Genomic DNA, 58,904 nt, shown 5'->3' on the forward strand with positions numbered 1-58,904 from the left:
AGTGTCATAGACAGTTTTTTTATATTCCGATAAAAGTATGTCAACACCTCTATTTTCCCTATCATTTCATTGAAAAATGGTCACTTTTACCAGAGACATATACACACATATATGTCTCTGCTTTTACATACCTATTTTAAAAGTAAAATTTTTAGCTTAAATGGTCCGTGACCCCCTTTTTTTTTAGACCAATTTGACTCAATTTCTGTTAAGAATTAAATTAAAAAGAATACGCCGGCACTTCTGATAGAAACTTCAAATAGGCCCGACCCACCTGAAAGAAAAAAAAAACAAAAAACTAAATAAAAAAAACCGTTGCCGCCAAAGAAATAAATACAGAAATCTAAGCGGCCCATTGTTACTTTAAGAATAAATCAATAAAGGGATGATAAATAACATGCGCTCGTCTGATAACCTGGTTAATGTACACAAAAAATAGCGAATAACAAATATGATATACAGAAACAAACGACAAATACGTTGATGAGTTTATATTCATTGAAAAAAACCCATTAACCCATCAAATTAACACATGTTATGTTTGAGGTATCTGAGTTGAATATTGCAGGAGCAGCCGTGACGAAAAAATGTTGTACCTGGTTTGTAAATTTTGCTATAAAATAACTAAGTTCCAAAATTTAGAAAAAAAAGTTTCTTTTGAAACAATTTCATGATAGCAAGTGCGCAACTTCAACATGTACAAAGTCTTTTGATGAAATCTTAGGGATTAAGCTTAAAAATGTAGAAAATTTGGTGAAAGAATTATTAAGTTCACTAAAAAAAATCATTAAAGATTGGAGTCCAACGCATCTTTCATATGCAGATCGACCTCACATACCCAGCGCTGACAGGTATTATAATATGAGGAAGGCGCTACCTTAAATACCAGCTTTATACCAAGACAATGTCCTATATATATTGATTGGTTGTTGGTTGCTTAACGCCCAGTGGCAAATATTTCATGCATGTTCAGGATGAATGCCCTAGGCTACATTAACATATAGTTTTTGTCTAAAATAAAATAAAAAGTTCAGATGGAAAATGTTCAGGGAAATGATTAATGTTTCAATGAACTTCAAAAGGCAGGAGGGGGTATGGTATTTTTTTTCAACAAAAAAAATATTCAATTTCCAAATTTATGAAAATAATTAAATAAATGTTCAAGCAGAGGACAACAAATTATTTTGAATCCAGATCTTCACCAAAAACGATTTTCTCTTTTAGATATGCAAAATAAATCTAACTTTTATATATTTAAAAACAATTAAAACTTCACAAACTGGACTGGTGAAAATACGGTCGTTTTTGCCAATTTGTCATGATGAAACTAAATACAAGTGTTAAATTCTGACTAAATAATTTATATCTAAAGCGTTGTCAGAAGGTGTTTGATGAAACAAAACACCATTTATTCCTGATCGTTTTCAGTGGATGGGTTCTACATCAATTTCATGTACTAATTCAGAGTCAGCAGTTGAACCACTTAGACCAGTCCATAACAAGGTCATATGAATTATAAACAGCAAATCTCCGCGACGTTTATCAAGTAGAAAACACAGGGATTGAAATCTCGCTTAAACTTGGAGATATATACACCTGGGTTTATTCAGGTGCTATAGGAATGTTGCAAGATAGAAATGGAAAGTTCAAAATTAGAAAATTGAAAGACACTTAGATTGAACTACTGTATAATGAGAAATAGCTGATATTGTTTCGTACAAAACGAAAGTTAGTTAAAGTGTTAAAAGCAATATACCCAGAAAATTACTACCAATGAAAGTTTACCTTAATTTTAAATGAGGTCAACGGAACGAATGTCTACGAGATATGTTCAGATAAGCAGTTCTTTCATTTACTAGTAGTGTAATTAAGCAAAACCTAATTACGTTACAAGCTGCAGCATTACGCAATATAGGTCAGGTAAATTTTATTATACACTTTGAAACACAACATATGTTACTTTTAGGAAGATAAGAGTTCATAATAGTGCACTAAAGCATATTTTTTTACTATAACGCGTAACAACTTATGTACGGTTTCATTTGGTATCAAAAGATACGAAATGTGCTAGGATAAAAACAAATTCAATGCTTATTCACACGAGCATCAGTCAGTCTTACAACTATCATATATTTCGTTAATTTTCAAGATGTAAACATATAGATTAGACCGTTTGTTTTCCAGTTTGAATGGTTTTACACTAGTAACTTTTGGGGCCCTTTATAGCTTGCTGTTCGGTGTGAGCCAAGGCTCCGTGTTGAAGGCCGTACCTTGAACTATACTGGTTTGCTTTTATACATTTTTATTTGGATGGAGAGTTGTCTCATTGACACTCATACCACATCTTTCTATATCTAAGATCACTTATATATCAATTGGCATTTTAAGTTTACATTGTTAAAGAAACCCTTGAAACATCTATTTAAACCTTTTGCATTGTTGAGTAACCATCCTAGGCTGCAAAAAAGAGTAAAGTGAACATACGCAGTCATATATAAAGAGAGAGAGAGAGAGATCCTCAGAAGATAAATAGAGAACAATACAAAATCATAAGACAACACCTTGAAAAAAAAGCGAAGAAATGACAAACAGCAATAAGAAAACATTACTGAGAAAACCAAAGATCGAGAAAAACGAATCCTACCAAAAACATGGGTAGTTCGAATCATGTGCTTCGGAACGGTAATCCGTAAGTTCCTGTTCCGCATGTGGCCCCGTCGTGTTGCTCATTAAAACACAGTAATAAGTTGCATTATGTAATGTCAAATTGAGAAAAAGAGGATTGGATTGTGATTATGACAAGAGTTTTCAATTTTCACATAAGCATTCAATGTTTGTGTCATTTTGGTCTTTTGTGGATAGTTGTCTCACTGGCAATCATACAACATCTTTTTTTTTATAATGACAAACAATAACGAAAAAATCGAAATGGACGCACTTAAATACGATATGCATACTGGTATTTTAAAAGAATGAAGGTATATGTAGTAAATGCAAAAATAAACTAAAAATGGGCGTTCGTGTAAACACCATGCAGACAGAAAGTTGTTGTACTAGCAATATATAAATATGTTATGGTTAGATATCATCACTAGTTTATATCTTAAGTAAACATTTACATCCAGTAAAACCACATCAGAACCATTTTCGTTTTTTTTACCGAACCCGATAACAAGTGGAAATTTCAACATTTAAAAAAAAATCTTAAAATTTAGATTTTAACTTAAAAATGAGACTTTCTAAATCTTAAAATGTCAACTTTATTTCAAAATTTCGGCTTTTCTTAACATATATGTCGATATTCATTAAATAAACTCAAAATTTTGTTTTCAAAATTGAAATATCGACTTTTCAGATGTTGGTTCCCTATGGCACAGAACTCGTTAAATTCAAAAGTAAAATCACAAAAATATTGAACTTAGAGGAAAATCAATTCGGAAAGTCCATAACCACATGGCAAAATAACAAAACACATCACAATCGAATGGACAAGAACTGTCATATATTATTCCTGACTTGATACACAGCTACTTTTGCATAAGTACTATTTATGTACCACAAATCTGTAGTACTGGAAATCTACTTTTTATATTCAGTACTGTTGTGTTACTTGCGAATTATTGTAATATTTAAGTAGAATCTACCTATATTTTACAGTACTTGATTTTGTACTTGAAATTTAAGTACTACAGATTTTTGGTTGCACAGTTACAATTTCAGCATTTTGAACGTTTGCCTTTTTCAAATCGCATGAAGTTATGATGTTCAAACATGGAATACTGTGATCATTGTTGGTATCATTTTTTACAAATATTTTGAGTACAAATCAAGTACTGGAAAATGCAAGTACCTAAATATTACAATAATTTTAAAGTAAAGAAACAGTACTTAGTATTACAAGTTAGTTTCCAGTACTACAGATGTTAAGTACAGAAACAGTACTTATGCAAAAGTAGCTGTGTACAGCCATTTTCAAATGTAGAAAATCGTGGATTGAACCTGGTTTAAAAGCTATCCAAACCTTTCAATTGTATGACAGTTCCATTACAATGACAACGATGTGTGAACAAAACGAACATAATAGATAAAAATGACCAAAAAAGGAGTACAGCATATATAGACGTCAGAAAATTTTACTCTTCTAGACTCAGCTTATATCAATAGCTAGATATAAACATACTGTGGATTCGTTTTATTTTTGTGGGTACCAATTTTCGTGGATTAGGGAAAACTTATATGTTCGGGAAAATCTAACTTCGTTGTTTTGGGGAAAGTCAGCATACAAGCCTATTGTTAATTTGTCATTCGTTGAACCTTTTATTTCGTATTTCACCTTTACCCTAAAATTACACGAAAATTTGTATCCAACGAATTACACTGGATCCACAGTAGTATATATCATATTGTGTAGATACTTGTCTACTCTCGACTCTTGTGTTTTACACATGTTGTTGGTTTGCAATTTCATTAACAGATATCCAACATCTCCCCATAGAACATTCATTAAATAGGAAAAGAGAATAGAATGGTTCAGACATCTACGTTAAAACAAATTATGATAAAACGATTTTTGCAATAACAATCGAAGGTATAAAGTAGACACGGTTATATTACAGAAAAGTATGTAAGATGTATAAGATTTGATCTGTACCTTAAGTCGTTTACAACATTGAGACAGAGTTACAGCATATATAAACACTATAGATTTGAATTTAGACAGACTGTTTATTTGATGTGATTTAGAAAAAGGCTAAATCCAATTGCATTTTAAACTACTTATCTTTTGAAGTGGCTTTGATTCGGGTCGTTTCTATTCCGCAGGTGTTCAAATGCACCTCTTATTTTAAACAAATCGGTTAAATGTTTTTTTGTACAAAGAAATAATGTATATAATTTGACAGTTAATCAAATGAAAGTTTATAAGTCAAAATGGATTTAAGGAAATGCCAATGGTTTTTAAGTATTTCGATATCTGTAATTCAGAATTCACCATTCTGTGGATTTTATCATTCATAGCCCTACAGATGGATGCAAGGCATATGATATGTGTCTTTACCGCATGGCTAATGGCGGTAAGTACAAATCTTCTTTTGCAACTAAAACGTATCATTAATCTATGACATAGAACTTGTGGGTTTTTTTTTGTGTTTTTCTCTCTCATAAAAATAAGAACTGAAGATGGGGTAAGATTGCCAATGAGACAAGTCTCCATTAGAAACCAAATGATGTAGAGGATTAATTACAATACAAGTCATCGTACGTCCTTCAACAATGATCAAAACCCATGCCGTATAAAAAGCTGTAAAATGCACCAAAACTGTTATATCTCTAAAGAAACAATCTAATTAAAATTTAGATCTCCGATTTCGTTATACTACGTTACTTCATATGTATAACGAAATCGGAGATCTATATTTTAATTAGATTGCTAAAGAAAGACAAGGTCAAGCTAGATGACCATATAGAATCATATTCAAAACAGTGTGGTCCTGGCCATTGATTGACGACCTAAATTATCTCATTGACTGGGACAGATTAGGTGAACGTTTGTCTGTAACGACCATTGCTCACTTCTTACTTATTATGGAATTTAAACTGTGGGGTCACCAAAGGTTCTAAACGCCTTTAATAATAAAATTTATTCGAGAAATTATTCAGGAATAACCTTTATGTTTTGATTTATATTATTGATATAAATCAACACATCGTATTATTCTGGATTCGTTATTCGAATGGATTTTTTAGGTGTTGAGAACCTTTGGTGACCCCACAGATTCAGTGTCTTTACCAAGTACATAGTGAGCAGTGATTGTTACCGACAAACGTTCACCTAATCTGTCCCAGTCAATGGGATAATTTAGGTCTTCAATCAATGGCCAGGACCACACTGTTTTGAATATGATTCTATACTGATTGAACAGCGAAAGCCATTACCTGGCTGGCAAGACAGCTTACCACTGTGAAGGAGTACTCCATTGTACCTGATTTTATGCTCATAGGCCCTGTACTTGGGAAATAAAGATATTTTATTCTATCCTATTTCTTTCTAGTACTAAATCAAATTCTAAAATCGATATTTTCTCGATTCCGCTATTGGAAGACGATCAGCATCTTCTGTCAAGTAAGTTTATTGGTACTGGGCTCATGATGATTCAAAACTTACAGTCGTTGAATTTTAAATTTCAAGTTGTGTTATTACTACCATGCATAACTAAGACGATATCTCCCTTACACAGGGTTTTGCTTCTCTTTTTATGTCTTTCCAGCATTTTTCTCGCTATCAAGTTGATTATAATGTTTTGTATACCAAACCCTAGGCCTCAAGAATTCCTTGTGGAGGATTTAAGAAACACTTATGTACGAATGTGTGCCCTGCACAGCCACTTGTCTCTGCATAAATATTTGCAATATATAATTGTTTTATAAAAATTTCGAGAGACAAGTGACCGTGATGTGCGCACAAAAGTCGATTTCGTATTTTTTCCCCAAGAAATTGCCTTGCGTTCGATGCGTTTTTTTCTGGATGTACCTTTATTCTACTACTGGGTTAGTAAACATCTTTTTGAAAAGTATGATAACAAGAATGTGTCCATAGTACACGGATGCCCCACTCGCACTATCATTTTCTATGTTCAGTGGACCATGAAATTGGGGTCAAAACTATAATTTGGCATGAAAATTAGAAATATCATATCATGGAGAACATGTGTACTAAGTTTCAAGTTGATTGGACTTCAACTTCTTCAAAAACTACCTTGACCAAAAACTTTAACCTGAAGCGAACGGACGCACAGACGGACGAACGAACGAACGAACGGAGGCACAGACCAGAAAACATAATGCCCCTCTACTATCGTAGGTGGGGCATAAAAATGACAGAAATAATTAGTAAATAATTTAGTTTAGCTTGCCTTGGGGAGTTTTAAATCATGAACTTATCCATGTCCAAATGTATTTATGAAAAAATCTTATAAATGAGAAAAGTTGACAATGTTAATTTCCTATGTAACAGAAACGCAAAACAATACTATAGTAAATGTCTATAACACAATACAAATACAAATACTGATTGACGGCGTTTACAACTCGTTTTGCAGGAGAAATTATTCGAAAAGACTAAAATCACAAAAAACAAAACTACCTTCGCTCGATTCCTTACCACTTTGCTGTGTGTCTAGGAATACAAAACTATTTGACGATAGTTGTTTTTAGCACAACAGCAAATATGTCGCTTTCGTAAAATCTACATCTTCTTTTGCGGTCTTTTAAGTTATAACGGTTTATTGTACACAGTTACAAGTACATAAATATTACAAGAATTTATAGGTAAAGAAATAGTTCTAAAAATTAAAAGTAAATTTCCAGTACTACATATTTTTAGTACAGAAATAGTACCTATGCAAAAGTAGCTGTGTAAAATTGTTATAACTGAGAGAATAAATTAAAAATAGGTTTGGAGATCGAAGAAACTTCTTTCTCTGTATTCCTCTAGTACCGAATATAAAAATGTAGCAAGGAGTTGCACGAACAGTATTTTGAAAGTCGAGAAATTAGTAATGAAATTTGTAATGCTTATATATTATAGTGTATTACATCATGCTTTAAAGCCTCCAATATACCTCTCAACAACTTAACATGATAACCTAATATCACATTAAGATGAAAGCTACAAGGTTTCAATCTTTATAAATATTAATTTCAAAGAATAAATCAAGATATTAAGATATGGTTAACCGCATGGGAGATATAAAAGTTGAATCATCGCATCACGTTTTGTTATTTCTTCTTTTTTTTTTCGGAACTGAAGAGGTGTTATAGAATTAAAGTGTCGATATAATTATCTCTATTTCCTGTAGATGATATACACAAAAAAACAAAAAGAAAACGAGAGAGAGAGAGAGAGAGAGAGAGAGAGAGAGAGAGAGATACCTTTCAAATTTTTTATGGGCATTTCGTATTGAAATTTTATATCACTTTTTGACAGAAAGTATCGTTTCTGGTTGCAAAACGCAACGTTTCTTATAAAACCTTGGAATATTATACTATATTTGTATAAGGTAATTCTTATATCTTTACCTTCAAATATTTATTTTACATCCTACATCTCCTATTCGAGAACTGTTAAGAATTAAGTGTAAAAAAAATTATAACCCTACGTGCAGTGCACAGACATAGAAACTGATCAGTCAGCACAATTTATGAAATGGTTTAATAACAAGATTTATTAGATATTTGTTTTAAAATTCATGATATGCTGTGAAATCAGTTTAATCACAACCAGGCTTTTTTTACTAGAATCGAAGACGTACCTTAATTTTAAGTGTAAATTACATATGATGCAAACTTTTTGATAAGAGATTGGCAAGTTACTTGGAAACCCATTGATATACCTTCACATCACTTAATAATTGTTTGTTGTTTTATCTCTTCAAAAGTTTAACGTACGCTTGACTAACTGTTAAGGAATATCTGTGGCATAGATGACAACAACGATGTTCCACTAATCATAACTACATTCTTGTCCTTTTATGACACCAACGAAGTCAATTTGTTTCCGATTTTTACTTGCCATTAATTAGCAACATAACGGGTTCCAATATTGTAGCAGAAATTTCTCAGTCTTTTGGGCAACATTAGTCCCGAATTTGAAAGGATTCATCCTTTACATCTTCTGAAGACTACATAACAAATATCTAAAGTATTTTGGCCATGCTGTTGTTTGTTAATTTTAAACTTTTGATTTTGGATTGTCCTTCTGGTTTATCTTTCCTTTTAGAATGACATCAATTGTCCACTAACTTTAGTTAGGCTTGTAATTCATTATTCATGGATTTCACTTCTTATTTGGTGATCAAGAAAGCTGAAAATGGTTGATTACCGAATATGAGGTTAAGTGCCTTAAATTACCCTTCCCAACCCAACCCGTCACACATTCGTATAACTTGTAGTTTAATGGTTGTCATGTGTTGCTGTAAATCATATGTGTCGTTTTTGATTTTGCTTTTTTTTCCGACGTAGTCGGTTTAGTTTCGGTTTGAGCCCTTTGAACTGAAAGACGCTTAACATATGGCAAGCCAACAGAATACGCATGCTCGTAAATCCTTTCTGTGATTGGACAAAATGCTGTCATGGTGGGTGATTTGATTGTGTTTGAAAAAACGTCTCGAAAATTATATCGTGATGGAAAGCAAGTGAAAAACTATAAATATTTGAACTAAATGTTACAAAGATTTATATTTATATTAAAATAATTGTTTCTCCAATAGCTCTTTGCATCCATGGCAGCTTTTTATTCGGGACAATTGTGTAGTACGAACGTACATGACTTTTAGAACGCACCTACGCATGTGAGATTTCCGCGGGGGATATACTACTTATACTACCAATAATTTCTAGCTTTGTTAACCATGAATTAAGTTTAATGTAAACAGTAGTAAATGTATATTTGTTTCTTGTTATTTGCACTGAATTTTTTGACAAATAAATTTTTTAGGTGTCATCACAATATTCCTATATATTATTGCCTTAATATAACCAGACTTAGTAAAGAATTTGTTGTAGGTACATTCAGATGGAGATTTTATTAAAGAGGTCCTGCATCATTATTAAGTCATTGTGCGTCTGAAAGTTATCGAAATGATGGTTTTAAACGTATACTCAAATTTAAATACGTCGGATATCTTTTTTAAAGATAGTTCTTGTTTGTTATGTGCATACATCAGGTCGTTATTTATAAATGAAAGGACAACTTGGTTATAGTTTCGTTCCGTTATTTATGAATAAACAAACAACTTGGTTATAGTTTCGTTCCGTTATTTATAAATAAAAAACAACTTGGTTATAGTTTCGTTCCGTTATTTATGAATAAACAAACAACTTGGTTATAGTTTCGTTCCGTTATTTATGAATAAACAAACAACTTGGTTATAGTTTCGTGCGACTGAATCACTTTATTTTGTTTCATTCCCACCCGGAACACTAAAATATAAACATTTGAAAGCCAGGGATTATATAGAAAAACAAAGAAACAGGAAATTTTAATAAGTTGTCGGAAGCACTGACTTAACTGAGCTGATGATACTCTCGGGAACTAACTTTCCACCACCAGCTGTTCTGTTATCAACACAAATGCTTATAAATGAAAATAACAACTCATTATACTTTTCGGACGTCCATAAGCGTTTCTGGATTAACCTTTATCAAGAACATTTAAAAAATTAAGGATGCTTCTAATATTAAAGTAAGACGCTAAATTCCCAAAAGAGACATCATAAGTATAGTCAAATTCTAAGGTCAACTTAGCCGAAGGAAGTCTGAAGCTTAGTTTATGCATTTCAAATATGTGCTTTTTGTATTCTTAAACTCATCCAAAAGAAAAAAGCAATCTTTAAGAAGCAACGATTGTCACTATAAAATGGAAATAGGAGCTTAATTACCAATGTTGAGACATTTAGTTTGTATACTGCTTGTATAACAGTATCATTCTATGCGTTTTCGAAAGCCGAACTTTCATTAGCGACTATACAAAAAGAACTCTTATTTCTGAAAATTCGTGCCACTAACAGTTTGTTTGGGTTTTTTTTTTACCGGAAAGAACTTTTGTTTTGCAGTAAACAATTTTGATATTTGCTACATATTACGTATTTGGTTCTTGTTCTGAGACCCTAAATTCTCATTCATATTAGTGCATGTGTATATCTGGATCTTGTTGTTTACATTGCTGCAGATTATATTGTATTTGATCTTATGAGAGACGTATGTAATCTTGTATAATCTGCAGCTGTATTATACAGTTGAATATACTGACAGGGATTATGCCACGACAATAGGCATACAAATAATATCTGAGCAATTGTAGTAGCACCTATACCTAGGTTATCTTAACTACTAGGCGTTGTTTATACTGTTTTCTAAACCAACACACACGTTGATATTTTACTGGGTGGTAAAGAGTTCGATTTACAAGTTTTATTATCAAATATCATATAACGACAAAGACATATTATTGCTACCGTTCTTGTATTTAATTTTAATGTGATAAAAGTGAAACGAGATATAATAGAGGGCAGGTTACAGTTAGTATGCGAGTTTTTACATATTTGTTTTTTTATTGGTACGTCATTTTTTTTTCGTATCCGGACGTTATAACATACTAGTGCTGGTCCTTTAAGGAAAGTTGTGTACCAAATGGTTTTCGGATGTTTTGATCTCTGAAATCGGATATATTTATTTTTTGGGTTTGGTGGAGTGTACTATTATAAAACTTGATCTGTATATGAAAAAAAACCATAACAATTATCAGGTGATAGTTTGGAATACCAGACGCGCGTTTCTTATTTACAATACTAGTAATCATTTTAGGCTTTATTGGCCGATTGGTTTCAGTCGTTCATCTGCTTTATCATTATCCGGACAACACTGAAGTTGTGAGTTAAAACCCCGCAAGTCGTAGGATAGTTTAACTCCAATCTTATTCTACTACGATTGCCAGTTTTCCTGTAGAAGATCGGATATTCTCTGCGAGCACTTCGGCTTCCCCCAAGAATAAAACGTGTATTATCGTATCTCGTTTTTTATATAAATTAGACCGTTGGTTTTCCCGTTTGAATAAGTTTACACTAGTCATTTTGGGGCACTTTATATCTTGCTGTTTGGTGTGAGCCAAGGCTCCGTGTTGAAGACAGTACTTTGACCTTTACTGGTTTTTCTTTTACAAATTGTGACTTGAATGGGGAGTTGTCTCATTGCCACATCTTCTTGTATCTATATTGAAGTTGCGATAAAAACCAGAAAATCAATCAATCTGTCAATTGCAAAACACATCAGTGGCGTACATAACAAAATACAAAATTAAGTCAGTCGGTGTAGAACATTAAAACACCCGAAAGTACTGGAAAGTTGTGAAAAATATGGACATGGCTATCAAATCTGAGGGTAGAAAACTCATCCAAGATAGTGATACCCGGGCTCGGGTACAAAACAGCAATCTAAACAATGGTTGTAGAATCTTATTCAAGATACCAGGCTTAACTGGAATAGTGATACCATTGGGTACAAGACATCCATATAAACAATGGATGTAAAATCTTACAATACCAAAATTTACTGGGATATTGATACCCTTGTGGACGTATTTTCCATTGAACCAGTGGTTTTAAAAACTCATCCAAGAATACCAGGGTTTACTGAGATATTGATACCCTCATGGACGTATTGTCCATTGAAACAGTGGTTTTAAAAATTCATCCAAGAATATCAGGTGTTACTGGGATATTTTGTTGATATTGACTATACCCTACACATCGTTTAATATTTTGTTAGTAACTTGGCATCATTTATAAACTATTTATTGATAAGCGGTGATTAAAGTAAACTAATGATAAAATAGCATGTCGAAAACGTATCAATTTAGTATATCCTTTATCTAACCTCATGAGTATATACGACTTTCATCATACATTAGGTAAAACATATTAATTTGAATTTCTTCTCTCTGTAGAAACCAAATGAATTTGAAGAACGAAACCGATTTAACTTGAAGTTAATCGCTTTTTTTTTTTTAGACAAACCATATTAATTTTAAGTTTTTTTCCAATCAAACGAAATGTTTTTGAAACATTTCGAATTTTTCATTCCAAGTGCATGAAAACGTAAAAAAAATAAACTTCCATAAACTGATCTTATTATTCTTATTCTTTAATATTTCAATTCATTGCAGCATGCAACGGCAGATGGTTTGTTTTTGTTCACAATCACAAATCAATTTATGAGGCTACCGCTTAGAAAGATAAACAACCATTTTGTTCAAATGATAGCATCGTAGTATTAGGTTATACAGGTCATTGCGTAAGAAAAACAAACTTAAGCAATATACATTCATTAAAAGGTAATAACGGCTTAGGGTAATCTACTTCGAATTAAGGTACAAACGTTTAACTCCTTAAGACACCTGGCTTCAGTTCATATACCTTATTTTGACAAAAATGTAAGCAAGATTAAGTTGTTTGATGTCTTTAAATCATCAACTTTGACCCCTAGTACCCATTTTACTGGCGTCATAAAGTTAGACAATGTACACATATCGTATATATGATAAATCAGTCACTTTGACGGGTCAAAATCGTAACGATGTATATATACTTAGTTTATATCTTTTTAAAATTTGATAAAGTTATTGATGTACATGCTAGTATCTTAATTTGTTTATACAGACAAGTAGTCGAGTGCACCAGTACAAGTGACTTTTCAATAGTAGTACTTATGTATCTTTAAGATCATTATGATACTCAAATGACAGCTTATTATGTCAGGAATGCATGTGAATCTTTGCAAATACTTGATATCAAGTGTATACAGTTTATTTAAATTTCGTTTCGTAAACAAATTTTATTTATTATATGACTCGTGAAAACATGAAAGAAAGTGCATGGTTTGCATATTCTCAGGTTTACAGAGAGATTCATAAAGTATTATTTTAAAAAGACGACTTCTTGTACACCCTTTTCCCGCCATACTTTAGTATGTAAATTCTCACGCCCATCATTGAGAAATTATGTTCTGCTCTATTTATGAATCAGTTTATTTCATAACATAAATATATACATTATATTGTAATTAAAGCATATGAATTTCAGTTAAACACCTTTTTAATTAATTTTAAAAATCTACTTATTAATATATGAAGAATTTAATGTCTTTTTCTTGTTATTGTAAGTCGATATTGGACAATTTATTTGTGTCAACCCTCATATATTTTAAAGATCAATATATTCAATTAACAAAAGAAATGTTTGAAACCAATTATTTTGTTATAAGACAGAAAAATAGTAAATATTTAAGGCATGCTTTTTTGGCACATGTTACCCTATGTAAAAGATATTGTTTATCACGGAAATCAAGACTTATACGAACGCATTTTAACTCAAACATCCCTTTAAGCTATTAACCAGTACCTAATATAAATATGGGCTTTCACAAACGAATGATTCTTTGAAAACTTTGATTCCATTGCAATTATTATTATAGAAAAAAAAACATTACTGACTATCTACACCAGTTTTAACTTGACCCACGTGTGCTTCATCTGTGCAAAACAAACACTCCGATTCCCCGGGGAGGGGGTTACTTCCTATATTGTTAGTGGTATGAGTGTGCCGCAAAACAGGCCGGTTCCCTTTTCATGCCCTGCTGGTTATACCCGAAAGGATTGTCAGTAACCCCCCCTTTCGGGATTGTACCATATTCAAATCAATGACCGTTTAAAGACTGGATAAAGCCAAAACGCAAGACCGAATATAGAAAATATGGGAAATTCACAATTGAAAAAATGTACACATTGTCAATATTTTTCTTTAAAGATGCAAACAGTGAGATAAACCAAAATAACTTTTGTTAGGTTTTACACACATTATAATCAATTATGCAAGGGTTGGATAATACCACCTTCCTTTTCATGTTTTTTGTTTTTTAATAACGAAAACAATATTAACGAGCGATATGTTATTTGTATCACTGAAGATAGCATTAAAGAAATAATGTATACATGTAGGTTTTAAGAAACTGCATATGTTACATTATTTGTTTCCACTTAAATTCATTGTATAGTTAACAGTGCCAGATTAGTGTTGAGTTTATATATATGAAACGGAACCAAGTGTCTATTTCAGAAAGATTAAAATGCAGTTTATTATCTAATACATAAATTATGTGTCTCCGCATTAAAAGATTAAGATGCAGTTTTTGATTAGAAGATTTAAAGTATACTGATTCATTGCCAAAAAACAATAGCAGAATATAACATAATACATTTTATAATCAATTGAAACTGTTTTTTATATATATTGTCTAGTGTCTGGACCAAGTATTGAAAGAACGGAGTATATTGCAAAACTACCTGCGATTTTTGCTTATGTCAGCTCTCTTTGAAATGTATAGTGCAATAAAATCAAGATACAAATATCGATACGTGTATTCAAATATCGCTGTGGGCATGGATATATATAACGTTTAACTGCTGCTGCAACATGAGACGTCTAGAACTAAATGTCTGGTTTGAATTTCAAATTATTATTAGTAGTATAATCATGGAAGTAATGTATAATATATATGATATCTTCATATGATATCTTCATATATATATACTAAGTCAATATAAAAAAAGAAGTGGTATGATTGCGAATGAGACAACTTTTCCCAAGAGACCAAATGTCACAGAAATAACAAGTTAACTATAGGTCATAGTACGGACTTCAACAATGAGCAAAGATTGATTGATTGATGTTAACTAAAATACGCATGCAGCACCCAATGCTCTTTCGTGACAAGATCTCATTTATGTTTTTATCGGACTACAGATGAATCGGCCTCTGGCCTCACCCCCTATGGATTTTACTAACCCTCTATGGATCCGTATGGGGTCAATAGCGAACCATATAACTTATAATATTGGCCAAAATCGAAGTAAAAAAAGGTTCTTCGATACTAGCTTTCCTGAAAACGAAATGTATGACTTATATAAAAATAAAAGTAAAATCAAAGGTTGATTTTCAAACCATTAATGTTCAACGGTTCTTTAATAAAAAAAACGGTTGAAAATAAATTCAAAATACATTGCTCTTATGTAACAACATGCTCTTACACCACTGTACCAGGTTATGTGAAGGGTTATATGAGCCAGCAGACATGTTTAATACCGCCCCATTCTACTTGTGTCTGTCCCAGCAGACATGTGTAATACCGCCCCATTCTACTTGTGTCTGTCCCAGCAGACATGTGTTATACCGCCCCATTCTACTTGTGTCTGTCCCAAGTTATGAGCATATATAATTCGGTGGTTGATGTTTGTTGAGTATAACATAATTTATTTTCGTTCGTTGTTGTGTGCATAAATATTGCTATTATCTTTCACGTTTGATATATTATTACATTTTGTTGAGCTTGCTGTGCGGTTTACGAGTTTTGCTCATTGTTGGAGGCTAAAAGTTGCTAATATCAACGTCATTTGGTCTCCAATAGATAATGTTTTAATTTTGCAATCATATTTCGTCTTCTTATTTAATTTTCGTTCGTTGTTTTGTGCATACATATTGCTATTAGTTTTCACGTTTGATACATTTTTACATTTTGTTGAGCTTGCTGTGTGGCTCACGAGTTTTGCTCATTATAGAAGGTCGTATACAGACTAAAAGATGCTACTATCAACGTCATTTGGTCTCTGATAGATATTTTTTTTAATTGGCAATCATATTTCGTCTCCTTATTTAAAAAACAAAACAAATTAAGGGCTTGTGAAAGTGAATAAAATCTTTAACTTGTTTATAAAGTCCTTTTGGTTCAAATATTGATAGAACTATATTTGAAAAAAAAATGTTTTTGCCACTCTAAAGCTCGTTGTGGTACCGTACTCGGTACCGTAGCATCGTCATTAACTAATCAATCAATCTGAATGTACTGTACTTTGACTTTACATCAATCTTTTGTAAGAGAAAATGAGATGTTGAATCTCATCGCAGTTTGAAGGAAAGGCAAATCCAATTTTTTATGTCACCTACCCTCGCCTTTGAAATAAATTACTGAAAAGGCTAAAGTGAATCAAAGAGTCAAATCGAAACTTTCAATTTATAAATACTGGGATCAAAGTTTGGATTGTTTACATACTGGCCATAAAAGTAAACTATAAGGTGACCGTTAGTATGTAACGCCCAATTTATTAAGAAGTGGATACACGCGATCTTTTTGAAATAAGATAGTATTGAACAAGCGGTTCTTTGTACCACGTTAAGATACCATACCATTTAACAATGCAATCAAAAACAAACATATCACAAAATGATATAAAAAAAACGAAACCGCTTGTCCTTTCAAACTCAGTGTTATTTGTTTCACTAAATTCAGTACCACCCTTTTTTTCCTTCGGTTTAAAATTTGAACTGCTTTATCTTGGTAAAACCAGAAAATATATACCTTTCTGAAAAGTTTATGTTGCATATAAAGTCCTTTCGTCAAATTCAGACAATACACGTTTTCCTTAAATACACTATTTTCTTTTCAACTTTAGATTTCTATTGTGACCAGCTTAGATATATGTTACCTTATTACGTTACCTTTAACCTTTTAAAATCAATTGTACTGTTACATTGAAGAGTTGACACTCATTATTTGGAAAGAATTTTCTCACCTTATAATTAGATAACTATTTTTCATGCATCAAGCATATTATTACATCTGTAGCGCAATGTTGTACCACTATCAGCTGTCAATTGTTCTCGTGTTGGCCAATGAAAATAGTCCATATTAACAAAAATTATTAGCTTATCGACGCACTTTAATAATCAAATTTAATGCTTCACTTGAATTAGTCGCAATTAGACTCAGAACTGAAGTTTTAAGTTTGTGGAAATTATATTGCAAATAACATTTCATTCAAATGTCAGTTTTGAAAGTATTTTGATTAATCTATGCACAGAGATATTGTGGAGCCAGGGACGCGATACTGATACCATAGATGTAATACCCATGATGATACAAACTTCGTTTATGATACGTACGATGTAGTTATCAAATTGAGTCAAATTGACTTTATCTGTGGAAATTAGTTACAATTGACCCGAGTTTACCTTTAACAGGTAAAAATCACATCTCTATCTGGTTTAGGATACGATTTATATAAAATGGGGTAACATATTCAGTGTCTTGAGATTGACGTCTGCAGATACACTGTGTAAACTTTAGGACTGACCCAACAAGTGAACTGAGATACACTTTGTAAACTCTTAGAGCTGGACAAGTGAACTGTCCAGACATGGAAGGCCGGAGTAAAGGTTAATACAATGCTCTACATCAAGAATGTTTTGGTTTGTGTTTTTCTGGTAAGTTATGATTATATTTTTTGTAATATTTTACACTTTTATGCATAAATGGTTTAAAATTAAAAAAATGTTATAGATTGTTAAATGTGCATTCATCATGGTAATTATTACTTGTGTGTGTATAAATATCACAATTTGCTTTTTTAATATTTTTACATATAATGCCACAAACCCCCGTATTATGTATGCTTATGTGACAACCTATAAAGATTATAGCTATTATTAAGATTTATTTAGTTTGAAGGGTTTATGTCCCATAAATTTACATCTTAGTACAAAGATAATACTGACATTTTTCACTGTAACCAAATAATTTGAATAACAAGACAGACTGCTTCTGATTCACATTTCCTAAAGTGAACGAAAGATTCAAGCAAATTTTAAAAGGAATGCTTATGAGTTATTTGAGAGATCTCAGAACAATTAAGATTTCAGCCTGATTTACCACAGAAGTTCATCATGAGTGCTCGAATTCTTTTTTTGAAGAAGCGACAGCCATCTGTCCAATTGGTCTAATTACGCCAGAAGTTTTGTTGTCGACAGGTCTTTTTTGCAAAGCATAAACAAAGTATAATATTCTAAGTTTTTTTGTGTAATATAAATCGAATTTGTAATTATGACTTAGCTGATGAATGTCCATAAAAAACCTGAGTCTATAGGAGAATTAACACACTTTCCTTTAAAGCTATATGTTATATGTTGCATGTCAAATGTTTTTATCAGTTTCATATGCGGATTCATTAGGAGCATGGGGTCCCGGCCCCCCCCCCCCCCTTTTTCGTGGAAAAAATATATTGGTTGATTTTATAGAGAATCACTGAAGCATAAATGGGTACCCCCTCTTAGGTCAGTCAACGGGTCCCCTTATGTAAAGTTCTGGATCCGCCATTAGTCCTGTTTTCTGAAGTATGGAGCCAATCTCTTGATTTACGAGGGAGGGATGAGTGTGGGAAAATGTAAGCATGCAAAGCGAAAACAAATGGTCAATCTGCAAAAATCTTCCTGCCCACTCCCCTTAAAAAAATATCAAATGGTCCCCTAAGACCAGTTTTTGTGGAAATCATTTAATTATTTTGTAGTTCATGGTGTATGATAAACAAGTTTATTTACAAATGATCGCTGATACTATTATTTGTTTTGAGTTTTAATTTCCCTTTGTGGTCACTGTTCAAACAGCAATTGTACTATAACATTTTCGTGTGCTGTTGTATTTATCTCAATATTGTCTTGTAATATTAGTTTTCCGGTACAGTGCACGATTAGGAGAACAATGTATTCGTATTAAAATAGTGGTAACAACTCAGTTTATACGAATCGTGTCCATTTAATGTTTTCACAATGGGGGGAAACCTAACTGTGTTATTTATGGTGCAGTACATACACCGTTCAATCAACAGAATAGGGTAGTTTAACATGATCCTTAAAGTAATGCATGTATTTAACACTTAGCAGAGACCTACTCGATATAGCAATCACTAATTTGTCAAGAGCCTTTATTTGTTGTGGATAAGAGACCATCGAGAATAACTTAAGAAACCCAACAGATTAAGGATATGACCAGCCAACAAATTAAAGAAAAATCTCACAACCGGTCATAAGGTTGCTGACGTATGACAACCCGTTGTACTATTTATTCGTATTTCAAGATATCTCATATAATATATAAGATATCTTATATGATTTTATTTTTATAAGATATCTTATATATTATATAGGATATCTCATAAAGTTTATAAGATATAGTATATACTTTATAAGTTATCTTTTAAAGTTTTATAAAGTTTTTAAGATATCTTATATAGTTTATTATATATCTTATATAGTTTATGGGATATCTTATAAAGACAATTATATAAGACATCGTATATACTTTATAAGATATCTTATAAACATATTTTATATAAGATATATACTTATAAAGTTTATGAGATATCTTGAAACTAGAACGAATAGCAGAACGGCTTGACATATTGACGGGTCGTACTTATGGTGTAATTCCGAATTTATGTTGGTAAACATCCGATATGTTTTCAACCGTCGTTAATTTCAAGACTTCTCGTTCTTATTAATATCAAATTTAGGATGGAAATAGTTTATCAAAGGCAAAAGATAGAAATTGGGAAACACAATCGTGAGAAATATTTTCTATAAAAAAATTGTTTGTATCAAAACTCATCGACCGATTATAAACACCGGATGAACAAATAGCCTATTTACTGAATACATTGCTTTGTTTGTTTTCATTGATATATAGCTTATTATTATCTTTAATATTATTTAACCAAGCTTTTCTTTCGTGATAAATTTCATAAAATAGATTACAGGTTAATGACACAGAAAAAGCCCTCAGTAAGGACACACTAAAATACCCGGTTAGTTCCTGTTGCAGAATTTACTACTAGTAAATAACGTTTATCGTGCATATAAAATAATTTAAATTCGAACAATGATCGAGGCTTAAAAGAGGAAAACCGGTGTAAAAGTTGACATAACACGTATGGAATGATCGTGTCTTCAAAGTTACAACATTATGACCTTCAAATAGTAGTTATCCAAATGCTGTTTTTCAACATAACTAGCAAGTTACATTTGACCTTTGAGTTGACATATGTTACTACACTGTAGTTGGTACTATCTTAGCCTGGGATCCTGGATCACTGCTCGATAGTAGCGTTTTGATGTCACGGGGAGCCAGACTAGTACTATTATTGGTATACTGATGTGTCGAGTGTTACTAATCCAATTTACTATTTGGCTTTTCGGTTGACGTTTTTGATAACTCAAAACGTTTCTGATATCTGAAAACATAAAGCTCTTTGTCCCGTTTCTTCAATAAGCTTGAAATGAACGTTTTTTCAAGATTCAAGATTCATAGTTTTATTTATAGTCGCTATTCAATAAACTACATAACACTAGCTCTAGAGAGATTTTCAAATCGACTTTATATGATGGACTTTAAATTATTTCGCCTAGCATCAAAACTAAAAGGAGGCATGGCTTGTCTGTTGATGTCTATCGTAAATAGAGTTTCTAAATATCGTTAATCTCGTTTCTATCTATCTTTAATTTCGTTTTTGTCTATCGTTAATTTCGTTTTTGTCTATCGCTAATCTCGTTATTTGTGTGTCTAGTATCGTTAATCTCGTTTTTCGCCTATCGCTAATCTCGTTTTTGTCTATCGCTAATCTCGTTATTTGTGTGTCTAGTATCGTTAATCTCGTTTTTGCCTATCGTTAATCTCGTTTTTCGCCTACCGTTAATCTCGTTTGTATCTATCGTTAATCTTATTGGTATCTATCGTTAATCTCGTTTTAATATTTCGTTAAAGGCTCGTATAATATGTTCATCTCATTTCTGTCTATAGCTGTTTTGTGATCTTTTGTTGGCAACTTCTTTGACCCGGATTATATGCCGGATACAAAATGGTGTGTGTACTGGACTCTACCAAGTAATATAACCATTTAGAAAGTTATATGGGTTTTAAAAAGTTAAAAGATAGTTAGGGATTCATTTAAAAAAAGTTTAGCGGCAGTTATAAAAATACTACCGAAGAGAACAACAGGACTGACTTATTTATGGAAACAGAAACTCCTTTAGTGGAAATTAAAAAAATCTCTGATAATGATCATACCAAGGATTAATTAATACACATTTAGAACTATAAAGTATAGGTTGTATGTTAATGGTCATAACATAAATGTATTTTCTTAATGCGTTCACTTTTATGATATATGTTTATAAATTATAAAAGTAAATAATATAATAAACTGTTGTTCATGAAATGAAATAAAATTTAAGTAGAACATGACTGTTAATATTTTTTCCACTTTTGCGTGAATTAGCCTAGTGATAAGATCAGATCTTAGATATAATTCTGTTTAGTAACAAACCCAACTTTGTTTTTATATATACGCCCCCAACACATGAGAGGCCTAAATATCACCGTGAACTATTTGCAGCTGGTTATAAACCATAGCCAGACCAACCTGTGTCTGTCCTTTGGATGAAACGATTTCGTATGCTATACGTTGAGCAAGCATTTAACTCTATTCGTATGCATGCATTATGAATGGAAAATTGTCTCTTTGGCACTCATACCGCATCTTCTATGATTGTTGTATACATTGGCGATTTTCATTTTTATCATCCCAAAGTTATAGAGCATTTTTAAAGGGTACACAAATGTACTTAAACTTGATAAAGTTATAAAGAATGGTAATCTGAGCGTCTATTTTCTTCTGGTTATTTTGACTGATGTTGCATCTCTGTAAAAGTGACTTTAATTATTTTCAAAATGTATTTTTTTTCATGCCTCACATTTATGGGGGTTGTTAGTATAGAAAACTGTTAAACATTCAGATCCAAAACGAGAATGAAATAAAGGTCAAGTTACACTACTGATATAACATAAACCAATAGTATAAAAAAAAAGATCTGGTATGATTGCCAATGAGACAACTTTCCACAAAAGTTTAAAAGGACACAGACATTAACAACCATGCATAGTTCACCGTACGGCCTTCAGCAATGAACAAAGCCCATACCGCATAGTCAGCTATAAAAGGCCCCGAAATGACAATGTAAAACAATTCAAATGAGAAAACTTTCGGTCTAATTTATGTACAAAAAATTAACGCAAAACAAATATGTAACACATTAATTAACGACAACCACCGAATTAAAGGCTCCTAATTTTGGACAGGCACATACATTTACATACAGAATTAGCCTTGTATGTTTTTTTTTTTATTTCATTTATATGTTTTGGAGTTCAGTATGACGTCCATTTTCACTGAACTAGTACACAATTTTATGTGGGGGCCAACTGAGGACTACCTCCGGGTGCGGGATTTTTTCGCTGCGTTGAAGACTCATTGGTGGCCTTCGGTTGTTGTCTGCTCTTTAATCGGTTTGTTCTCTCTTTGAAATATACCACATTACCATTCTCAACTTTGTAAAGAGAAAAGTACTTTGTTAAATAATACATATAATACAAAATGGATCAAAATCAATACAGATTATAAATCGTCGACATTTTCGTGAAATAAAAGGCGAATCCAGAGTAAATGCATGGTTTCCCCGACACTCCGATTTACTGGATTACTGCAGCATGTAACAGAAAATGAACCGATATCTCTCATACAATTTACTATATCATACAAATTCAGGGGGAAGAAATTGTATTTTTATCTCTTAAATTGATATCATCGATTGCACGCAACTGTACAGGAGTATTACATGAAACAAATGGAAAGTTTTACGCAAAAACCCATCAAGTTCTTTGTAGTTAAAAGTTTTTTATATTAAATAATATTGATAGAATTTGACTGCTGCGAATGTATGCAATGCCAGCAGGTTGGTGTATGTTAAGCGAAGATTTTTTTGTCACGTAAACTACTACAACGTTCATTTAGAAAGTTAAGTACTGCTATTAAATATCTTGTATTTGAAAAAAAAATCTAAAAAGGACAATTGTGATAAACTTTTCTTAAAGTTTTGTGTTTTGTTCGATCGTCAAACCTTTTTCCTACAGAAAAGTGTATCACGTTTATACCTAAAATGTATCGAAAATTTGTACTTTGAACTCAGACAGAAAAAGTCTGATACAATTTTTTTTCAAATTAAAAAGGATGTCATTTTAATTTTCAGTGTGTAAAATGTTACGTACATTGACGATCAAAAGAAATGTTAAGGAAACAATCTCACTATCATAAGAATTCAAGATAGTAGGGCTGAATTTCAATCAAAACGAAGCCAATAAATTCTATGCCGAAAGCTTCAAATATTTTTTTTTTTAGCTTACATGTGATAACTCTTTGAAGGGGTTTGACACTTTGATAATTCCTTTATATTTAATTCTCTCGAATTCAATTTATTTCACTTCATTATCATATTTTAAAGATAAATGCTTTATCAAGTTTCGGTTGATAAAATAGAAATGCATGTGGTTTTATCATTTTCAACGTATAAATGGAAATTTTCTGTCAATCAATAGATATATTGCTGTTGGATGAAATACATGTGCGTTTTTTCTCTTGCGAGTTTGTAAAAAAAAAAATTGAATGAACAATTCTAAAATATTAACATCTTAATACAAAAAGTTTAACGTTTATTTGTGCATTCCGAAATTATGACATATATGTGTGTTCATGACTCCCTCCCCTGCAGCAGTATATAATAAGACTTCCAACACCCTCTTAAATGAATCAAGTTAGTTCAATTCAATAACGACACACACACAAACAATAGAAAGAACCAAACGTTGTTAAGCTGACAATGCCACAAATTATTAAAGGAGATGGCACCTATAGAGTTTTACAATGAAGAAAATTTGATTATCTTTCTAAATACTAATTTAGAATATTAAAGGTTGAGTAATATTATGATATTTTATTACTTAAGTTTTCTTTGCTATTTATATGCATACGCAATAAAATGTCTAGTCATTGTCAAATACTTGGAATATGAGAATTTTAATTTTACTAAAGGTAAGTTTACCTTAAAATTAAATTGAAATAATGATGATAAATGGTAATGATAATATCAATAATAATAATGAAAAGGATAAGGATATTTGATGAATATTTTGTGACCCTTTATAGCTTGCTGTTCGGTGTGCGGAAAGTGAATGCTCCGTGTTGAAGACCGTACTTTATCCTGTTTGACCTATATAATGGTTTACTTTAACACATTGTGACTTAAGAAATGGCAAGTTGTCATATTACATAGGCAGATTCAAAGTCCTGGATCCGCAACTGTATTGGCATTTATGCCACATCTTCTTATATCTATTGACATATATTTTACAATTCTGAAGACCATGTCTTGTTTTCAGAATAATACACAAACAAAAGGATATGGGGTGCCATAATACAAAATTTGTACATGGACAGCAATAACAAAAGAAATAACAAAAATAACAAAAAATAACACAATAAGCAAAAAGTACAGAAACATTGCCTGTATTACTGTTCTTTATTGTTATTGTCCTTTAGATATACATCTGTAATTAAGACTATATGGGTAGATTGAAAAAATATCGAACATGAACTTAGTACAAAAATATATGATCAAATAATATTTCATAAATATACAATGACACTCAAAATATTTTTATTTTGTTATTTCAAGTATTTATATTTTCTTTCACTTCAATGAAAATGTCATTTAAAAAGGACCCATTGACATGTTTTTGAAAGTCCACACCCCTGCTCTATAAAAAAAAATTCAGCCATAATAAAAGCATTAAAACAAAGTATTAACGAACTTGGAATTGGTATCGGGTAAACATAATCTTTTCAATTGAAGTTACTAATTTAGTTATCTTAAATTGTTAAGTTGCTATCTCAATGATGTAACCCTCCTTCTCTTTTTACTGTTGAACATTAAATCATCGTTAACGCATCAAATGGTTTCCTCCCGTCATTATACATTAAATATTTGTCGGAAATATTAGCAAATTGGCAAAAAGAAAGTTGTAGATAACGACGAGGACCGCGTACTACACAATACATGTCCCCCTTTTTTGAAACAAAATATGATAAAACTGGAGTTGTTTTTTTTATCGTATCACTCATTGTCATGCAAGTTGAGTGGTGTACAGACGTATCTCTGGGAGGGGGGATGAAAAGCACCACCACCCCCATTTCTTCATAAAAGTAAAGCGATATTATTTTTTACAGGTCTATAAGGTGTATTACCTCTTTTTCGTTTAATATTAGATTACAAGATTTATGAAGATACATCTTGTGTCTGTAGTAATTGCATAATAAACATAAATTTTACCGAGATCTTGTTACTTTAACTTTTAATTTGGATGTGTTTGATGTATAGAAAAACAAACAATATTTATCCTGGAGGCGGTTTAACTTGCACAAAATAATTAATTTGTATGTTGATGATGTTATTACATGTCTCTTTTGTAAAAAATATAAACTTAGATAAGTAAATCTCGTGCTTTATTTTCACAAGCTGTGAAAGTGTTCTTATGGGTTTCAGCAAACCTTAAAACTTTGACTAAGATATATGAATAAGTAGATGCTGTATGATTGGAAATGAGACACTGAACTCTCCACAAGAGACCAAATAACATAGATGTTTACATCTATAGGTCAGCATACGGCCCCTATACCGCATTGTCATCTACAAAAGGCCCCGAAACGACAAATTTAGAGCAATTCAAACGAGAAAAGGCCTGAGTCGACTCATGTACAAAACGATGAACGAAAAACAAATATGTCTGACAGATATACAACAAGTGACAACCACTAAAAAATAGGTTCCGACATAATGTGGCAAGTTCAAACTTGTTTGTTGGCGCCAAATCCTAACATGAGACAAGGCTGTAACAATATAACATTATAAGAAGCACACAGACGTTGAAAAGGGCTTATCTCATCACATTGATACAAAGCAGAACAAAACATCTATCAAAAACACAGATCAGACGATCATATTCTTATATGTAACAACAAAAAAGGCACAAAGTACAGAGATTACTGGCAGTCACTGACAGCTAGTTCAAATCATGAAAAACATTAGGAATTTGGTAATTTGTTAAAAGAAGTCTATTTTAAGGATCGATAAGTGTACCCGGATTGTATACTCATTTCGGTGCTCGGTATACAACTCACGTTTAATATAAGTTTTCCACTTCTAACTAAAATCTATGCATCTATGAATGAATTTAGTAAAGGTTTCAAGTAATTTATGGTAACGAAATCAGTAATACAGATATTACGTTTCATTGAAATCCAAAGCGGGCAGATGTTTGTCTTAAGAAAAGGTCAGCATTACGTGCATGCTCTAGATAACCATAAATTTAAGATTATCTTTATCTTATAAAATTGAGAATGGAAATGAGGAATGTGTCAAAGAGACAACAACCCGACCATAGAACAGACAACAGCAGAAGCTTAGCCTTATCCATATAAAAATGCCATGAGCACAATCAAAACAATAACAAGGAGATATGGTTTGGTGGCCAAAGAAACAAATATCCACCAGTGACCGAAGAACGAGGATGTAGACAACTTTAGGTCACATTTATGCCCTCAACAATGAGCAAAGCATATAATGTAAAGAAATCTATCAATCCGGCCCAAGTGTTGCCTTTAAAAACTATATCATGTTTACACTTCACACGACGTAACGGCGGGAAGGTATGCGTATTAAAGGTCATCACCATATTCAATTGTTATTGTTCAATTGTTTAGTTTGACACAATGATGTTGACATTTCATTTTGCTTGTTTGATATTTGTAATATTTATGAAATGTAGCTATAATATGGCAAATATGACGTAGCCTGATATTTCATGTGGAATGTCAAATATGCGTTTTACTAAGGTTAAATGGATTTGATCTACTTTTTTAAAATCAATTTCAAAGTATATATTTGGGGATATTTAAATTAGATTTTCCAGTATTTTTCATTAATAAAACATTTTACAAAAATCCGCCAAATTAACGTATACAAAACAAAAGCCTCAGCATAGAATTAGTTTAGTTCTTACTCTCCAAGTATTTCTAACGGAGTTTTATATCATTTTTTTAAATCTTTTTATCATGTTTTAAATCTTTAAAAATCGACTGTTGTGGGTATAAAAACAGTAAAATATCTGCAAGTTTTTAATCACGATAAAGAGTAATTAGTAATACATAAGGTATTGCGAAAGGTGTCTGAATTAAAGAGTATCGGAAGACAAGGTCTGAAGATTGCTATTGTGCTAATTTGAACACACAATGTATAAGCTTATCGAGCTAAAGTAAATCATCAGACCTTTTCTTCAGATGCTCTCTTTAATTCAGACACATTATACAACGCGTTTCTATTACTAATTACTCTTTTACGTGAGTAAAACCATTACCGCTGATTTAAAATAACGTTTTATTTCAAATAAAAGTTGTCATTAGTAATTAACAAAAATCTGGAGCCAAAATCAATTCTCATGTGAAACCAAAAGCGTTATTTCTTACTTCTTAGTCATTTTTTTAATATCAAACAATTTTTTGTTGTTATTCATCATCTTTCAATTTCATATTCTACGAAATAAAACATCGATTGCTTATTGGCCTTTACATTCGACAATTTCCTTTATAAATAAACGAAAACTATACGCTAAATATATAAAATCATAAAAAAAAAAAAAGAAGTACATTCGACAATATATCTCGTTATGCACACAGGAAAAACCTCTATAAACGCATTTTAATAGTTTAAGATTTTTTTTAAATTTCAGATAGTAGAACTAGCATTTGCTGGCTCGTGGTATAATTGGGGAGGATGGAATGAGTGTTCTAGATCATGTAATGGGGGACTTTTCAACAGAAGACGGATGTGTTACGGGGGTAACTGCATTGGAAACGATATTCAATACAGACTTTGTAATACTCAGGTAGATATAAAAAATATTCAGCTAGTCAGTATAAGAGAAGAAGAAGACAAAGATGTTTATTTCCAGTAAATCATAAGGAGCATAATTCAATATAAGACACAAATAAGACAATAACAAAAAGAAACAACAATAGTATATACAAAGGGACTTTTTCTTTCATTTCAATAGGTATTTATTTTAAAAGTGCTCAGAATTATTATGTTCCTATGCTGAGACTACTATAACACATAGTTATAGTAGCCTCAGTCCCATGTATTTTTTTTTATTATTATTATGACGAATGGCTATCTTACGTCCAGTTGTAAACTAAGTGTATATTTTGGACGGAAAACTAATGGTGTGACAAGAGTATGAACACTACTGCGAATTCAAACTGATAGACATGCTTAATTATTTTTTTTATTTTTTTTTGCTAGTTATTATATGTGTATCTAAAATGGTTGTGTACTATACATATATGTCTATCTTCTTCTTCTTTCCAAGTAAATTTTTGTTCATTTCTATGTTTCGAGGTTGAATGTGGCGCTCATTTTGCTTAACTAGTATAATTTATTGTTTAGAGACCAGCTGAAGTCCTCCCCCGCGGTTTCGGAATTTTCTTGCTGCGTTAAAGACCCATTGTTGGCCTTGGGCTGGTTTCTACTCTTTGATCTGGTTGATGTCTCATTTTTATTTTCGATTTGTAATATATATAAATGACTAATTGTAATAATTTCTTGTAGAAATGTCCATCGAACGATATTATACCGGAGTATGAAGCTTGCCAGTCTTACTCCAGAAGCACTGAATGGTTTCCGCGCCAAAAATACCAATGTTCTGTCTCCTGTGTCGGAAAAACTAAACAAATTGCAGACATGATCAGTATTAATTTGGCTGATGGTACGAAATGTAGTAAACATTCCAGTCACTATTGTATCAATGGAAAATGTTTGGTAAGTTTATGATAGAAAACAATATCTTTGTAAAATCCTTAGTATATGTAATACTTCTATAGAAATATGGATTTTTATGAAATTTTGGTCTCTAAATCAAACTATTTTAATGCAGACAAAGGACTTTTTGGTCATATTATTGAATATCAAATAAAACATATGTTTATAGACTAACTGGTTATTGTGACTTTTAACTTCGTCTTCAGATCATGACTACTAGTATCAATCAATTACTAGATTGCATGATTTAATAATGAGAAGATGAGGTATGTTAGTAATGAGGCTGCAACTCTCCACCAAACAACATAGAAGCTAAAAACTATCATTTCACCATACGGTCTTCAACAATAGAATGTAACATCTTTTTATCTTTTTAACGAGTAACACCACTTGTGCCTTTAATGAAGATAAAGTGCTAATCATTTAGAAGTTCCGGAGCATTGAGGTAACTCCTGGTTTTAGTGGAGTCCGTGTTGCTCAATCGTTTCTGTGTAGTATTTTGTGAACTAGTGGTCATAGTATACTATTGTCAGTTCTTCTTCGACTTTATGCTGTTTACATTTGATCCTTGGTATTTTCTTCCTATTTGTTATTGTCTATCCATAGATAAATTACATGATATTCACTAGACTGTATTCTATATTATCGCTATTTTGTGCATTTTTCCTTTGATCTTTTTTTGTGATAATTTTCATATCATGCATCTCGCTTGAGATGGAAAAATTATCGCTAGAAACTAAGGAGGCCACGTGGCGTTGCTAACGAAATTGACATGAAATTGACAACGTCGTCATAGTAGTGGAGCGGCGGAGAGGACAATTTTAGAAATTTAAATTACCTAAATACCTCATGGGATTTTAATAGCTCATTGGAAAGCTGAAATCCTATACTTTTTGAAAATATGTGTCGTCAATATCAAATCTGGTACAATAATATCGAAAATCAAGGTCAAAGGTCATCACTTAGAAAAATCCTACTTTCATCTAGAGAAACAATACCATTGACATTTGTCAAAATTAATAATCTATTCAATAAATTATACGAGTAGTATTATGTAGAAAAACGTTAGTTCATGTAAAATCTTTCTCATATTTGCACATGACGTCAGAACAACGTTTTTTTAAAAACTTTTTTGAAGGTAGTCCATGGTACATACAAATTTTAATGCCTAATGGAAAACAGGAACATATTAACATTGATAATTGACATCGACAAATAGCATTTCTTGAATACTTAAATAGTTAAAAAGTTTTCAAAGAGTATCTGATATGCATAGTTAAAAAATCAAACCAAATATGCAGCCATGAAAAAAATCGTTTCAGTTTTCAAGGATTCGACGTGTCACCAAGTTTTATTAAAATTAATTCAAACTATCTCAATACAAGATACTACCTTTTTATTTAATTTAGTTATTGGAGTTTGATATATTACTCAATTAGTGCAAGCGTGTTGTAGAACAAATTCCTAAAATTGAGACATGACCGTTATGGTATCTATGATGAGTTTATTTTCATACCAAATGAAACGTCGAAAACATTATAGCAAATTAAAATAAAGTTACCAAATATTACAAGAACTATTTTCATGATATTTCATTACAACTACCTACATTTTGACAAAAAAAAAACATAAACCAGTGCAAGGAAGACACTGCTCCTTGCAAACACGTGCTGCCTAGCATGTTTTCCCCCTTATATGAACTTATTAGATCTTGTAGAAAGTCCGATGCCATTTGTCCCTCAAAGAAAACTGGCTTTAACTTGGCATGTTGCACAGTTTTCCAACAAAGGCACACGGGGAGCCATTACTTCGGATGGCTAGATTTGCCGACAACCAAACTTTGCTTTGCCACATTGTACGTAGTACGTGATGCTTAAATACGAATTCACATGCCGAAAGCTTTTCGTTTGAATTATTTTACACTGTCTTATCAGGGCCTTTTATAGCAGACTGCAGTATGGCCATTTGGGCTTTGCTCATTGTTGAAGGCCGTAAGGTGAACTTAGGCTACAAGATTACCAAAACGGCTTGGTTTTGTCCTAAAGAGATTGAATACCGACTTTTAACCGATTCCAACAAAAAAACCTGAAGTGAAGTCACACCCACCCAGAGCATGAACGACCGGCATAATAAGACTTTAAATGGAGTAATTATGTTATTACAATTTGACACCAGGCACTCTTCGAGAGTAGCACATTTTCACCGAATGTCATACGAAAAATGCATTTATACTGAAGAAACTGTTTCAAAAGACTTTGTCAAGAGACAAGTAACAAAACTTGTCAAACAGGTTGACAACATTGCTTCTGATATTTCCAACGATATGTATTTGTACTTGGTTATTTGCACGATAATAATCCCTAGATATATAAACATTTTCCATTTTTTTTATAAAATTGAGGCTGTTTCATAAAGTGCATGCGTACCGATTTGTCGTTGGTTTTGATGGAGCTACATGTACTTAAGTCCGCTTTTATCTCAACCATTTTTAATTCTGGTTTGATGTTATTCGCTGTCTTAACAGCGTCTACAATGGAAATATCGCTAGCAAATACAATGCTAGATTTATATTGTCCTTGTTGAGCAAAACAGGCAATGGCATTCCTGGAGTACAACTCAAGTTTAGCCTTATGTTTAGAGGAATTACAGTATGTCTTACATATTTTATCAGGTAAAAAAGACTGATACCTTGTCAAAAGGGGTGATAAAACAAGAGACTTTTTGTCAAGAATAAGGTCTCTGTCTATAATTTAAACTACTGCTAAATGCCAAATCATACGCAGATTGATCGGTGGATTTTGGTCTATATGCCATGTTTGTGGTCAGACATGCTGCGTGATACACTGCATTATTGAGCAAATTATCTTGCTCTATTCGATTAATCATTTCACCGTCGCATGCTCTAAAAGCAGCATCTATAAGATTGACTAACCTTTCAGCAGATGAAATTGTATGTAATGTTTTCACCCTTTTATGAGATTTTTTTTTGCAAATAATACAATTTTATGTATTGTGATCATTTTTTCAGGCACCAAACAATTTATAGATAAATCGGAATCTATATCTGGTGATTCCAATTCAGCTGATACTGATTTAAAATTCTGCTTACTTGTGTCGCTTTTATAACATAACCTATGATACCTAAATACGGGTAATTCACTTGCTGTTTCATTGCAGAATTTGTTCAAATAACTGAACAAATCACCATCACGTCTCTTTGCTGCTGCAGTAATCAGACTTGTTCTTCCACATTCTGTCGATGTTAATAATATTTCATCAACAACAGAATCGCAGATAATGCATTTGTCAACACAAACTTCCACTTTCCTTTTTTTGGCATCTAGCGGGACCAGTTTTAACGAGATTGTTAAATTGTCCATGTGATTGAATAAAAAAAACAAATCAAACACACCTGAAAACCAAACGAACCCTAAAATGAAATTCACTTTCCCAGTTCAATTCAACAAAAACGAGTAAACAACAATACCGAACAACATAAATTAATTACAAGGCTTTGGAAATTATAAAATGAACAAGAAATATGCTTAAAATGACCACAAATGACCTTCGCTAAATCGCTGAATGTGTGACTATAACTAGAAGCCACAACAATGTCGATAAATCTGTGACAAATATTCGGAATTGAAATCTGGATAAAAAGCAGATATTTATTCAAATATTTATATTATTAGGAAATAACTTCAAAAAGTAAATCGGCTCAATTGAAGTATTATACGGCGGCTTCATTGTTGTGCCTTTAAAATACACCTATACTGCACGTGCAAATAATGCTAGATGAAAAACGATGATTTTTACAGTGTTATTTCAACCATTTTCAGATGCAGTAAGCATAAAATTTAGGACTTTTTGGAAATGCCCTAACATTGTATGAAGTTCACGAATAACTATATTTACCAATTTCATTCAAAAATTATTTTTTAGAACGGGTTTGTTGTGAAATTTGACTAGTGGGGTTATCGATGCAAGTTGGGTAACGTCAGTAAAAGGCTATTTTTAACGTCATTTGTACCATATTTGATACTGACGACAAATATTTTTCTAAAGCTGAATAATCGATAAACATTTTAGGACCTTAAAATTGCATGAGGTATTTAGGTAATTTAAAATCGTTAACCAAGCGACTTTTTCAACATTCGCCGCTCCACTATAGGTAAAATAGCGATAAACAGATTATCATTGGTCATCTCAACTCGATTGCTTTTCTCACTTTCGCTGTACCAGCTCAAGCGAGAAAATCAATCTCGTTGAGATGATCAACGATAATCTATAAATATATATATATCCTGCTTTACAGAAACTTGGTTGTGATGGTATAGTGGGCTCATCTAAAGTTGTTGATGATTGTGGTATCTGTGATGGCGATGGTACCTTTTGTCAAGAACGAGAACCAACCGAGGACAAACATGTTTACCAATGGGACGTTCGGTGGACATTTTGTTCTGTATCATGTGGCGTAAGTCAAATTCAATTATACACAGGGACGGAACCAGGATCTTTTTTTAAAGGGGTATTATATTAGAAAATGGAGTTAAGGATTTAAAAACAATTTATTTTGAAATCAACAGAGGTGGCGAACACCGTAGTTTGAATATGAACGCCATTTGTAAAATATGTACAAAATATTCCAAAGTGAAACATGCGACATTCAAAAACTATAGATATAAAATTTTCACTCTATGCTTTGACTTTGGGAACGTATACGGTACGGTACATACTTTTCCTAATTTCTTAATAAGCGCAATCAGAACAGTTTTAATTATAGGACAGGAAAGGGAGGGGGACATGATAAGGAATCATTCACTAAATGAGATGCAATTTTGTCAATAACATGAATAAATACAACAGTAGAATACCGGTGTTCAAAAATCACAAATCGACAGAGAGAGAAAAAAGCCGGGCCACAAACCAAAACAAGGGAAACACAACAACTATAAGAGGAAAACAAAAGAACTACAGAACCAATGAAAATCAACAAAACAAACGCCAACATACTTAGAAACGAACTGTTTAATAACAACTGCAATATTCCTGACTTGTTACAGGATATTTTCAGAATAATGGTAGCCAAACCTCGCGCTTTAAATGACAATGTTGAAAAATATCGCTAAAATGACAACACTACGTGACAGAATTACAGCACAAACGCGTGACAGAAATACAGCACAAACGCGTGACAGAAATACAGCACAAACGCGTGACAGAAATACAGCACAAACGCGTGACAGAAATACAGCACAAACGCATGACAGAAATACAGCACAAACGCATGACAGAAATACAACACAAACGCGTGACAGAAATACAGCACAAACGCGTGACAGAAATACAGCACAAACGCGTGACAGAAATACAGCACAAACGCATGACAGAAATACAGCACAAACGCATGACAGAAATACAACACAAACGCATGACAGAAATACAGCACAAACGCGTGACAGAAATACAGCACAAACGCGTGACAGAAATACAGCACAAACGCGTGACAGAAATACAGCACAAACGCATGACAGAAATACAGCACAAACGCATGACAGAAATACAACACAAACGCGTGACAGAAATACAGCACAAACGCGTGACAGAAATACAGCACAAACGCGTGACAGAAATACAGCACAAACGCATGTAAGAACACTCATCACGGAGAAAAGCAGAACAAGTAATATAAAGTCGACACAACATTAAAACCGCAGAACAACAACGAATATATTCAATCAACGACATACACTACAAACAGTGACGCACTTACTATTTTTGACATTTTTACTCTTTGATTATGTTTGTTTTGTTCATGCATCGTTGACAATGTAATGGAATTTGATGCGACTGTCATACAAGTGAGTGGTTTAGCTAGCAATAAAACCAGATTCAATCCACCATTTTCTACATTAGAAAATGCCTGTACCAAGTCAGGAATATGACAGTTGTTATCCATTCGTTTGATGTGTTTGGACTTTTGATTTTGCCTTTTGATTTTGGATTTTACTTTTTGAATTTTCCTCGGAGTTCAGTATTTTTGTGTTTTTACTTTTTACAAGTTTACGTAATGAACATGCGATCTCGAGCTTTATACAATTATTTTCACCATACCAGTCACAACAATTCTCATAACAATGATGATATTGAAAGGCAATTTTATGATTATAATCATAAATGACTACAAACAATAGGGCATAACACCAGTTAAATAACACATTATACTACCGAAACCATATCAGAAACATCAAAATAAATTGAATGTTGGATATACAAAATACCGAGACACGTCGTATAGCAATGCACATTCACACTCGGTATAACAGTCATATTCGGTAATAGGTCACGTTCTGACATTTTAAAACACAAAGAGGCAAATGTCTCATATCAATATCATGGGGACCAAGAAACATTTCTGGGAGAATTTGATTGAAAAAGTAACGAAGTATGAGCATTTTGTTGCTGGAACCAAGCCAAACCAAATACACGACAACTGTATATAAGAAGATGTGGTATGAATTCCTATGAGACAGCCCTCCATCCACGTCGCAATGTATATAAAGTAAACATGTATAAGTCAAAATAAAGGCAACAGTAGTATACCGCTGTTTGAAAGTCATAAATCGACCGACAGAAAAAAAACCGGGTTAGAAACTACAACTGAGGGAAACAGTTTAACACATCAAATATAAGACGGACTTCAACACAGAACACAGGCAATGGCTCACATGAACATCAAGCTATTAAAGGCCACAACATTACTTGTGTGAAAAATTCAAACAGGAAAATCAACGGTCTAATCTATAAAAAAAAAATCGAAAAACGATAAACACGTATGAACCACACCCACAAAGGACAACCTCTAAACAACAGGCTACTGACTAATTTAATTGAGCTTTCTAAAGTCTGTTCATTTTTGATTAGACAGGATTCCAGACATCCCGAGTGAGTTGCTGGAACATAAAATACGGTCAACAAGTACCTGAATTCTACTGTGATTACAAAACTCAGCCGACAGAAAGTAAACGTGAATGTTCTTCAGCATCATGTGGCCCACAGTAAGTGTCTTAGTACAATTAATTGTTCATTACCAGGAGACTGTTCGTCCTTAGCATAAGGCCGACAGTATGTGACAAAGTACCATTGGATGTGAGTTCGAATAATGCGGTCCACAGTAACTGTCAAAGTACTAAACATTCGTCGTTAGCGGCATGAGATACACAGTAAGTGTCTAAGTAAATTTGAAAAGGATCAGGGTTGGTGAAAGGGGTAAGGTTAGTGATAAGAGTTTTCATTTATTACAGTTTCTATTGGCTTGCCATCAACTGTAAGGGCTAAAGATCATGATTTTATTTCATATTTTTATTAATGAGTCTTTGCATTTTCAGGATAAAGTAAAAATGCCTTATAATATAATAACAACTTTTAGAGTCAATTAAAACAAACAAATTTGTATTTTTAATGGTTTTCAGTAATTTTAATAGCCGTTTACGTGATTTGAAGCTAATTGTTATGAAAATGAGTGATGTACATGTGTCTTTTCAGGTGGAAAATGAGTTTATGGGAATCTTGTTCTGTTGAGTGTGGCGGAGGTATTCAGAGGCGGAAGGTTACATGTGTTCACACGACAGGAAGGTACAAAACATTAGAAGTGTCATCATATCGTTGTCCCGATCCTATTCCATCATCAGAAAGACCCTGTAATATACACTTCTGTCCCTCAAATTGGCAGACTGGTCCATGGACACAGGTAATATGTCTAACTAATGTTGTTATTTTTTTATAGTTATTTCGTTTAGAGAATAGGATTGTATCATTCAATTTTCTGCAGTTTTTGGGATAAGGTTCTTGGAAATAATGGAAGTGTGTACACGAATTGTTGTGAAAACTTGAGAAAAATATTGAATAAACTAAAAGAAAGAGAAATATTTACAGATTGCTATAAAATTTGACAAGAAATTGTACTGAATTTGGTTAACCCATCACAAATCCAACTAAGGATTTTCAAAATAGCTTCGTTTAATTTTTATTTTCTTCAATTTATGATGAGGTTAACAAATTAAAACTTCAGTTAAGTAAATGCATCAGATTTTTTTCTACATTTCAGTGTTCTGTAACTTGTGATGTTGGAGTCCAAGGACGTCCTGTGTATTGCATGAAAACCTTTGTTCGTGGAATAAAAGTGAATGTCTCAGACAGTGAATGTATGGGACCAAAACCTCAAAACTCAAGACCATGCTCTCAGCCACCATGTTTTAAGATGCTTTCATTCTCTCCTCATATCACACAGGACAATTCAACATTTATTCAGTTAAAGAAATCAAAAACAATTCGACTTCAAATTGGCGTAAAGGCCATTCTTTTATCAAGACAGTCAGTAAAAATAGAATGTCCAGTGGACAACTTTGATACTTCACTTATATTTTGGACTAAAAATAGTCGACTTATATCAACGTCTGTTTACAATAGAGTTTACGTTACCTCTAAGGGTGCTCTTAAAATCAAAAGGACCGAAGTGTCTCAAGATACTGGAATATATACGTGTATAGCAGGGATGGAAAGTGCAAATGTAGTCATAGAATTCCAAAGTAAAAAGATTGCAAGACGAAAAGCTAATAAAATAAAAAAGATAATGTCCAATAAAATTAAGAATGAAATTCTTAACATACCTCAATCAGACACTATTCCTGGAAGTGGGCCACAAAATATAATAGCACGACCAAGTGATATTAAACATTCCAAAAACTCTGCAGTTTTTATAACAAGCGATTGGTTGAAATGTTCTAGAACTTGTGGTTATGGTTTTCAAACTAGAAAAGTAACGTGTAATATTGTGACAGATAAATATATAAAAATAGTAGCAGACAAACAATGTAACGAAGAAAAACCAGAAAACCACAGAGTATGCCAAGATAATCCATTGTGTCCAGTCTGGAGAGATGGACAATGGTCAGAGGTAAGGTACTAACAGATATTCACATTGTTTGTACAGGTATATTTCCAGTTAATATAGAAAGCACAATGAGAACGAATATAGCGAGGCATAGTTATTTGTCAAAGAAATAGTTGCAGAACAACAAAAAACCAACAACTAAGGAGTTAACACGCGACAACAACAAGCACATTGTGAAGTATTTTGACTCATTTTCATTGATCCAGTCATTGTGGTATAACTGTTAGACAGTTTGAAGCATCTTCTAAGTTACAGATTTTATGTTTGGGAAACACGAGTAGAATTTAACTGTGCAAAAAAGAGTAATTGGTATATTCAACCTACAGCTGGATGTTTAAACCATTTGTCTATTATTGATATCTAAAACTAGTGTTCCGGTTTGGTCTTTAAATAATCAACACTTTCAACATTGGTTATAAAACAATTTCATCTGCAAAATAAAGCAAAATAAAGGCAACAGTATTATACCACTGTTCAAAATTCTTAAATCAATTGAGAAAAAACGAATCCGCGTTACAAACTTACACTGATGGAAAAGCACCAAACAGTTAAGTATATATACTCACATGCAAAAACAACACGAAGAGCATATAATACAGTCTCGAGTTTTTTCTTTGTATTCTACATGCATATAAACTATATGTACTTTGTTTTTGTTAATAATCCAATCTTATTAAACTGTAGTGTTCAGTGAAAACATGCAAGTTGGATGGAATAGCAGTACAAACCAAAGAGATACATTGTAATGCAGAAAATAACCAAACCATTACACTCCCTCATAATAAGTGCGACATAAAAGTTCGTCCTCAAACTCATAGACAGTGTATCAATGAAGAATGTGAGGCTATCTGGAAAACCAGCAAATGGACATCGGTAAGAATATTCGAGCGTCAACAATTGTATATTATAAAGTCCTTACATATTTTGGCCGCTTATACGTTGTTATTAGCTTATGCGGTTGATATTTGCTGTCGGTTAAGATACTCACGAGAAGGAAAGATGTTCTGCACAGTGGTGGAGAATTATGGCCGGAATATTTTATTGAAAGGGATCATTCGTTTATATGGTTTGATACTGATGTAATACACGTTTATCTAGTATATAAGAAGTGTGATACAGAGTTTTAACCATGATTTTTACTGATTTGGATATAATGATGGGATGATATAAACCATCTTTAAATAAGTATAAAATACATCAAAGTCTATACAAAACCATAATGTTGTGGGCTATACCACACAAGATAGCAAATTATAAATATTGTAGTATCATATTCAATCAAATTCTTTCAAAACTGAAACTGTTGTTTCTGCTTTATACACGAAAACTAAAATGACAACATATGTTAGATCTTAGGGATTATTTCTCACGTTTGTAAGAACTAGACGATAACAAACAATCTAATAATAAAAGATACTGTGATAATACATACAATGATCAATAATAATACATATATTTTTTTTTATCTAGTGTAAACCAAGATGTGGCAAGACTGGTAAGAAAACGAGGATGCTTTCGTGTGTGTGGAAACACAACAAGAAGCAAGCTAAAGATAACTGTAAATCAAAACCAAAACCATTACTCAGGAAAGTTTGCAGACCAAAACATTGCAAAAGGAGTAAGTGTAACAATCATATAGCATGTATTTTACATATCGGAACAATTTTTAAGAAATCGTAGAAAAAAACATAATATGTATATACATATATAGTGTTTAAAAGTTTGATAATCGGAAATAAAAAAAAAGTATAAAATTCTCAAGGATTCATGACTTTAACATAAAGGCAACACTAGTACACCGCTGATCAAAACTCGTTAATCTACGGACAACAAATTGAATTGGGGTAACAAACTAAAACTGAGGGAAACGCAAAAAAAATATACTAAGGAGTTATGATAAATATTCAGGAGATTAAGGAGAACTTTGGTTTTAAAGAAAGCCAATTGTTTATGCTTGATTTAGTGTTGATGAGTATTTTACAATTAAAAAAGTGCACTGAATCTGCTGTAAATACAACAATGTAATTTGGCCAAAAAAGATATTACAAAAAAAACAAAAACTACATAATCAAATGGCAAAATCAAAAACTCAAACACATCAAACGAATGAATACCAACTGTCAGATTCCTGGTACAGGCATTTTCTTCAGGGGGAAATGGTGATTCCATTATATCGACAACGAAGTGAGTACAAAACAAAAAGACATTATAGGTAAAATGTCAAAAAAGAGGGGGTACAGCAGTCAACATTGTGTTATAATATTAAACCCTACGAAAACATACAAATATGTAACAAGGAAGCACTAAAAGCTATATAGACAAAGCACATCAGCAAAAATGAAAGACAAGAATACAAACTATCATATTGAATATCATATAAAGTAAAAACTAACTTTATTTTTCAGAATGTTTTGATTCGTCACGATACTGCAGCATTACAAAACTTTTAAACATGTGCAGATACAGAACATTTAGAGAACGATGCTGCGCAACATGTACTAACTCTGTTCTAACATAAGATATGTTTACAACATGAACTTCCTTTAAGGAACTTTCTTTGGTGCTAGATAATTTCAGTCGTAAAAATCTGATTAGATAATCTAAATAACATTTTACCAAATCACTTTGACATATACTAAAATACTACAAAATGGATTATAAGAGTGGCATGTAGGACAATTGAACAATTAATTTGCCAAACTTGGTATATTGTCATTACATTGATTGTTGTGATTGTTTAATAACACCAGTATATGATGAAAATAATTTTTATAACATTATACTCTTTTTTTCAAATTTTCGATTTTCAACGAATTGCAAAGCCTTTTTTGCGTATTTAGTGATTGTCGGGAGGGTCGAGAAAATAAGTACATGTGTAATAAACCTATTTTTTACAGGTACACTAACAGCTGTCAAAACTCTCGAAAATTTATGAATTCATTAAAAATACAATAACCACTTTATATACATTTTTATCTAGTTTGTTCAGATATTCCGAAATAATCTTACTTTCAGTAAAATTCTCTATGATGGATACAAATTTCGTGAAATCAAATGCTCGCACAGTTTCAACAAAGATTTGAATTGTTTTTTAATAACCAATTCTCGATAGAAGGTATTCATTTTTTTGTAATTAATTATCTGCATGGCCTTTAAATTTCAATCAACCTGGTTAAGATACAGAAACTGTGTCAACGCTTTTCATACAACTAGTTACTGCTCGGGGGGGGGGGGGGGGGGGCACTTCCTATGTAATGACTGGTAGGGATGAGCCGCTGGAATAGGTCACTATTTCATGCTTCATAATATATGAAAAGGGTGAGAAATTCAGATTAAATATATCAATAGGTTGATATTATCACTTGCTGGATTATATCATAAGTAACTGAAACTAATCAAATGTTCGTATTTATTTTTGATGGGTTAAACCCGAGGGTTAAACCACAATCGTAAATGCATTAACTATTTGTCAAACCAATTAAACTTTATTTATTCAATGTGGTATTTCCACTGAGGTTAGTTGTAGATGCAATAAATCCAATCATTTTGACATTTCCAACTAATTAACATTGAAAGGTTTGTATACATGAAACATTTAAAGAAATTCCAAAGCATAGTGTCAGCGTACTTCAAGAGGGAACGGCAAATGTAACTTTTCATCAGTTTTTAATTAATGTTAAACTCAGTAAAAGTGATACTATTTGAAGTGTTAATTACTACATTTATCTGACAAAACATATTTGATTGTCTTTTGAAATTGAAATTTCTTCATAATTGAAGATATATAAAAGGGACAAATAGAGGAAAGTTTTTAAGATGTGACGGATTTATTGGAAAAGCAATATGTGATTATTGTGACTGCGTTGCTTCTTAACAAGAACGTGAAATGAGCGGGACCTCAAAATTTTTGTATATGTACAAGAAGATGAGAAATATTCAAATATATCTATAGGTCTGTTTTTTGTTCATAAATATATGACAAGGTAAACAAAATATATGAAATATATGAAAAGGATGGGGTACTTGATGTCTCAGCTGCTCACCCCTACCAAAAAAAGTTTGAAGTGCTCCCCCCCCCCCCCCCCCCGGGAGTTACTGCTCTTTACTCATACACAGATCATACATTATTATGTTCTACTTTCTGTTGTGGTAAAAAATAAAATCACAAAAATACTGAACTCCAAGGAACATTCAATAAGGAAAGTCCTCAATCAAATGACAAAATCTAAAGCTCAAATACATCAGACGAATGAATAACAACTGTCATATTCTAACTTGGAACATTTATTTTCTTATGTTGAAAATAGTAATAACCTGCCGGTCTAAATAATGGTTATCTCTAAACCTTTTTAGGTCATAACACTCTTCGCGCGCTTAGGTCGTACCCATCTTTGCATAAGCTTTCATAGCATTCCCGATTAAAACAGGTTAATACAGATAAGCAAGTCGGATTAAGTTTGTTTTATTTACAGGGTCGATACTCTTGCTGTAAATCAGAGGAAAGTTATTCGGTTATGAAATGATTATTTACATATTATTCTATAAATCTGTGTTGATAAATTAAGAAATTAATAAGAAACTCACTCATGAAAAAGTAAAATCACAAAAAGTACTGAACTGATACTGAAAATCAATTCGGAAAGTCCATAATCACATGGCAAAATCAAATAACAAACCGCATCAAAAACGAATGGACAAGAACTGTCATATTCCTGACTTGGTACAGGCATTTTTCAAATGTAGAAAATTGTGGATTAAACCTGGTTCTATAACTCTAACCCTCTCACTTTAATGACAGTCTCATCAACTTCCGTTATTTTACATTGATGCGTTAAATAAAAAGACACAATAAATACAATAGTCAAAATATGGGTACATCAGTCATCAGAAAAGTTCAGCTCAAAAAAGGAGTTGATCGGAAGTGTCGATAGTTGTCGATTGTTAGGGTCTGTTTTAAACAGTACAGGTAAGTAGTGATGACATTTACAAAGCAAGCTCTTAGTCAACCATAGTATCAGTCTCACCACTGGCAAACTGTTTTAAGATATGGCATTTTTTTTAGCAAAATCAAGCCATTCTAAAATAGTGCGATATTTTATTATCTCAAATAATTGATAGTTTTTGGTTCTCCAAAATGCATACCTGATGACTGATATTTCCGTAACACGTGTCCTGGCACAGAAATACTGTCATAAACTATTTTATTACTGGTTTGATTCCAGTCATAGACAAATGGCACATTAAATGCAGTCCTTAAAGTGGTTAGAATTCTGTGGTTTTAATTTTTCTTTAAATGTCAATGTCGATCTCGGTCTCGGTGGTCGAATGATCTAAGTAGCCACACTTCTGTATAAACAGTATGGCAACACTGAGGTTGTAATTTTACTCCTCGCACGTGGTAGGTGAATTCGATTCCAATCATAATAGATACATCGGTGATTCTCTTCGTGAACTCATGCTGCCTCTGCCAAATAAAAATGACCATAACGAAATGACGGATAATGCTGAAAGACGCTTTACACACCAATCAATCAATGCAGTGGGTAGTTACAATAGAAGAAAACTTTCATTCTGTAAATGGGAATCTTGTTAACATGTTTTCATAAAGACAACATAAGTTTACCGCTGTTCAAAAGTCATAAACAGATTACATTTATGTGAAAATTTAACCATTTCCCTCAGAAGGTAGCAGTAACTTCATAGTTTCTCGCTGGCTGACGTATGTTGAAACTATTTGTTATTTGAACACTTTGTAATCAGATACCTAACCTTTTTTTTTTCCATTGGGTATTTATCTCGAAATGTATAATATTTTGTTTATTGTGTAAATAATTATTAATTTCTTTTTGTATGCAAAATCTTCATATACATGGAGGAAATAAAGATTTATTTATTCATTCATTCGTAATTACAGTATACGTCATATCTACTCTACATTAATTAATATTTTTATCCATTTAAAACCTTCAAATCTTTATAAAAAAACTAGTTGGTAGCTATGTTCACTTTAACATAATCAATAACTTATTTTAAGAGTGTATTCAAAATAGTTAAAACCTGTTTTATAATTGCAATGTAAAATGGCGTTCTCACAATCCATCAAAAAAGGACAAGTTCCTGTAAATTGTGAATTATGTGAAACTGATAGAACCATTAAGTGGAAGTGTTTAGACTGTGATCTTTTTTTGTGTAATCATTGTAAAGAAAAGGTTCATTTCAGGGTAAAAACGGCAAAAGATCACAAATTAATCGATATCAAAGACATTGGACTACAACAAGAAGAACTAGATTTTGCAAACATTCCTTGTCAGAATCATGCTGGAGAATACAACTGTCATTATTGTAAGACATGTGACGCCCTGGTTTGTCAAACATGCGTGAAGAAAAGTCACAAGGAACATATTCTAACTGAAATTCAGGAAGAATATGATGTGAAAATTGATATGCTTAAAAAAGGACTTTGTAAAATTCAAACGGACAGGAAAGTAATAGTCTCAAGAAATGAACAGCTTGTCCAACTTTCATATGCAGAAAAGTACAATAAGGCAAACCAAGACATTTCTAAGCAGGAAAAAGTTGTCAAAGCCGCTGTTGAAAGTTGTTTTAAACAACTACGAGATAAATTAGATCAACACCAGAAAAATATCAAATCTGATTTAAACGTCGTCTCGGTCTTACTACAGCAAGCTGATGATAAAAACAAAGACGTCCAGGAATCTATTCGAATGACTGAGGCTTCAAAGTTCTTTAAAGTAGTTAACAATTTAGAAAAAAATATGGACACTAAAATGCCAGAACCAAGGTCAACTAATTACTGTATGCCAATCTTTGTTCCAGGTGAGATCCATCAATCTAATATTGGGATGCTCAAATTTGATGGCGATCTAGCTGATAAACCACACATTAAGCTGGACTTAAATAACCATTATGAAACTAATTTTCTGGTCGGTTTAATTTTATTCTCAGGTATTGGTCAGTCGTTCTGGATTAGCTCTTGTAGATTTGGTTCAATTCAAAAAGTGAAAGCTGATGGAAACAAATTAAAGATAATATCAAGTTTTAATATTCAGCTATTTGGTGTGGCTGTCCTTCAATCAGGTAATTTACTTGTGAATACGGGAATAAAACTGCAACAAATGAGTGAAAAAACAGGAACGCTAACAGACACAGTATATAATGTGTCACCATTGCGTCCTACGGCAGTCTATATCACCAGTAACAATAAACTTCTCATAGGAGGTATGAATTTTGACTCCCCTGCGCCAGGGAGACGAGTTGTTATACTAATGAATCAGAATGGAGCCCATGAGAGAGTTTATGAACATGATCAACACCAACTACCTATGTTTGTGTATCCCTACAAAATAACCACGACCAGTAACGGGAATATCTATATAGTGGATAGAATAAGGGATAATGAAAATAGAATAGTAGTGTTAGGACAGGGCGGTGATATGCTCAATATTTATACAGGAATCCTACAGATCAATAAAAATCATCCATTTCTACCAGAAGATATAGTGACAACACCACGTGACAATGTCATTGCCGCTGATATGAGAACGCATACACTTCATATCTTGAACAATGCTGGCCTGCTGATGGCATATTATAAAACAAGTGACATAGGCATACTCATACCGTTTTCTCTTGCATTCAGTCCAACTGGAAAACTCTACATAGGAAAAAGTGGGCAAGGAGACAGTAAAAAAATGGAAACTTATTTATACGAAGTGACCATATCAGGATGCTAAAGTATATAAATTACTGTTAAATTGTGGATATAAGTTACGAATCAAATCTACTCTAACATCGTTAGGTTGATTTTCTTGGCACTTTATATATATATATGTTACAGTGAATTTGTATAATCAGGGATTATGTAGAATCCCTGATTTTTCAGGGAATATGTAGAATCACTAAAATCATTAGTAATTATATATAATCCCTGAAAATTACCAGTGATTTTACATAATCACTGAACATTTTAATATTTATTCTACAAAATCCCTAATATGATTTCAGGGATTATGAATAATTTAATGGTCCTTTGTTTGATAAACAAAATATAGACAATTTACAATTTTAAGTTTCTTTCATTTCCTTGCCAGATAAAATAATTTTGCTTTTAACCACAGAGGATGATCTAAAAGATATAACCAACACAAAGTTTCGAGATATAGTTGAAGACTTCAAAATTAAAAATATTAACCTTCCCTTTATAACGATAGCTTTACATGTATTGTTTGTTTATTAAAAGCCAGCGTCAAGTTGATATTCATGTTCTAAATGTAATCCACAAAGCATGTTATTTGTGATACATGTAAAGCAAATGGTGTAAAGGGTTATGAAACAACTGTTTTGTGTGGGTTTTTTTTGTTCAAAGAACAATTTGCAAGAAATTCAAACTGTGGCATCTAAATGTATAGAAAAACAGGCAAAACTTGGGATTGACAAATAGAACAACTTTAAGAGAAAGCTTGCATATTCTCATAGCAATTCGACAGGATAAAAAAGAAAAAGGGAAACCCAAAAAGCATAATGGCAATTCTTAAAAAAAAAGGTCTTAAGAAGGATATTGCCTGACCACAAAACAATGGTATCTTTATATTTCTTGCTCGAACAGTTCAAGGTTGCAAATTCCCATTTATTTATTTTTTAATTTTTTTTGTGTACCTTCGTATGTTTTTACTGATTTTTTTATTTTTCTTAGGCGTGTTGTTAAAATCTGATTCGTTATGTGCAGGAAAAGGATTTTTTAAATGTGGATATTGTGGTAAAAACAGATGTGAAGCATATTATTTTAATATACTAGTATAGTGTTTAACATTTTTATATAGTGTGCCTAACTTGTAGAAAAAAATGGGTTAGTCTTGTATTATTTTAATTTTAGTTTCTTGTGTACAATTTGGAAATTAGTATGGCGTTCATTATCACTGAACTAGTATATATTTGTTTAGGGGCCAGCTGAAGAACGCCTCCGGGTGCTGGAATTTCTCGCTACATTGAAGACCTGTTGGTGACCTTCTGCTGTTGTTTTTTATTTGGTCGGGTTGTTGTCTCTTTGACACATTCCCCATTTCCATTCTCAATTTTATTATCATTTTGATATATTGTTACAGTTTTTGTTACTTTATTATGATGTTTTTATGTCATTTTATAGTTCTGAATGAATTATTTTATTTTTATTAACTTTCTTTATAAGTACATCTATTTCTTCATTTCAGTTATTATGTAGATTCCCTGACGTTTTTCCTAGTGATTATACATAATCTCTGAAAATTTCAGGGATTCTACATAATCACTAAACTAGCCAGTGATTCTATATAATCACTAAAATAGCCAGTGATTCTACATAATCTCTGAAAATTTCAGGGATTCTACATAATCACTGATTATACAAATTCACTGTAACATATATACTAGTATATATATTTAGAAATAACACTTTATTTGGAAGCTACCATTAATCCGTTGTAAAGAATAGTGTTCCTAACTCTATATGTTTTTTCAAAAGTTTTATTCAGTTATTTTCATGGAGACATTTGATAATTAGTTTGTATTCTGTAGTTCATATATATCTTTTCGATTGATATATATGACGAATTTATTACATGCGCATTTTCAGTCAATGGACGGACAATAAATACGGACGAAATGCATTCATTGAGACTGTTTATAAGAGTATGTACGTTGTGTTGTCAGGTGCATTGCACCATTGAAGAAATTATTGAATAAAGCATTATCTATAGTTTGGGGTTATTCAGTGTACATATTGAAAAATTCCATCAACACTTTTGTAGCTAATAAACCAAAAGTTCCAAATGGTGAAGTTGGAATCATCCTTCGTATCTTACGGACGCCATCACGAGTTGGTTGACCGTTATGGAATAACCGTTTCACAAATGATATCGGATATATTCCTTACGTCGTAACTACAATCCCATTACCTTTCATGAATGCGAATTAAACTATTTACGGGATTTGTTATCACATAAGCAACACGACGGGTGCCACATGTTGAGCAGGATCTGCTTACCCTTCCGGAGCACCTGTGGTCACCCCTAGTTTATGTTTGGGTTCGTGTTGTTTATTCTTTAGTTTTCTATGTTGTGTCATGTGTACTATTAAATGTCTGTTTGTCTTTTTCATTTTTAGCCATGGCGTTGTCAGTTTATTTTGATTTATGAGTTGTTTGACTGTCCCTTTGGTATCTTTCGCCCCTCCTTTGTATATAATTTGTATGGTTTTATTTTTCACTTTGAATTTGGAAGATAAAATACTTCCTTAATACATAAGAATTGTCCACGTCAATAAGATAGCATAATCTCCCCAATAATAAATTAAAACTTCTCTGATGAAAACATTGTGAACGCATTGTTTTAAATAAAATGGAATTTCATGCGACTGTCATACGAGTGAGAGGTTTAGCTACCTATAAACCCAGGTTCAATCCATAATTTTCTACATAAGAAAATGCATGTACAAAGTCAGGAACTTGACAGTTGTTATCCATTCGTTTGATGCTTTTGAACATTTGATTTTGTGATTTGATTAGTGATCGACTTTATTTCCTTTTCCTCGGAGTTCAGTATTTTTGTGATTTTACTTTTCATTAGAATGCTGATTTTGCATTTCGATAAAAAAAAAAAAAAAGAAAAAAAAAGCAGTGTATATGTATGGTTAATCTGATCATCTCAGGAATATAGCAGTTGTTATTTAATAGTTAGTTTTTATGTATTTTGGCGTTTGTTTATGTAGCAGTGCAGTGTTTCTGTTGTTGGTTGTGTTCCTCTTATAGTTTATGTGTTTGATGGCGTTCGAAAAATTTACGAAGGGGTGATTTCGACCATTTGGAACTCTTGATTTGATGTGAGCAGCAACCCTCTATCAAGGAAATCATGAGAGGAAATACAATCCCGGGCATATCGTATCAATTTAGAGATATATACTCCGTATGCAGGCGCTGCAGGAATGTTGCTACATAGAAATAGAAAGTACACAACTGGTAAGCAGAAATCATTTCTTTTATCGCAAAGTTTTGTTTTTAATTAACCCTCATTGTCATTTTTTATATGTAAGTCAATATATGAGACAGACTTAACCGTATCCTTTATCTCTAGTTCGATGGGATGAATGCGTTCAACATAGTCACCAAATTTATTCAGTGAGAAAACATCATCTATATAGTGGAAAGTAAAGTAAAAGGATATTGCTTACTTCTTTTCTGTCTTTCTAAAAAGTTCCTGTATAAAGTCAGCCTCATAAGAATAAAGGAACAAGTCGGAAACGATTCATTTTATTAGAATATATACTCGTTAGTAATAAGTCAATATGTTGACGGCTAAATGTTTTTGTTAGGTTGTTGTCTCTTTAACATATTACCCACGCCTCTTCTTAATCAAATCTGAAAATACAATATGATTGCTAATGAGACAACTATCCAACAGATACCAAAAATGACTACAGATTAGAGCAACTTTATTTCATCTTAAGACCTTCAACATTGAGCAAACCCCGTATGTAAATTAAGCTTTAAAAGGCTTTATAGATCAAAATTTAAAACATCTTAGATAAAAAAGCAACGGCATGCACGAAAAAAATAAGTAATAAATTTACTGTAAATCTCTTTTGGTTGTTTTGTGTCGTGTGAGTTAAAAGTTAGACTGTACATAAGTAAAAATCTATCGACAGTGAATGCATGCAAAAAGGTTTTAATTCTTTTCAATGATTTATTATTAGTTACCATATACCTTATATTGTTAGGTGTTTTTTCCGATCCATTTAAAAACCATATCAAATACTGTTTGGTAGCTATGATTTCAAAATAATCAATGAGTAAATCATAATGGTTCAAACTTGATCATAAAAGATAGAAAAGAAACCCTGCCTTACAGTGTTAAAATGGGTTCCTCACAATCTATCAGTAAAGGGCAAGTTCCTGTGAATTGTGGATTATGTGAAACTGATAGACCCATTAAGTGGAAGTGTTTCAACTGCGATCTTCTATTATGTGATAATTGTAAGGAGAAAGTTCATTTAAGGATTAAAACTGCAAAAGATCACAGAGTAATCGATATCAAAGACATTGGACTACAACAAAAAGAACTAGATTTTGCAAACATTCCTTGTCCGAATCATGCTGGTCAATATAACTGTCATTATTGTAAGACTTGTGATATTCTTGTTTGTCAAAACTGTGTGAAAAAAAATCACAAAAGACATAATCTTACTGAAATTCAGGAAGAATATGATATGAAAATTGAAATGTTAAAAAATGGACTAAGTAAAATTCAAACGGACAGGAAACTAATAGTCTCCAGAAAAGAACAACTTGTCCAACTTTCATCTGACGATCAAGCAAACCAAGACATTTCTAAGCGTGAAAGATTCGTCAAAGCCGCTGTTGAAAGTTGTTTTAAACAACTTCGAGATAAATTAGATCAACATCAGAAAACTATTTCGAACACCATCAAATCTGACTTAAACGCCGTCCCCGTCTTACTACAGCAAGCTGATGATAAAATCAACGAAGTCCAGGAATCTATTCGAATAACTGATGCTATGAAGTTCTTTTACGTAGTTTCAAATTTAGAAAAAAATATTGACATCAAAATGCCAGAATCAAAATCAAGTCTTTACTATATACCAAACTTTGTTCCAGGTGATATCTCTCAGTCTAACATAGGGGTGTTAAAATTTGATGAAATCCTAGCTAAGAAACTACATATCAAACTGGACTTAAATAAACAATATCGAGCTGAATTTCTTGTGGGCATAATTTTATTTCCATGTAATGATCCGTCGTTCTGGATAAGTTCTGGTAACGATGGTTTAGTTCAAAATGTGACAACCGATGGGACTAAGCTGAAAATACTATCAAGCTTTAATATCAGGCTCATTGCCACACCTGCCGTCACTAAATCAGATAATTTACTTCTATGCATAGGAGGGACAAAACTACAGCAAATAATTAGTAAAACAGGTACACTAACCGAAACAGTATTTGATGTGTCACCATTGCGTCCTACTGCAGTCTGTATTACCAGTAACGATAAACTTCTTGTAGGAGGTATGAATATAGACTACCCAGCACAAGGGAGACGAGTTGTAATACTAATGAATCAGAATGGAGCCCATGAGAGAGTATATGAACATGGTCAACAGCAGCAACCAATGTTTAAATATCCCTACAAAATTACTACGACTAGTAATGAAAATATTTTTGTGTTGGATAGAATAAATGATAATGAAAATAGAATAGTAGTGTTAGGACAGGGTGGTGATTTAATCAATATCTATACAGGAATTATACAGATTAACAAAGACAAACCATTTGCACCGGAAGACATAGTGACAACACCACGTGACAATGTTATTGCAGCTGACATAAGAACTCATACACTTCATATCTTGAACAATGCTGGCCTGTTCATGACATATTTTAAAACAAGTGACATAGGCATACTCTTTCCGTGGTGTCTTGCATTCAGTCCAACTGGAAAACTCTACATAGGAAGAAGTGGACCAAAAGGCAGTAAAACCGTTGAGTCCAATATATATGAAGTGACCATATCAGGATGTTGAAGTATAGAAATAAATGTGCATTAACAATTTTTAGAATGAGCACTCCATTCCAAAATTTCAGGTTTTGGAAGGATTATTTTTTGTTAATTTATAATAAATGTTATATGAAACCAAGGATTTTTGTTTATTCAGCATTAAATTTAAGCTTAAAGGAATTAATAGTAAATTGGTAGATTATGAAAAAAAGAACATCTAGACAAGTAGTGAAAATTGCAAATTACACGTGTTCAAGTACAAAAAAATGTAATATGTTGCTATATGTCACTGCAATTTTCCACTCACCTAAGTTTTCAATTTCTAGTTTCGTAAGGAATAATCGTGAGGATATACTGGTAATCCGTTGTCAAACTTGTTGTTTCTCTTTCGTTATACCTTTACATGGAGTATCTATCTCCAAATTGATGCGATGTTCAAGAACTTACGTTTCTTTCATAGAGGTATGCTGCTTCCAAACAAGCATCCAAGTAGTGAAGTTAAAATCATTACTTCGATTTTCTTACGGTCGCTATCACGCTTTGTTAACCTTTTATTGGTAGGAAAATTAACGCAATAATTAGGATTATGTAAAACAAATCGTCATAGATACCAGGATTTAAATTTTGTTTGCCAGATGCGCGTTTTGTCTTCAAAAGACTTATTAGTAACTTCGAATCCAAAACACCTATGCAAAGTAGTGCAAATTATCTATTTTTCTATTAACATATTTGATGATTTTATGATATGTGCATGTCTGATGTTCACTTGTCGTCTGTTTATGTGGTTTATAATGTTTCTCGTTTTTCATTTTATTAAGACAAAACCGTTGTTTTTTTCCGGTTGAATGGTTTTACACAAGTAATTTTGGTGCCCTTCATAGCTTGCTATTCGGTGTAAGACAAAGCTCCGTGTTGAAGGCCGTACCTTAACCTTTAATGGTTTACTTTTATTAAATTTTATTGGATGGAGTGTTGTCTCATTGGCACTCATATCACATCTTCCTCTATCTATGTCAGTTGGGTAGCAACGGTCGACAGTACGGACGTAATGCATTCAGGAAGACTTTTTCAATATTACTTATAAATACGATCATTTGGTCAATTGTAAAAAGTAAAATCACAAAAATACGGAACTCCGTGGAAAATTCAAAAAGGAAAGTCCCTAATCAAACAGTAAAATCAAAAGCTCAAACTCACAAACGAATGAATAACAACTGTAAGAAAGTACGTGTTCAGCTGCAAAACAACTTTGAAAAATTTGCAAAATGAAGCAACATCTACATTTTGTTTGCATTGTTGTTAGTTATTCCTCGGGTTTTATTTTTCATTTTAATTTACTTTTTATTGACTTTGAATTCAGAAGATAAAAAGATTCATTTCTAATAAATTTATATTGCTAGATCCATATGATAGATATAATCTTCATAAAAATAAACTCATAGTTGTCTGACAGGAGCATTTTATGGGCATGTAGATAGAAGAGGGACAATGTGGATGGTTACCTAGGTTCCCCTGATCAAGATTTGAAAGGTTATGTAGAATTACAACACGAGTACACACTTCAAAATGTCTAGACTTCTTTACTTATTAACATACTATATAGTAAAAAATCATTTCTGTAGATCACCGAAAGGGGAAGTGGTCTAGAACACAGTATTATTTTATTTAGGGGGTTCACTATACACGCAAATTTTAATTAGTCTTCACTTCAAGGTTAATCAAGCTAATTTTATTAAATTTCTTTTTAAAGTTTTTTTTACTTTACTACGGGCTCATAAGGATCTTAAATCTGATTTTATTGCTGTGTCCACAATAGACACAGCAATATTATTCTACGTATTTCACCTGTATCGGTTTGGACAATTCCATGGACTATTCCATACACACACCATTATGCTTAAGGGGTTTTCATATGTCATGTCAAGATGATATAGGCTATTTACCGTTGTTTGCCATAAAAAAAAATCTGGTAAAGTCACTTTTCTGAAAACCCAATATAAATATAGTTAACATATTTATATATTTAATCTAACTGTGTTCATTGACCCGAATGTTTTAATGACAACACACACCTAAAATTCGTTTTGGTCTATTCCATGACATTTGCGCGGGAAATATTCATCAGAGACTTAATTTTAATGGACGTTCATTTGGAAAATTTTACTATCTATTTTAAGTGAAAAATTGTCATATGTGGTGTTTGTGTTTCGTACATTTAAAGGATCAACGTTATTTAAATTCCGTATATCTTCATTTGACATCAGGTTTGTACGCATTTAGTCTCTTTTCTAGTCTATAATCTAAACTGAAGGCCGCGAAGGGACACATGTCATGATGACACGTGCTGCACAACCCCACACATTTCAACGAACAAAAAAGCTACTATTGAATAGACTTTATCAGCTGTTTATAGACATCATTATGCATTTCATCCCCTAATGTCAGTCATGATAACACTGGCATTAACAGCGGAAACCGTGTATTCGCGAATTCTGTCTTTCGCCTGCTATGGACGATTCCATAAGGGGTTTACATTATGGACGATTCCATATAACATTGTAGTTCAGGGGTTGTTTACATGTTTAGTCGTATTTGGTATCTGAATGAAAACGATGTACATTATTTCTACATATTTTGTATATGTTGAAGGAAACAGCTCAATTTCATGATAATTTGGTATACAGAAACATGACATAAGTTTTTTGTACAATTTTGGTGTGTATAAATGACCTACATTACAGCCCTGAAATTCTTGGTGCAATTAATGAGGGGGGATAGGAGGGGTTTACTCTTTAACGGATTTACTGTACGCATGTAAATACCGGTGGAGGATATTCAGTGTATTTTTATACACCGTACTCAGCTGGGACTGGGATTTTGTAGTTTTTCAAAACTTACAACAAATAGATTTAAATGATATCTTTTATTTAGTACATGTACATTTAAAAAAAAAAAAAACACTTTTTGCTACTTTTAAGTAGCAAGGTGTATGCCTTTGATGCTATCATTTATAGTCGCCGTCAGCTGAAATTCGTAGCGGTTATCGGTAAAAATAATCTTAACTATCAACCGCGTTCTCTCGAGATATAGTTTTTCTCATTCCATTCATAAATCGCGGAAAGAAAAATCATTACTGACCTACCTTTTAAGTGATCACACTGTAATAATCCTGACCTTCACATTTTCTAGAATTCAGTAGTGGTTTTTCTTTTTGCGATTTATGAATGGAATGTGAAAAACTATATCTCGAGTGAACGTGGTGTTAAGTTTAGATTATTTTAATTGATAACCGCTACGAATTTCAGCTGACGGCGACTATAGTTGAAAATTCTACTTTAGTTGAAAAAATGCTATAATAATGGCTTTACATATTGAACTGATACTTTTTTAAATGATTTTTCCCAGCAATGGGAGTATTTTTCCTGTGAAGTTCAAGGTTTCATCTTTCAGATTATGTAATAAAATTCTACTGTTGAGGGGGAGGACAGGGGTAAGGGAGACAGGGAGAAAGGGGGTAGGAGAAAGGAGAGGAAGGCTGGGAGAAAGGAGAAAAAGATTGAGAAAAAAAATAAAATATGAAAAAATTAAATATCTCTTTTTTCCGGTAAATTAAAAAAAAAAAGAAGGAGAAAAGGGGTAGGAGAAAGGAGAAGAGGGGTGGGAGAAGGGAGAAGGGTATCCCCCTGTCCTCCTCCCTCACTGTTTGCGATAAAAATATTCACTGCTTAGGGGTGTTGAAATTAGGTCTTACATAGTTGATGTGTATCCGATCCGTGATTTGTATATATTTCAATGGTGCTCTCAGTTAGGCCAAAAAAATATATGTTTGTTTACAGGTACCTGACCGATCCTATTTTGAGCACCCACCCTATGCCATTTTATTGCCGTCGTAAGGAATAATTTAATTGCTTATATAGGGAATCGCTGAATCGTGACTGGAGCGAGCCCCCTCTTAGGTCAGTCAGTGGGCCCCCACTTTAGAAAATTTCTGGATCCGCCACTGGATATACAGTATCAAACAGAAGATAAAAAAGGTAACAATATGGTGAATTTTAGAGATTAATATTATTTCATGTACATGCATTTGAAATATTTAAGATATATTGTTTCGATTTTCTTAGTTTTAGGTTCCACGGTGACCTAGCTTCCATTTTCGAAAACTGTGATTTAAATGCTGGTCTATTAGAGGGATATTTCCTTTTCATTGGTTGTAGATATGGAATCTTATTTTACCATGAAGTCAGATTTGAATGTCAGTTTTAGTCTTATATATGTACTTTATAATTTTAGTCTTGCATGTACATAATTATGTGTACATATATCACTGATTCAGTGGCAATGGTAAATAGACACTGACAAGTCTTAGATAATATTTTATAGTTTTGAATGTTTTGTCCATTGACTAAAATTAGGTGGAGGTTTGTGTGTTCTTATTTCCAACAGAGGTAAAATCAACACATATCAATATGTGCATGAAGCAAATTGATAGTTGCTAGATACGGAATGATTAAACCACAAGAAAGTTTTAACCTGTGTATATATACTTAAAATATGATAAAAAAAATCATGTCTTTTTCAGGACTTCTGAATCCAACCATGTAGTATGGAATGTTTTTGAGATGTGGTTTTGGTCGATGGATGTTAATGAAGGACCTGTAGTACAAAGTATATCACTGAATTTAGCTCTTTGTCTAAGTGTATTATTGAATACTTTGCTTTGAGCTCAGTTCATTGTTATGCAAATCATTCTTTGTGAAATAAAGATTTGACAGAAAACTCTCATGTACAAGGATTTGTCAAAGTATTATCACCTCCATTTACAATGTAAGTATTAGGGAGATAAAAGCATTCTATTTTGATTTGAACCAAACATATAAAAAAAAAGAACAAATTTACCCAAGAATGCTACTACCACCATGACCACTACTAGCAATATGATGCTAGGTTGTTTTAATACATCTGTACTAGCTGCCTACTGATGACTCGGTTCTGAGTGTAAATGGTCCTTCAACTATGCGGGGAAAAGTTATAAGGCATATCTAGGCTTATCAATTTCTAAAACAATATTTCATTGTACATGTTTGAAATTTTAAAACAACCACAGAAATTTTTGCAGTTGAAATACATGTTGGTATCCTGTTGTCGTCTTCCCAAGACGGATGGTTTCCAGATAATAACTTCAGTATGAGTTAAAAGGTAGCCTTAAAATTAAAACATACTGTGGATTCATTTATTTTCGTGGATTAAAGAAAATTTGCATTTTCGTGGATATTTAATTTCGTGGTTTTGCCGAAGTCTGCAGAATATAAAAAAATTGTTAATCGTTGAACATTTAATTTCGTGTTTAGACCCTACCCACGAAAGCCACGAAAATTGGTATCCAAAGAATAATAATGAATCCACAGAAATATTTATAATATTTATAATCATAAAAGGAAGCTTGGGATTGCTTTGGGGGGGGGGGGGGGGGGGGGGGGGGGTTATATATATATAGTCCCTAAGGTTTAGGAATAAGGGTTCCAAAGGTAACCAAAACAAGCATTAATCTAGTGTCCATACAAAAAGTCGTATATAAGTTTTTCAATTGTTCTAATATTGAATACCATAAGTATAAGGTTGAGGTCTATTTTGTGGGTTATGGGGCAAAGTCTAGGAATTAAGGGCCAAAAACAAACATTTTTGTGGGTTATGGGGCAAAGTCTAGGAATTAAGGGCCAAAAATAAACATTTTTGTAGATTCCAGACAATAAATTGGAGTTATTTCTTTGTCCAGAATGGTTGTTGAATTACCTAAAACCATAGTACACGGATGCCCCACTCGCACTATCATTTTACATGTTCACTGGACCGTAAAATTGGGGTCAATACTTTAATTTGGCATTAAAATTAGAAAGATCATATCAGAGGTAACATATGTACTAAGTTTCAAGTTGATTGGACTTCAACTTCATCAAAAACTACCTTGACCAAAAACTTTAACCTGAGCTTCACACTTTCTTTTTCTTTGTTCAGTGGACCATGAAATTTGGTTCAATACTTTAATTTGACATTAGGCCAACCTTAAAAATATGTTTGTTTGCAGTTTTCCGACTGTACCTTCAGACTGAAGGGTCGGTAGGTAGGAAAAATATTTTATTTTATCAGCCAAAATACAGTTTAAACAAGCAGTTACACTAAACCAAGTTTCTTGTGAAGAAAAAAAACCATTTTAAAACAACAAACACTGGACATGCTGAAAACCAACATCAAATGAACAGGCATTTTCAGATAAAAAAACTTTTTAACCAAAACTGAAACTTTGACATAGTGTCATTATCCAATTTATGACATAAAATATGGCATAATTATTAAATACTGGAACACTTATAAACAAGGAATGTCATTATGACTAGAACTGTTTTAAAGAAATATATTCAGACATGTATGCTTCTTGACTAGAATGTTTTCATGAGTAGAGTATTTTCATCAGAAAAATGTATTTATTATAGATTTATAAGACAATTAATTATTATTAAAGAGTATTTTTAATAAAAAAAAAAATAACCATTGAATCTTTTTCCATTGAAAAAAAGGCAACTTGAAAAAAAAGTATTAAGACAGTTGACTGTTTTCATATTTCAAAAAATATTTAATTATATGTGATAAGGTTATATTTTTGCCAGGCTTCAATGAAAACCAAAGAAATCTATAAAGTTTGGGGTGAAATCCTTAGCACCCCATTAAAAGTAAATGGTCTGTACTGAAATGTTTTTAATGCATAAAAAAAATTGGCAGCATAGCTCCGAAGGACATGTTTTAATTGAATTCACACAGGCCACACAGTTTGGGTATATTTAATATTGTAAGAAAGAGAATAATTGCAATGAGTGGGGCAGCCCCCCTTATCCTAAAGGAGCATACTCGTTGCAATCGAAGATAGATTTAATATAGAGTATATTTATTTTTCGACCTATCCATTCATTTCCTTCACAATTTTGTGTAGTTAGGGTTGCTTCTTATTGATTTGGCATAATCTATATCCATTAACATTTCAAATGAGCCCTTCCTCCGTACAGGCGTGTTTACAGATATCCATGAAGATTTAAGTCACTGAGGAGTGGTTTCATCTTTGTCGTCTTCAAACGATTTGTAGAAACTGAAAATATGCCATACTTCAGTTACTTCAAGCTGCTGTCGAATTATTTAACCACTGAA

At 32.4% G+C, this 58,904-nt stretch overlaps 3 protein-coding genes across 5 annotated transcripts; all 3 read left to right on the forward strand.

The window, feature by feature from the left end:
* The first annotated feature begins 4,876 nt into the window (after positions 1-4,876).
* On the forward strand, positions 4,877-40,852 carry LOC134716342 (ADAMTS-like protein 3). 3 transcript variants are annotated; one of them, XM_063579276.1, is made up of 10 exons: positions 4,877-5,072; positions 28,108-28,263; positions 28,986-29,195; positions 33,511-33,669; positions 36,120-36,253; positions 36,741-36,945; positions 37,303-38,151; positions 38,833-39,021; positions 39,619-39,766; positions 40,554-40,852. In XM_063579276.1, exons 1-10 carry the CDS (start codon positions 4,944-4,946, stop codon positions 40,664-40,666), a joined length of 2,292 nt encoding a protein of 763 aa, XP_063435346.1. In that variant the 5' UTR covers positions 4,877-4,943; the 3' UTR covers positions 40,667-40,852. The 3 variants fall into 3 exon arrangements, with proteins under 3 accessions (XP_063435346.1, XP_063435347.1, XP_063435348.1); XM_063579277.1 differs by lacking the exon at positions 4,877-5,072 and adding an exon at positions 17,302-17,867; XM_063579278.1 differs by lacking the exon at positions 4,877-5,072 and adding an exon at positions 24,250-24,355.
* A 3,376-nt stretch (positions 40,853-44,228) lies between these two features.
* On the forward strand, positions 44,229-45,902 carry LOC134716917 (uncharacterized). The gene has a single exon (XM_063579936.1). It carries the CDS (start codon positions 44,229-44,231, stop codon positions 45,900-45,902), a length of 1,674 nt encoding a protein of 557 aa, XP_063436006.1.
* A 4,150-nt stretch (positions 45,903-50,052) lies between these two features.
* Positions 50,053-51,735, forward strand: LOC134716919 (uncharacterized). Its single transcript, XM_063579937.1, has one exon. The coding sequence runs from the start codon at positions 50,053-50,055 to the stop codon at positions 51,733-51,735; it is 1,683 nt and encodes a 560-aa protein (XP_063436007.1).
* The last annotated feature ends 7,169 nt before the right edge of the window (positions 51,736-58,904 follow it).

The sequence above is a fragment of the Mytilus trossulus genome, chromosome 4, assembly GCF_036588685.1.
Source record: "Mytilus trossulus isolate FHL-02 chromosome 4, PNRI_Mtr1.1.1.hap1, whole genome shotgun sequence".
Lineage (NCBI taxonomy): Eukaryota > Metazoa > Mollusca > Bivalvia > Mytilida > Mytilidae > Mytilus > Mytilus trossulus.

Excerpts from the sequence above, each read along its gene's own strand:
- LOC134716342 (XM_063579276.1), top strand. The coding sequence starts at position 4,944 with ATGCCAATGGTTTTTAAGTATTTCGATATCTGTAATTCAGAATTCACC. Across the intron at positions 29,196-33,510 it reads GTATCAATGGAAAATGTTTG|AAACTTGGTTGTGATGGTAT; the intron begins GTAAGTTTATGA and ends CCTGCTTTACAG. Across the intron at positions 36,254-36,740 it reads TCAGCATCATGTGGCCCACA|GTGGAAAATGAGTTTATGGG; the intron begins GTAAGTGTCTTA and ends GTGTCTTTTCAG.
- LOC134716917 (XM_063579936.1), top strand. The coding sequence starts at position 44,229 with ATGGCGTTCTCACAATCCATCAAAAAAGGACAAGTTCCTGTAAATTGT.
- LOC134716919 (XM_063579937.1), top strand. The coding sequence starts at position 50,053 with ATGGGTTCCTCACAATCTATCAGTAAAGGGCAAGTTCCTGTGAATTGT.